The sequence below is a fragment of the Pelecanus crispus genome, chromosome 5 (assembly GCF_030463565.1).
Source record: "Pelecanus crispus isolate bPelCri1 chromosome 5, bPelCri1.pri, whole genome shotgun sequence".
NCBI lineage: Eukaryota > Metazoa > Chordata > Aves > Pelecaniformes > Pelecanidae > Pelecanus > Pelecanus crispus.
Window position 1 is genome coordinate 74,366,605 of NC_134647.1, and position 72,089 is coordinate 74,438,693.

At 40.0% G+C, this 72,089-nt stretch overlaps 1 protein-coding gene across 1 annotated transcript; it reads left to right on the plus strand.

The window, feature by feature from the left end:
• Positions 1–2,217: 2,217 nt before the first annotated feature.
• On the plus strand, positions 2,218–22,250 carry PTGFR (prostaglandin F receptor). Its single transcript, XM_009486131.2, has 2 exons — positions 2,218–3,006; positions 21,945–22,250. The coding sequence occupies exons 1-2, from the start codon at positions 2,218–2,220 to the stop codon at positions 22,248–22,250; spliced, it is 1,095 nt and encodes a 364-aa protein (XP_009484406.1).
• The last annotated feature ends 49,839 nt before the right edge of the window (positions 22,251–72,089 follow it).

A 72,089-nucleotide genomic window follows, 5' to 3' on the forward strand; every position in this document is an offset into this window, starting at 1 on the left:
ACCCTGCCTGCCTGCCTGTCGCCTGGCGCTGCGGTGTGACAAGGCGGGTGTGCCCCGCGGCGGGGCAAGGCCGGAGCTCGGCGGTTCCACCTCCCTGGGACAGCGCCGGCCGCCCGCGGGGCTGCCCGAATTGCCCCGCAGCCCCCTCCAGAAGGGCCGGCCAAGGGGACGCCGGGGCTCGGCGGGAGGGCGCAGGTGCCGCGTCCCCGGGCGCGCCCGGAGCCCCCCGGTCGCCCCGCATCGCCCTCGCGGGGGGACGGGGCCGGGCAGCGCCACCGCCCCGGCGCCGGAGGGCGGCCGGGCCCCGGGCCGGGGGCGGCGGGCGGGGAGGGCGGGAGGAAGGCGGAGGGCGGGCGGGAGGCGGGCGGCGCCGGGCGGGCGGGGGGGCGGCGGCGGCGGCGGCGGGCCGGGCGGCGGTGGCGGCCGGCGGGACACCGCGCTGCGCCGCCGCGCCTCTCCCCGGCGCCGCGGAGCGAAGCGGAGGTGAGCGGCGGCGGGGCCGGGGCCGGGGCGGGGAAGGAGCGGTGCGCGCCGGCGGGGCTGGGCGGCGGCAGCCCCGCGGGGTGCGAAGGCACCGGGCGCGGGGAGCGGGGCGGGTCGCGGCCGGTACCGGCAGCGCCCGGCGGCACTCGTGCGGGCTCGCCCCGCCCCGCCCCCGGCGGCGGGCACTTAAGGGCGCGGCGGGGCGGCGTGCGGGAGCGGGCTGTCCCGCTCGGCCGGTGCTGCCCGGTTCGGCCGGTGCTGCCCCCCCGGGAGCGCTGCCCGGTTCGGCCGGTGCTGCCCCCCCCGGGAGCGCTGCCCGGTTCGGCCGGTGCTGTCCCGGGTGCGCTGCCCGGTTCGGCCGGTGCTGCCCCCCCGGGAGCGCTGCCCGGTTCGGCCGGTGCTGCCCCCCCGGGAGCGCTGCCCGGTTCGGCCGGTGCTGTCCCGGGTGCGCTGCCCGGTTCGGCCGGTGCTGCCCCCCCGGGAGCGCTGCCCGGTTCGGCCGGTGCTGCCCCCCCGGGAGCGCTGCCCGGTTCGGCCGGTGCTGTCCCGGGAGCGCTGCCCGGTTCGGCCGGTGCTGCCCCCCCGGGAGCGCTGCCCGGTTCGGCCGGTGCTGCCCCCCCGGGAGCGCTGCCCGGTTCGGCCGGTGCTGCCCCCCCGGGAGCGCTGCCCGGTTCGGCCGGTGCTGTCCCGGGTGCGCTGCCCGGTTCGGCCGGTGCTGCCCACGTGCTGGCGCGGCGGCGGAGGTTGGCGCTCGGCCGGGCGGTGGGAAGGGAAGGGAAGGGAAGGGAAGGGAAAGGAAAGGAAAGGAAGGGAAGGCTCGGCTCCGCCTGAGGAGTTTGCCGGCTGCGCTCCCGTTGCGCGGTTCTGGATGCGGGAAGGAGCTCTGGCCCCGGCGTGCCCGGTGCCTGCGCTAGCTCGGCAACTGAGAGACCTCACCGCCTCTTTCTGCTGTGCGTTGTGAAAGCCTGCTCTGGTTTCTGCATGGGAAGTTTTTGCCAGCAGCAATGTCCTGAGCGTAGAGATGGGAGATAAAGTATAAAGTAACTTGCAGAATTGGCTCCCGGAGAAGGGAGCCTCTAAAATACAAGTTTGTACTTCAGTGAGGGAACTGCGGAGTTGGAGGCTTCAGTGTTGGTTACGTTAAAGCTTTAAAACATTGAATTGTGAGAGGAGAATTACTTGGAAGATGTTAGGACATTGTTTTGAAAATAAATGCTTAACAGTAAGAAGAAAAATGGAGTGTGATTATCATCTCAAAACATTCCAGTTTGAGTATTTCACTTTTGACTGTGGTTGGGTTGGTAAATACTTTCATTGTAGGAGTACGTTGCAAAAACATTTCTTTATATATGTAGTTTAACCACCGGGATGTTTTGTATGGTTTCTCTGGTTATATGTACATGAGCATTAAATATTTTATACGTTATCTGTAGATCTCATATGTGCAGAGACTATAAGATACTGTACGCTGTTTCTGCATTGCATAATGCATGCAGGTAATTGTTTTATCCTGTGACTGATGCGCTTAAAATATGATGCCATATCGTATCACTCAGAAAACCAGAAAATTAGATTTGTACCACAGACTAATATTATGGAATTTCTGCTTGAAATGTCGTTTGAACAGTGGTATGCCTTTTACAGTGTGTGTGTGTATTTGTTTTTAATATTGCAGATGCCTTTTGATTGCGAGACTGCTGAAATGTTTTGAGGGCTGCCTCTCCTTTCCTAATCATGAACAGTTCAAAATCACCAGGGCTGGCTGGATTTGGAATCTTGAAAAACACAACCTGCCACACGGAGAAGAAGATTTCAGTTTTCTTTTCAATAATCTTCATGACGGTGGGAATTCTGTCCAACAGTCTTGCAATAGCAATTCTCATGAAGGCGTATCAGAGATTCAGACAGAAATCAAAAGCCTCCTTTTTGCTTCTGGCTAGTGGTTTGGTCGTCACAGATCTCTTCGGCCACCTCATCAACGGAGCCATTGCAGTGTTTGTGTATGCATCGGATAAAGACTGGATTCGATTTAACCAGTCCAACATTCTTTGCAGTGTTTTTGGCATCTGCATGGTTTTCTTTGGTTTGTGCCCACTCTTCCTGGGCAGTGTGATGGCTGTTGAACGGTGCATTGGAGTCACTAAGCCAATATTTCACTCTACAAAAATGACTTCTAAACATGTGAAAATGATGTTGACTATGGTATGTGTGTTTGCTGTTCTTATAGCTTTGCTGCCTATTCTTAGGTTTAGAGCCTATCAAATTCAAGCATCGAGGACCTGGTGCTTCTATAAAACAGAACATGTTGAGGACTGGGAAGACAGATTTTATCTCTTACTTTTTTCTTGCCTTGGGTTACTGGCCCTTGCTATTTCATTCTTGTGCAATGCTGTCACAGGAATTACCCTCTTAAGAGTCAAATTTAAAAGTCAACAAAGACAAGGCAGATCTCATCATTTTGAAATGATCATTCAGCTCTTGGCTATAATGTGTGTTTCTTGCATTTGCTGGAGTCCATTCCTGGTAAGAGCCTAATGTGTTTGCCAATTTTTAATGCACATCACTGTATAAAAGTTATACTTTTTTATCTCCAGGTTTTAAGGCGCTTGAGCTGTGATAACCGCTCCATTCACTTTTCAGTGTATTAAGTTTGCAGCATAATGCCCATAATGTATTTACTTATGCATCTATAACAAAAATGGTAATTATTCTCCACTTCTGATCATAAGCAAAATAGACTGAGTAAGTAAAAGGTGTAGGGACTGTGAGGGCTTTGTTTCCAGTGCTGTCAAACTGGAAGCAAAGTCCAGGCAGTGGTAGCAGAATGGTGGCTAGAATAAATCGGAGCAAATATTGACCTCGTCCAAAAATTCAATGAAATCTTGGAGTGGCAAGTCTGTTTAGTCAGTACGGTGCTTCATATAATTTTTTATTTATGGTAATCTGTTTGATGTTACTATTTCGGTTTGCTGCTACTTGCGAACTGTGTTACGGGAGGTAACAGTTAATAACGTAAAAATCCTCCACTTTGTTAGCAGGGTATTAAGGGCTTTGCTTCAGAATCATGTTAAAAACCAGTGGTTGGTGGTGGGTTAAAATAAAAATTTGGTTTAGACCTGACCAAGCTGGGTTCGTAATCTGGACAGATGACTAGCAAATCTCTGTGCAGTCGGTGTGCTTTCTCAGCTGTCCTGGCTGCAGCTTAGGACTGCTTGTTGGTAACTGCTGAGACTCTTCCAAAGCGGTAAGTGTTGCTCATGTTAACGTGTGCTCTAGCAGGGTCAAAGGAAGCGGGATTATGATATGGGAAAGAATGTGACGGCTCCTGTAGTACGATGGCATTATAAAGCTGCTATTAAAATCACAGAATCGTAGAATAGTTTGGGTTGGAAGGGACCTTTAAAGGTCATCTAGTCCTACCCCCGTGCAGTGAGCAGGGACATCTTCAACCGGATCAGGGTGCTCAGAGCCCCGTCCAACCTGGCCTGGGATGTTTTCAGGGACGGGGCATCTACTACCTCTCTCGGCAACCTGTTCCAGTGTTTTGCCACCCTCTTTGTAAAAAATTTCTTCCTTATATCTAGTCTAAATCTACCTCTTTTAGTTTAAAACCATTACCCCTTGTCCTATAGCAACAGGCTCTGCGAAAAAGTTTGTCCCCGTCTTTCTTATAAGCACCCTTTAAGTACTGAAAGGCTGCAATAAGGTTTCCCCAGAGCCTTCTCTTCTCCAGGCTGAACAACCCCAACTCTCAGCCTTTCTTCATAGGAGAGGTGCTCCAGCCCTCTGATCATTTTTGTGGCCTCCTCCGGACCCGCTCCAACAGGTCCATATATTTCCTGCGCTGAGGGCTCCAGAGCTGGAAGCAGTATTATATTAACTATTTTATTGTATTAATTATTTTTACTGCAATAAACCTGACTGAAGAAAATCTATTTTTTTTTACTAGAGTGAGAGAGGTTACGTGACAAGTAATATGAAATCTTAATTTGTTTCCTAGAAACAAGATCCCATAGTTTACCACTGATGTGAATGAGGCGCAATTTCAGTTTGAGCTTACAGATACATTTAAATCTGAGATCTGAATCAGATCCAGTTACATCTCATCTACTCCCTGCCTCTGGTACAGTATGGAGTTACCTGAACTAGTTCTGAATTAGATGCTGATACTAGCCTAGCTGCAGCAGTTGGGTATATCTGGCAGGTAGCATTTAATTAATCCAGTATCTCAGACTTCAAGGAGAGAGTCTGGATATAAATCTCTGCATCACTGAAATGCACAAAAACTCTTTCACTTTTGTTCAACACGCAGAGAATTTTCTCTTGCTTCTCTATTGATTTTTCTAGACTTGCTCTACAGCATAGTTTAAATTCGTGTTGGCTTTTGTCAGTGTCCTGGCTATTGCGTATAGAGCATAAACAAAGTTGTCAGAACAGTATAACTTTTGTAGTGAATTTACTTCCAGTTATTTCCAGGCACTTCCTGAAATCTGTCTGGGTCAAGCCACAGAGTGGTTTTCAAGAATAGCAGCTCAAATGATGGCTTTACTTTTCATGAAAAAACAGTGTATTATCTTCGGGTGACATTTATTTTCGGATAAAATAACCGTCCTTAAAGGTTGGAATTAATTTGATTTTTAAAAAGCCCTTGGGTTTCAAAAGAGCTATAGACTTTTTTAATTCAAAAGAGATACTTCATTTATTCAACATATGAAGGAAAACTAAATTGCAACTACTGTGGTTGTTTTTTCAGTGTTGGTAATTTTGTTATGCCTTTCAATTTTTATTAATTATAAAACCAGTTTTTAAAATCTTGACAATCTTTAATGAAATCACAACACTATTGTTGTTGAAGTATTTAACTTCATCTAAGTTGTAGCTGACAATGAATTGTTATTCCAGCAGCAAATTTTTTTCTAGAGCATTTTCAGGGTTCGATTTTCATCAGCTGGTGATATAGACCAGTGAATGACTTCTTGCTTAGTTTTGTTCTTGGTAGTTTTGGAGACTGTGTTGCAGAGGCAGGTGATACAAGCAGTTCTGGTTCATCGGCTGGCAAATTTGCCAGTGCTCTCGGTGTGTTCCAGGCTCACGACACTTTGCTTCTGGATCTCTTTTGAAAGGAAATGAGCCAAAATTAGCCTGGTGGTATGGAGAATAATTCTGCAATATAGACAAAATTATGTTAGAAATGGGAAGTTAAAAAAAAAGTTAGTGTAAGGTAAAATTTAGTTCTTGAAACAAAGTTTCAAGGAAGTGAACAATCTGTGTTTTAGCCAGAGACTTCAATAATCTGGGAAATGTGACGGACAGGGTCTTTGGTAGGTATTACCTTTATTAGCTGTTCGGATAGCAGAGTTGTCATCAAAGTTAATTCTCTGAATTACCGACTCTTTGTTTTGATAGCATTCTGTTCACTGAATACAAACAGAATTATAAGTGCAGCATTAATTTAACAAGCTTTATTGGACTGAAGTGGAGCATACAGATTCAGTGGAATAAAGCTTTGCCAGGAATGTACTGCTAAAGTGCTATAATGAAGAGATCCAGGGTTTATCAAAGTGTTTGACTTATGAAGAATTGCTGATCTAAATCTACTCGTTCGATTTATCTGAAACCTTTCAGGGCTTTTATTTTGTGAAATGAATTGTTTAGATTCTATAGTTTAATCAGCATATACCAAAATATGTATTTCTTGAAATAAATATGAGCAGGTGTTCATAGATGAAATTATTTGGCAAAGTAGCTAAATACATGCTTGTTTTGCATTCATTTGCTTTTTAAATTTTTTCTCAAAGTAAAGTCTAGAAGTCAGTGTCAATCCCCGAATTGCAAATTTTGCCCATGTTCTCTATCCCAAAGAGTATACAGAACAAAATGTTATGTGAGAGAGAACTGCCTCTATATAAACCAAAGCAATTATAAACCAAACAAACCTTTGGAAGAGAAAGTGGAGGAAGGCAATGCAGTTTATGCCACATGTAGTTTGCAGATATAAGAGTTTGGATTTATTTGGTGTGATTCTTCATCTGACAGGGGGTTTGCTTTGTTTATTTTTCTTCTGTTTTAAATCTAGTCTGGTGTTACGTCAATTGTCATATGTGCACAGCTACCAAAATCAAGTCTATCCAATACTGTAATACAACTGCCGTTTTACTTCGCTATTAAATTTTAATTTTCTTTTCCAAGTGGAGTTATATATTCAGTCACTGTCCTGTGCTAAAATTACCTTTAGATGACATTAGAGGCACAAGACCCTGGATCGTCCTTTATGGTGTCTGGTGTGGAACCGAACTCGACTTCTGCACCTGCTCAGTGGTAGTGAACTTGTTTTGGTGCCTCTGTATATCTGTGTATATGAATATATATCTAATGTTGAATATTATATGTAAGAATATATAATATTATAACCAATCACCACCTCTATTTTAAGACTCCTGGAAATCTGGAGCATTTTTCAGCAGCAGAGCCCATGGCATGGCTCATGTGGAGCTCTGCCTGGGGCTGTTGGACAGGGACTTCCTTCTGGTTTCTTTTCTTCCTTCTGGTTTCTTTTCTTCCTTCTGGTTTCTTTCCTCAAGCTCCATCTCATTTGTTCCTCAAAAATGAGCAACTTTTTCAAGTTTTCTGCCACTGTGTGGGAATCTCCTTAGTGGAGTACCTGAATGAGGGGTGCTCCCTGCTTGTGGGGGAACGTTTATGTCCTTCTGAGGAGTTGAGAGCGGGAGGGAAATCAAAAAAAAAAGCAACAAGTGAAATTCATGAGCTTTCCGATAATCTATGTAGTCAATGATTTGCAGAGGCACGTTTGTTCTGGCAGTCCAAATAATTTTGCTTTGTGATGGTTAATTCCAGGAAAACATGTTCTGAAGATAGTAACATCAACTTTGTGTAATAAGTCATCTTTTTGCATCCTTGCTAGAGTCTTAGCCCTTTGCTAGGGATATGTGAGTTTTGTTGGATAAATTTGGTTCCCTAGGGGTTGGATTCCCAAAGCAAATAGTTGGTCTGGAGCATTTTGTGACAACTATCTCCGATGAAATAGATTGTTATATAAAGCTGGGTTTTGGCTGTGACTTGATGTCTGGCCTGTCATGAAACAGCTTGTTTCTGGAGCTGTGTTCGTATGAGCAGATTTTGACTTCAGTGCATCAAATTCTGTGGGGCTCAAGGGATAAATACATTTTAAATTTTGTTTTTGGAGTAGCAAAGTAAACTCTCTGTAATTATGTACAAGAGGGGTTTATTTCAGAGTGAATTTATCTATGGGGACAAATTATGATATGGAGAAAAGTATAATCTTTTTCATGTGTGGAACACAGTCTTAGCCTGAGAAAAATACTTTTACATTTGAATTATTCTTGTTAAGATCTTTTTTCCATGCTGTTATCTGATTACTTTCATTCCAGTTTTACCTCCCTGCTACTGCAGAAAATAGCTGCTCCTTCTGTTTTTTTTTTAAAGATCTCAGCTATTTATTTCATATGATTAAATCAGCTCTTACTCAGTTGCTTTTTTTACTGCCTAGATTAATTTCTAGCAGTCTCTTCTGACGTTATCTCTTCCCTTTCCAATTTGTTACACTAATTGTGCCTCTCTGAACTCGCTCTGACTGCTTCTCCTCAGATTGTCTCATGCAACAAGGTTTGATGACTGGTTTTTGTGCACCTGGGGCTGCATTTAGCTTACAATTTGCCGAATCACTCCAACCTAGGAGCTGCCGGAGCTGGTCTGAGTGGTCCTTTCGGTGAATATGCTGCCGGAGGAGGCGAGAAGGGCAGTGCTGCGCTAACAGGGATGCTCTTGGTGGAATACCCTTACCCCAGCCCAGCCCACCCTGCTTGCTCCACCAGGTATTTCAGGTGGTGGGGCAGGCTCACTGTTGGTATGTGCTGAAGGAGGTCAGTGGGTTGTAGGTTTTACACTAACTAAATTCCAGGCCATGTGGTTGCTTACAGTATAAGGTACTTCGCTGTAAAAGGCAGTCCTCTGTGCATCTCATTTTAGTATTTTTGTATGTGTAGTCATGTATATACTTGCACAGTGACACTTTGCCAGGAGTTCATACCCCTGTTAACCTTGAAACATCTTCCTCCATTCCTGTTTTCTGCATTCTTCCACAAGCTGACAGTTTAAATTTCTGTTATACTATGTTATACTTATATGTGCAATGGCCATCATTTATATGAGCTCATTGCTTTTTTTTAATTCGAAAGAGATACTTCATTTATTCAACATATGAAGGAAAACTAAATTGCAACTACTGTGGTTGTTTTTTCAGTGTTGGTAATTTTGTTATGCCTTTCAATTTTTATTAATTATAAAACCAGTTTTTAAAATCTTGACAATCTTTAATGAAATCACAACACTATTGTTGTTGAAGTATTTAACTTCATCTAAGTTGTAGCTGACAATGAATTGTTATTCCAGCAGCAAATTTTTTTCTAGAGCATTTTCAGGGTTCGGTTTTCATCAGCTGGTGATATAGACCAGTGAATGACTTCTTGCTTAGTTTAGTTGTTTGTATGCCTTCAAATATTGCTGGTTGTGTTGTCCCTACAACAAAATAGTTACTTAAAAATTTGTCCCTTCTCTTGTGCTCTCTGGCTGGTGATTTTCATAATTGAAAAATGCAGCTGAGGAGAAGCAGACACGAGATGTCCCCAGATGCATGTCCACGCTTTGCCAGTGAAGCCCTTGTCTCTGTGTACAGTACAGCTACCGCAGACCTCATGCCTGGCTGCTCCGCAGAAGCGTATTCTCTTAACAGAGCCACTGGCAAAACATGTTGTTAGTCAAAGCTGCAGCCTCTGTGAGCTCTTTGTGCCTGGATAGGCACTGTCAACAAGGAGAATGATCTTTTCTGTGGAAAAAGAATAAATTAGACTTTCAATTTCCAGCCATCCATTTCTGAAGACTGAAGGAGATACTCTTAAACGTGTTTAGCTAACCTTGCAGCATTGAATGCCATTGTAAAAGTTACTTTCACAGGGGAAAAACACACTTTGTCTTTCTTTTTCAAGATTCAGATTTTTAAGAAGATAATCATTGACAATGACTATGTTTGTGCTGGCTTTTGTCATTGAATTCTTGTCATGTTTTGCTAGAAGGGTTGTCAGTTGAGACCATACGAGACGGGAAGTGCTGTCAGAGTAAGGAAGACGTGGTTCGAGTTGGGTCTGGGCTATGCTTCGCACCCTGCCTGCGGCAGGCTGACAGGCACAGGAGAGGTGACCTGCTGCAGGACCTCCACGGGAATACCCGTTGGATGCTGTCATTGCGTCTCTTGGGCCGGGTGCAAGCCCATCTCAGGAGCCCACTTCTGCCACAATGGGTTTAATAAAGGAGCCAGTTTCATGAGGAAATGAAAAAAGCATTTTGCTAGCAGAAGGCCTGCTAGATACGCCTCTTCATCTCTAGTCTGAAGCGTCGATACAGCAATGGTTATTGTTGACTGTAGGTTGTCATTTCTGTTCCAGGCCTTGCTGTGTCAGAAAAGGTCAGATCAGGAGCAGCTGTTTGGCTGAAGAAAATGCTCCCTGAGTTCCTCTGGAAGTAAAAAAAACCCTCATATGAGTTAGCTTGTCTTTCAAGCTACACTAGAAAAAGGGCTGTCGCTGTCTCTCATATCATGGCTTTTTAATTGCTTGCCGAGTTTCTCAATACACCCGTTAACACTGTGCAGACTCAATTACTATTCTTGCTTGACTTCCTCTGAATGAGCTTCTGATACTCAAGGTTAAATCGCTGAAATGTTAGTGTCATTCCTAATACTGTGGCCCAAAAGATATTTTGGAATAAATAGCTGATTTTAGGGGTTAAGAGGAAAGAGAACACTCCTTTTGATTGAAGTTTTTTTTAGTCTCAAGATAAAAGTGTCTTTTTAGCTTAGTTTCCTGTGGACCAAGGTTTAAGCAGCAATTCGGACAATTTGAGTATGCTTTTGTATGCCACCGCAAAAATACTCCATAGAAAGAAATTGTAGGTGTTTGCAGAGAGAGAATAACGAAGTTTAATACAATGCATTTAAAAATTCAATCCACCTGTTCAGATGCGTTTCTCTGATGCTAGAAACCCTTGGATAAGGTGTTCTTGTTTTTTTAGTATTGGTTGTAGAGATCTTTCTTTTATTTTGGATTCTTAAGAGGCACAGCTGGCAAATTTCCACCATGTTAGATGAGAAATGGAATGAGCATTGTTTTAGAGTATGCCCACCTAAAATGATACTGAATTTCAAAGGTGCTGTTTCAGTGTTCAGAATTGGTCTGTTCCTCTTTTCATCTTTTACAGTTTGTAGAGATCTTATGGGCCTTAGCCTTTCTGAGAAATATGAATCATTAAAAAAAAATGTTTTTAAGTGTGAGCCAGGGCATAGTTTATCATAGAGTGCTTAGAAACTCTGTATTAATTGTGGCTATATTTGTAACTCAAGTGTTTACTTCCCCATCACAGAAGTCAGGGAGTTGAGCTGCTGAGATACTCTCTCAACAGGAAAGAAGTTCTGGAGAAGAAATGGACAGTGGTCAGCATATTGTCCTGCAGTAGTGATATGAAGCAGGGAAGGAAGAAGAGCTGAGACTGGCATTGTCCTTTACCAGAGGCTTTTGGGGAAGCATAATTATAATTTTTTGTTATCTATGTTTACTTGTGCTGTCTCGCAAAACTTATGTAAAGCCTTTTTCTGAAAATGCAGTGCCATCAGAATGCAATGAGGTTGGTTTGTTTTGGAGAGAAAAAGTAGGGAAGGCAGGTTTCCAGTCATATGAGATCATTGCATTTTCAAAACAACCTGGTCCTGTTTTTCTTTCAAAATTTCTTGCCGCTTGATTTTGAAATTTATATTATATAAACAGAATGTAACCGTAAAGATCTATAAATTCAAACACAATATTTCATTCCAAATAGATGCTAATGACTTTCACTGAAAATTTTGATCTTTTTTTCAATTTTGAAATTGCATCTCAAAAAATCAAATTCTGAAAACTTCAGACAGATAAATTTCCATTCACAACTCCCTCATTTATTCAGTTGGTAAAGTTTTTGGATTCTGTGCTTAAAGTCAATTTGATATACATTCCACTTTTGTTTGATAAAAGTGCATTCTTCCTATTTCCTAGATATTACACTTATTCAGGCCTTTCTTGCTTGAAAATATCATACACTGCATAGCCATTTTTGGAAAATGTCATACACAACATAACCATTTTTGGATGGTTATTTTAGGAAAGCTTTTTTTCCTGACTATCTAAAGTCTTTAAATGGTAAAGCTGAAAAGTCTCTGGGACAAATACACTCACATGGAACAACTCCAGAAATGCCTTCATCATCACCAGGTTTAACATGACAGACATCAGTGTGTGGTATACATTCGTGTGTTCTTTGAGATATTTATTATGTTATTATGGTGTTAATTCATGATCTTAAGTTTTGCGTGGTGATTATAAATGTTTCTAGCAGAAGTTATTTGTCTTAGTATCAGTGTAGCATCAGTTCATGTCTGAGAGCACGCATTATTTGGATCCTTTTCTGGGAAATACGCTGTTTAGCTTTAAAACAGAGCAATAATTCTTATTTCACATGCTTTTAAGACTTAAATTTTACATTAAAATATTCAGAAGTTGCTGAATTGCAGCTGGTTACTGGGGTTACAAAGCTCCCTGAGGAAGGAAGGTGCCTGTTTACGGTGTGCATGCACAGTGCCTAGCAGGGCAGGAGCACAATCCCGTCATGGGTTCTGTGTAAGTGCTCTTACAAATAGGAATGGTCAGGTAGCAGAATGTTGCAGAAAAGGTGTACACCAGGAGTAACAGTGAAATTTTAGTAACTGTGGCTCATTCTTTCGGATTCATTCTCATATTGGATGAGGCGAAATAGCCGAGTGGCTGAATGAACCCGAGCTGTGTTGTAGGTAATGCACTGTCTCTTGCTGAAGGATTGCTCTTATCTACTTCGGACAGAGCAGGGAGTGGAGAGCAGCTCATAAGCTCACTCTTTTCAGCGAGCTCCTCGTTTCAATGCGCCGTCTGAAGACCTCAGTCAGACGCATGCCGAAGCATGGCTTTGAATGGCGTTGGAGCTGTGTTTCTGCATGATTTCCTGAAGAAGGCTGAAGATGAGCCTTGGTGTAAGGGATGTCCTGAACTGAGGTTTTAAAGAAAATTAGGCCTCGATACTAAACTTGCAGAACCCAAAGATTGCGTTGTCATTGGAGAAGTGGAAGTTAATGACTGATCTCCAGCTGGTTCCCTAGGGGCTGTCCCAGATCCGTGTGCCGCCAGCTGCCTCAGGCGGCTGGAGCGCTGCGTAAGCTGGCCGTGCGCGGGCTGCACAGCCACCCCAAGGTTATGGGAGTGAGGGATGGTGCAAAGGATGTAGTGAGTCTGCCCGTGAGCAACCTCGTCACCCGTGTAATGCCCAACATCAGGACGTGAGGATGTGGGGAGAAAGACTCTTGGGCTGGCAGGGATGTGGCCTGCTGCGTTCCCCTCTGCCTCGCCGCATGGGGAGGTGTTAAGACAGAAAGTGAAGCAGGAAGGAGGTGAGGATCCCTGTGAGTGATAGCAATTTGTTTTAGGATTTACAGTTCACTAGTGAGTTGGAAATAAAAGTGAATCCACTTTTTACCAGGAGCGTGTGTTTGCTGAAGTAGTGAGAAATAAATCACTCTTAAGTGGAGATTTGATTTTTCTCTTCCCTCCTCCACCTAAAAGGTAGTCCAGCTGCGCAGCAGTCCCTTTTAAGTTGTTTGCCAACATTAAAGAAAAAACGAACTGCAAATTATGTATTCCAGCTTGGTAAATATATTGCTAATTCATTAGCCCTGATACTTCCGTTCGTAGCTTCTTAGTGTACTTCTCCAGAATGATATATAGAACAGGTCACTTTAATAAAGGTGATTTTTTAAAAAAATAACATGAAAGGAACACATCACATCTTCCTTTGCCTCCAGCCAGATTTGCAAATACTGCAAATCAGATGGCACCAAGTCATTAGGTGACTATGACTTCAATCCATCTTTAACAAGATTTGATTTTCCTCCATTGTGTATGTTGTGTACATGGTAATATAATTATAAAATTAATGTATCTTTTTTTTCCCCTCCTTTTTTCCCCCCTACACCTATGTAATAAACACCATAATTTCTCAGACAATTAAACTGGAGGTGTGACTCCATTGGTAGACAATAGAGTAGGTTCTTTACTTTTTTAGACCTTTCGTTACTTGAGGTCTTGCAGGCTCAGTCACACGTCAAAGCCATCTGCATCCCTTAATTCTAGAAGAGATGAAAGGCTACTATGTATCATGAGTGACTCACTGTGAAATTATTCTTCCTTGTTTTCACACTTCTAGTATGTATGAATATCTCTGGGTTCGGTGGTATTTGCCCTGAAAACCTGCACGTATGTGCCGTTCCCCTGAAATCAAGGGGCGACCCGTCCAAGGAGCACTTAGAGAATTCAGTCTAATTCTTGGCTTCTTAGACAAAAGTAACAAATCTGAGAGAATTAAAAAAATGGCTGGGTAAGAACTGGCAGGTCCTGCGTTCCCTATAGAAGAACGTTTTCTTGCTCTCAAATATTTAAGTGGAAGATTTGCTTCTGGTTGCTGAATCTGTATCGTATCTTTCCTCAGACATGCAAATACAGTGGAGGATGCTTTAGTAATAAAGCAGTGTAAATGTGGTGATGCTTGAAAAGACAGTTCACTTCTAAGCTATTGATTTGATCCTGTGCATAACAGTAATTAAAAGCTGAATTCATTCTATAATTATGGATCTTTGCAGTTCCCTTTTCTGCCAGGTTGTCTGTATATTGTCTCTTTTTTTCTGTATTCAGACAGTTCTTTCTCTTCCTTCCCAGTATTATGTGTTATTTGTGATTCCTTCTTTGGGTATTTGTAGGATATTAGTGAGAGAAGTTCTGTTGCTCCTAAATCATCACTGAGAATATTTGTTTAACCAATAAAAAGGTGATGGTTTTCCAAATGAGTATGAAAACCTGAAAAAGCAAAGCAACATAAGAGAAGTAATAGGGCTTTTCCAGGGTTTGAAGCTTTACCCAGCTGACCCTAAAGGAAGAATGAATGGAACCTGAGTACATATAGTCCTTAAATACTGATTTGTTTTGATAGTTTTTCTCAGGATGATCCTTATTATGCAGCATTAGAAATGCTCTATTGTTTTCTGGTCCCAAGAGGTCTAGCAGTTGTCCTGTAAAGTTTATCTCAGCATTGCTGGGTAAAGAATATTTTAATTTTATCTGTAAAATGAATTTTTTTTTACAAGAGATTTTTGTTATAGGCCTTGTTACTAGGCAGCAATACATCCCTCAGTCTATGAAAGCAGGCTTTCTTGTAACTTTAAAACATGTAGCTCAGGAAACAGCTTGCTTATTTGACTTTGATACAGACACTGTGTCTTTTCGTTATAAAGTGAGTCATCTACTGTTTTCAGCGCTAAACTCTTCTCTGTCTGTATCCATTCTGCTTTCCTTTCAAATGAGTTAATCAATTAAGCTGTGAGAGTAATGACATTGCTAGTGGAACCAAAGTATTTCTAATGTTGAGAGGGTGGAAAGGAGAGAAGGAAAAACCACTGCCAACCCAAGACAGAAATATCTATATTCCTTCAGAGAAACAAGGAGAGGTGACCTGGAATGCTTCATTCAAGCCCAACCTGAATTTATGTTACTGCAAATGAGATGCAAATAGGAAGCGTCTAAGGGGAAAGTTGACAGAAAACAGAAGCTTCACTTTCAGTTAATGTTTGTGAGTTTTAGCACACAAAGAAATCCTTCTCTTCATGAGGCTTACTTCATAATTGCATTCCTGCCTTATGTAGAGCATGATAATGCCAAAGGCAGTTAATAAAATACAAATAGTGAGTATAATGTCATGGCACTTTACATTTTTTCCAGTAATTTTGACAAATTCTTGCATACATAAAAATCCCATTTCAAATGATGTTTCCAATTGTTTGTTTGAAAGTATATTGCCTTCCATAAATATTTTGCATAAAGCTGTGAAAACACAGATGGCAAAAATGTCACATTTCACTCTAATGGCACAGTAATGGAGTGCAATAGACTGCAAGTCCTCTGCAGATCTGAGCCTGTGTGAGGAGAGCAGAAAGCTCGGAAGAACTGAACAGCCTCAGCGAGGAGGGATCGTACGGCGAGGTCAGATGGAGCTGAGCTGCTGGGTGGCAAACACCCACAGAGCCTTAATTTAATGTCATGGCTGTAGTGTCGTATATATGCTGCTACACTGGAGTCCTCTGGTGTTCACTTGGTGTGAGATCTGCCCTACCAATTCAGAGGGGTGCTTGGGCATACTGTTTCAAGGCTTTGATCTTGCCAACATGAGAAAAGGCACATGTATCCTGAACGGTACCACGTTCCTGAACGGTACCACATTCCTGAACGGTACCGTGTTCCTGAAGCAGCAGCATCGGCTGGTGAGAAATTGCCTGGTCACAGAATCCACTGTGTGTGAGAAAGGAATATTAGAAACTATTTTAATTTGCTTCATGGAAAATGTTGTGTTCTCCTGTTTTCTCTATACTTTTTTGACTTTTATCACAGCAGTAGTGCTTTGGGAACGCCTCTGAACTCTGAGTGCCTTTAGCTTTATAATATCTCCAAAAGGTTTATGTAGCTCCCTTGTAAGGGTGCTAAACATGGAGCACGTGGAGGCTAAATAAACATCTACGGAATGTTTTTGCAATCTCAGCTACCTCTGGTCATCCGATTCTTTTCTGATCCTCTGTCTGTTTCTCATTTGGGTTCTGTGTTTCTCATAGAGGACTGCGACACTGATAAGAGAAAGGTCTTTCTCAGACTGGCTGCGTTTAATGGGATAATAAGTAAACTTGCATGTTTCAGGATGCGTATCATGGCAGGTAGTAGTTACTATCCTTGATTTACCTGTTTTGGACCAGAACTTAATTTCAGGAGGTAGACAGTGATTTTTTCCCAACTGAGTAGTGAGACAGTGGATCTGTTGTTAATTTTTAGTGGCATTATTATTTTTTCACAGAAGTGTACATGGGAGAAAAGGGGACTCCATTTTTGCCGCTACTTCTCAAGAGCTGATCCTGCAAAACTTTACACATGAAATTATTATGTATCCCCTTAAAAGTACCCTCTGGACTTTAATGTGGAGGAAAACTTGCTAATGCATTTTGTGTTCTCCAATTCCTTTTTAAGTACACATTTTTAAAATATAAAATCACTATGCTCAGTTAAAATTTACTTGCTAGCCCAAATGATCATCTGGTTTATAAAAGTTGAAGGTATGGTTCATGTTTTTCTTCTAAAAAGGAGAACATTAAGGGAAAATCATGTTGCAGATCGATAACGTAAAAAGTGTTATGTGGCCTAAGTAGTACAGTGTGTGTACTAACATCTTGATGGCAGAAGTGGTGCGCTACATATTTTTCTTGGAAGCCCTTGCTTTTACACTGACTTATATAGAGTCACATAAAAAAGAAAGTGAAGCATACTCAGCTTTGTTACAACAAATCCTTGGTTTATATACTACAATATCTATATAGCAATGATATAGGCAATTTGCTGTCAGTGTTTCTTTTCTAATGGAGAAAAGGAGGAGATATAAAATGGTGCATAGAATGTGAAGGTAGATACATTTTGATTTCTCTCTCCCCCACTTTTGCAATTTTTTTCTTAAAGTTTGTGTTTATAGAGTACTACAAAGTATCATCTTCTATCAGCTCTTGCCTATAGCAGACTGCAGCTTCTTTGTAGAACGTATGAATAATGGAAGTTCCAAAACCTTCTGGAAATTCAAAATAATTATGTATTTTTTGTTTCCATGGAGTGGGACACAGTCAGTAGAATACTGCCTTGAGTCCTATGTGGTTTAGGCAAAGGGGATATGCACCTCTGGATTTGATACAGGCACCAGTGACAAAATATAAGTACTCTGCAAATACTGAAAAAAACCATGGACTTTCTTCCATTAATGGAAATTCTCAGAACTGTTTGTAATGAAATCCAAAGGAAGAGGAAGAGGTTTGGGAGGGTCTGCAATGTTCCCACAGGGAAATGGCGCCTGAAGGCTGAGCTACAGAGGAAGAGAATTTCTGATATTTGTTTGCACATAACAAAATTGGCTTGTCTGCTCTGCTTTCCATGTCAATATCTCGGTGACTGGTTTTTATCCAGTTTCCTGAAGTCAAGGATAGAACCTGGATTTAGAGCGTATGTGCTGAAATGCATCAAAGTAATATTACAGTTTGCCTTATTTCCTAACTAGCTGTACAGTCTGCTGCTTATTTTGACTGGCTGTCCTTGAGTACTAACAGGAATGTGACTAAGCAGCACTGCCATTTAGCTTATTAGTTGTTCTCATATAATTGAGATCCAATTGGAAGGGAAATTAAAGACATGCTGTTTAGATTTGGAGAGTGGTGTGAAGCTTTGGAGCAATTTTTTTCAGTTTGTTGAACAGAGCTTTGTCCCTAAGGGAGATGGCAATTCTCTAATGCTATCTGCTAGAAGCAGAATTGTAGAAGCCAACAATTTCAAAATGTTTTTAAAACTTTTCCATCAGACTTTCTGGATCTTGCAAAGTGAGCTTTGGTTTCAGTGAAGCCTAAAATTGGAAAAAAAGGATGGAGAAGATTAAGGTATTGGGTTAAGTCCTTGCTTGACACAGATTTGATTTCCCTGTATTACCTTTAGGGACAGGGAATTCTCAGGTCTTTCCTTAAACCAACAAGGACTAATGTGAGTCAGAGTAACTTTATATCTTACATGCAGGCAGCCTTAGTTTAAAAAGTCACTCTTACAGTTACGCTTTTATAGTTTCTTCCCTAAAGAAAGTTTGAATTGTATTGGTTACATCATATGATACTTTCATTTTTTTTGCAAACCAGGGAGACACACTACAGCTATGTTCATATAAACATTGTATAACTCAGGAAAATGCTACTTGGATTTTTGCATTTCTAAATATGTTAGGAAATGTAATGAGTTATGTTTATTATTTACCAGCTGGGGATTAATTTTTTGAGTCATACTGCTGAATCTACATGAATATTAAATTCGGTTGTGGAGATCAAATGTAACTAGATATGATGCAACCATTTTGCGTCTTCCTGCTTCCCCACTTGTGTACTGCTGGCTACAGAGGACAGAATTCCTTCATCATACTAACCTGATGGACTTATAGGGAAAGAAAAAAGAGGTCAGTCTTTCAATTGGTTTCTTGACTTTGAACTAATTATTGAACAGTATTAGTCAAGTAAGAAGAAAAGAAGTGTGCTTTCTGTGCCTACAGAGGAGGTCCTGCTCTCAGAAGTCAGCTTAGCACTGCAGAAAGGGCTGGTCGCAGTTTCTGAGCTGCTGACTTGTGCCAGTTCAGTGCCACGACTTCCTCGCACCTAGGGAGCAGATACAGACTGTCTGCATGTTCTGCTTCAATGAAATCTTTTATTGAACAGCTGGTAGTGTATTAGGCATTTTTATCATTTATGATTTCAAACTGACTTTGGAATAGTGTTTTAAGAATTTAAATTTAAAAAAAAATGACCATGAAAATGTGATAGAAATAATAATATATATTGGCCTCACTCCAGTCTACCCTTCTTCAGCTGGAGTTTAGGGTCTTGTTCCAGAAATCGTCAGATGACTTTAGAAAGGCTCCAGTAGCCAGGACCTGGTCTCCTCTTTGCCCTGTCTTTGCATGCCGTTGGCTTCAGTTGCCTGCAGTTTTCTTACATGTTTTCTCAGAAGACATGGAAGAACTGCCAGTACAACGCAGGCTCTTTGGAGGAGTGAGAAGCTATCTCACTTCATAGCTGGAAACAATGTGGTGGTAACATGTCTGTCACTACCACTGCTCTGCCCCAAGTGTTTTAGGATAAAAATGCTCATGCTTGGGGTCAGACTGAGATTCTCTTAGTCCAGGCCTATACGGAAATCTCAGCTTCTCAGAACTTCAAAAAGTTGGGCTATCATTTTATGTTGGTTTTAGTGATACAAGAAAGGAAACATTTTTTTATTTCTGCATAACACTCCCAAGTAATATAAGTAATATGGCTAGAAAATTCTTATTTTATGAAACAAAATTTATAGGTAATATAGATTTTTATCTCATTACTTCCAATACAGGGATTCACAGCTGAGTTGCTTAAGCATTTAGCTATGTACATAAGCTCTCCTTGCTACTTGTGAGTTCAGATATATTATTTTTTGTATGTCTAGTATTCAGAAGAGGTAACTTAAATGTTCTGGATGAAGCTTCTCCAAGTATTGGAATCCATAAAATTATGTATCAAAATTCTGTGTTGTCCTGATTTACTTTATGTAAATCCATAATCAAAACAGAGGTACTTCATGTTGAGCCAGCAAATTGAACAGCAAATGAATGAATTCACTTAGAGGTGGTTACTACTAAATGGAAGGGAATCTCACAAGTTTGCTAGGTAACGTGAGAAAATAATACAGTTTTACAAAATGTGAATGGAGCTACTTTTCCTAGATGGCAACATCTACTGTTTCCTCTTCCGGGCATGAAATTGTATTGGATTTGGCATTTATTAACTTTGCAGAATGCAAGGGAAGAACAACAAATGAATTTCTGAAGTACATCAAGAAGCAGGGTAGGAAGCTGTGTGTCGGTATTAAGTCAAGCATGCGGTATGTTGGATAAGGACATTGGTCTATGATCTCTGTTGTGCTGTCATTTGCTGCCCAGTCCTACTTGCACGAGTAAGGAATATTGTGTCTGAGTTTGGCTGTGGTATTGGACCTCTAATAAATAAAATGGGGGACTGTCCTGAGAAAACATCCCATGCAGAAGCCAAAGGAGTTGTCCAAGTTTGGGTGGGCTGCTGATGTCAGAGAGGAATGCACCCAACGGTTGTGGGGTGAAAAGCAGATTCAGGGAACTGACTTGTAAGTGTTTGTGTTGGCTCGATGCTCAGACATTCCTCCTCCTCCTCGCACCGGTTCCCAGCTGTGCTTCTGCCAGTCTTACCAGCTTCCTTAGGAATGTTCCTAGGGGCTCTCTTTGCTGCTCCCATAGACGTCCATACAGAAACGCTTGATCAAATGCTTAAGCAAGCAAGTACAGTCTCCTTTTATGCATTTACCCTGTTCTACTCAAGTTTATACTCAGGTGTGATGACCTGCAAGCTATAGGTAGGGCCTAGGAATACAGAGAAGCATTTAAGAAAGAGTAAAATAGGTTTGCTGGAATCCTGAGTGGTAGTTTTCTCTCTTAATTCATTATTATTTTTTAGTGTTTTTTTTTTTAATTACAGTGTATCTTTGTGAAAATACAACCCTCTGCACTCGGACAGACTGACCCTACCTCTCATTGCCCAATAAATCAGTGTAGTCATAGCATCAGTTGTAAAATATCCCATTTCTTAAATAACTGTATCGCTTTAAAGGCTTTGGAACTGAAGGCCTTACAGTGTTTCATCTTTCTACCAAAAAAGTCTTCATGTGCTTTTAACATTAATAATAGGAAGAGATAATTTACTGTCCTCTGGCAGATTCCTGGCTTTGCAGAGTCACGCTTTTTTCACGCAGGAACTCAGGTTACAAAACCTCAGTGGCAGAGAGCCCGTAAAGGAGAGCTCTGCAGGGCAGGAGCCCCAGTGGCGTGTGTTTCACTAGGGCTGGTGTCTCAAAGCCTAGGTTGCAGCTTTGCAAAGCGGGGGAGGCCAGCCACAACTTACTGGGCTGGTGTAGCTCTTGGGTATCCTCTGCCAGAAGCAGTCCTGCTGAGCTATACTGGGAGACTAATGCCTCCAGCCATGTGAAACTATTGGCTCTGGCAGTGTTGCTGCTGGTGGAGGTCTGTCCTTGTGCAGCACCTCCACAGGTGAATGAAACACCTTGTGTTTCCATTGGCAAGAGGGGGGGTATCGGTGGCCTTTGTCACCACGGCTTAAATTTTCCTAGAAACCTCTAAACCCTCTGGTGTCAATAAATTGTGTTCTGTTGCAGCTTAAAACCTGTAAATCTTCTCGATAAAAATCAAGGTGCTGTATCCCTTATGCAGACTTCAATACAGAAAATGTGAAAAAATAAATACCTTTCATAAAAATGTTCTGATCTACCAGTGGTCTCTATCCTTGAAATAATCCATCCCTGGAACAGTCTTGGCATGCTTTGTTAGCTCAAATTCTGGATAAGTTTTTATTCCTTGCTCAGATCAGTCCCTGGTTTTTGAGGGTATTCTCTGGCTGGTTGCCATCCTCTGTTTGGCAGAAGTAGTTCAGCAGACACATGTACGTCGTATGTAAAGCATTAGAGGATTTCTAGGATGATAAATGTTACATGCCTGAAAGTATTTACTTTGCAATTGGGATGCATTGATGCTGTGAAGGTGTGAAGATTAGAGATAATGTTGAAATTATTTCACTGATTTACATGCTCTCTTGGTGTATTTTTTTGATGTATAATTTTAAAATGTTCCATTTTCAGGTGACAATGGCCAGAATTGGGATAAATGAGAGTAATTCAAAGGACACCTGTGAAACAATACTTTTCGCTCTCCGAATGGCAACGTGGAATCAGATTTTAGATCCCTGGGTGTACATTCTTCTCCGGAAAGCTGTACTTAAAAACCTGTACAAGATCACAAGGGGATGTTGTGGCGTGCACATCATAAACTTACACATGTGGGAACTCAGCTCCATCAAGAATTCTTTGAAGGTTGCGGCGATATCTGAGTCACCAGTAAGTTCCAAACAAATAAACCTACAGCCACTCAGCTCTACGGGGCAATAAAGTTAAACACAGTGTATGAAGACACGACGGAGGCAATGCTCATGCACGGGCAATACCTTAAAATGAATTCCAAGGCTCAGTGGTTTGGCATTTGTTTTAAATTGTGAGTGGTTTGCTCTTGTTTACCGGTTTGATATTGCTACTCCAAAAGATGCACTTGAATGTTTTAATTCCATTTAGAATACATCCCTTCCAAAACTGGTAGTAGAATGATAAATCATCCTGCATTGCTCCCTTCCAGGTACTAAAGGGAACAAGGTTCCTTATAATACTCCCCACCAAATCCTTTACCTTATCAGGCTTCTTAAGAACACATGCAAGTACAAAAGTGATCTCCAAGGTGATTTTCAAAAGGGGTAGATTTTGTCTACCGGTGATACCCCCAAATCCTTTGCAGAGTCACTATGTCCTAGGGTGAAGTTCACTATCCTTCCATAAGGGTATTCTTTGCTTCTAGGCATTGAATTTTCCAATCAGATATATAAAGGACATTTTGCTTGTGCTCAGCCTATTAAATGATCCAGTTTGCTTGGTTCATTGACTTGACCTCTTAATTATTTACTGTTCAATGAATTTTTGGGACAGCCGCAGACTTCATCAGTGTAAGCGTTCCTTTCAAATCACTGACAAAACATGAGGTTCCCTGTGGGAACACAGAAGCAGAACAGCTCAGCTTGCTTACATATTCAGACCTATTGATGAGTTTTTAGTCCTTTCAACAAATTTTGTTGAAACTAACGGGCATAAAGCTGTGGTTAGTCTGTAATAAGAGTAAGGTTTTTTTTTCCCCCAAACTGAAGGAAGTTTCTTGAAGTGCTCCCCTAATGCATATACTGAAATGCTCATGAGGCGCATCTGCTTCATTTGTAAAAGTTCACACGTGTCTCATGAAAAATGTGTGACCAAATGAGCACCTCTGCAGGGAACTGCACTGGGAGCATGGTTGTGTTTGTGAAAGCAACCTGCATGCTCAGTTTTTGCAGGGTCTGCGTCTGAAGAGCTGAGGGCATTCAGTATATTTGAAGGTACCAGCAAGTTTCCAGGACTTTACACAGGAGGCCCTTCACCTTTAATGCTGCTAAAAAAGGCTTTGTTTTTTGTGACTGTACTTTGTTCAGAAGCAAAAATGAGGGTATCAGAGACTTTGTAGCAGAGGGATTGTTTTACGATAGAAATGTCTAATGTTATTTTTACCTACTTAACTTCAAATAACTACATTAGTGAATTGTGAGTGTATTTGGACAAAGTAGGTAAAAACTGATTCACCAAGACGACAGTCTGAGGGACCAAAACTATTCACAAACTACAAATTCATGTTGTATGTAAGAATAGTTTAAGTCAGAAAATAAAACCCCAAAAGGTTTAAATATATCAATTTTTTGTTTTAAAAGCTATTTCCTTTTTGTTTTAAAAAGGTTGAAAAATAAATGGGTTAAGTAACCCTATAACGAAATGAAAAGGCTTCATATACCCTGAAGAATTTCTGTATGTGATTTATTTCCTCAGTCACAGAGCTGATAAACCATGGACAGATTTGATGCAGGTATAAGCTCCACACTTGCTTTCGTGTGGGTTCTGCTGAAATCCGGAAGTGTTCAGTCAGTGCTCAGTTTGGCTTTTTCATTTCACAGAATGTGATGCCAGTGTATCTGTTGACATAAATTATTTGTTCTTTATGGAAGATAGTTGTTTTAGCAGCTGCAAAAAAATGTTGGTCCGTAAATTGTTGAGATATTTGATCGGTGAATGAAGCTCATCAATGTTCCTTTTTGTTATGTGAATAAATGTAGCTTGTGTAGTTCATACTGGTTGACTTGTAAAACAAACAAACAAAAGTTTATATGTATATGTGATTTCTTATATTTTGTGTACTACTACATATTGAATGTAAATTGCAAAGCCTCATTAAAGTTATCAAACCGTATCTTGAGAGTTATGATATTTTTTTATAACAAAAGGGATCTGAAGTTATTAAAAATAATCCTCATGAAAAAAAAAAACCCACTGGATTCAAGCCAGCCACTGCCATTCACACGTGTGATATCAGTTGTGAAGGTAGGGAGGAAGACAGCAAGAATTCAGATAGGAGGTGACAGTGTTTGTACACTTCATTTTCACACTAGCTGTGCAGTGCAATCGGTGGTCTAAGGCAGGCAAGGTCAAGTTCTGAGGATCCGTGCCTAGAAAATGTAAATAAAAGAGGAGCTGAGAGAGTTCAGTGTTTGGAATGAAAGTGTTTTTATCTAAATATCTGCCAAAGTGTTATACAGACTCTGATTAGTTTCATGTACACTGTGAATCCTGAAACAAATGTGAGTTTTCCTTGTTAATATTTTGTCTTGTCCAGTGATGAGGTAGCCTGCAGAAGCAGCTCAGGATAATGCCACCCAAGGATCTGTTACCACTGAAAGTGGTTTGATTATCATTCTGTTTCATCTCACAGGAGAGCCATCAATGTGCTGTGTTGTATGATTAGCAAATTATATGTTTTATGGAATATGAGATTATTAAAAAAAAACCCTAATGGGACAGCTTCACACTAGCATCCAGTATTGCCCAGGCAAGGAGAAAAGGGCAGTGTGGTTAGCAATGTGCTGATGATCTCTTCAGAGGTTAGCTAACGACATGAGCAGTCATGAGCTGCCTGTTTACTGCTAGGCAGTAATTAGCGTTTCCAGAACAGGCAGAGGCAGTAACTGTTCTGGTGGGAAGAAAGTGAATCTCATTTCTGACTAATGACCGAGGAAATCCGCAGGGTGGGAGAATATTTTAATCTAATTGGGATCTTAAGAAATGGCAGGCATATAAGGAAGCACGTTACCCTAAACCGAGGTCCTAGCCTGGGCTCAATCAACCTGCTGAAACAAAGAAAGCATCAGTAACAAGTTGCTCATCATGGGGATTAGGCAAATATCCGTAGTTTGTTACCTAGATACAAAGATGGAGAGCAAGGTCCAAGGTCTTTTTGAGCTGCTTCTTAAGGCAAAGTGTCTACCTTGTGTGTTTATTTTCAGATATTTGTATGTAAGGATTTTTATTACTTTAGTCTGATGTGTTAGGAATTATTTCAGGAACAGCAATACATACCAGTTCCGTAGCCATGGTGATCCTTTAGGACAAGATGTTGGGACCTTTCTGAGCACCTCGCCTGCAGATACATTCCTCCATGATGTTACTGGTAACACAGCACACCTCTGATTTAACTGCATAGATTGGCATGAGATTTGATCCTCAACACTTGGGTCCTAGGAAAAAAGCATTCAAATCCCAAGGGAATTTGCAACGCCTATCATGACTTTTGTTGGATCCTAAAAAAACCAGACCCTTTTCAATTTAAACTTCTGTGATCTGCCAACATTAAAAAAGGCAAAACTGTTTGATTTCAGCAAACGATGACTTGATTTAGCTGCATTATATTGAGGAGAGTATTTACTCCTTGAACAGACAATGTTTTCCTGCTGAATGTAGGTTACTAAGAAGTCTTAAATACTAACAGTGTAATGCTGTTCCAAAGATGAGATAAAAGAGGGGCTATTTAATATGAGTAGTTGCATTTTGTGTTCTTGAGATAACCCTAAGTTTACTACTTCATGGTGAGGAATAGCTGCAAGGAAGAAAACCAGTTGTGAGTTCTTGTACCCATTGGCCATGAGATAGTATGAGCGTGTATCTCAGATGGAAAATACTGCACATTAGTGCTGTGTTGATTGGTTCAGTAACAACAAGTTTTTTTATTCTCATATAAATGACTTCTTTGTAGGGTGGGTTGCTCCTTACCAGTGGATGCAGCAACGTGGGGACTGGTGGTGACAGGTATTGTGCGTGTCATGGCTTCTCATCTCAGGCACTGGAGTTCGGTAAACAATGGGAAAAATACCGTATTTGATTCTCTGCGTGGAACAACCTCTATCACAGCTCACTTTCCTATGACCATTAGCACATCCAGATGGATGCTTTAATGGAGACCTTTTTTGTTGTAAATACAACAATTCAGACTGTCAGGTAAACAACCCCCTCTACACCAAAACGGTCACCAGGCTGCTGTTACCTCAGCTTCTTGGGCTGCTGGGGTGCTGTTGGGGTGAGCTGGCAGGACAGGGTGTCTGGCCACACGCTCCTGCTGCTGCCTTTGCACTGGTTTTGGCATTTGAATGCACCGTGAATTGACTGACCCTGCAAAAATGGCAAAAAATGTGAATGTGGGAAAGGAGGGAATAACTGTTTACAGGCGTAATGAGTCCAATTGCTCTATGTTGTGGTGCCAGAAATTTTGCAAGGGTGAAGCAAAGAGAGCGTGGGGGAAGTGCATCAGCAAAGGGAAGGGCGATGAGACCACCCTCGCTGAGGAGCTGTTAATTTTACTCAGCTGTTTTGTGAACCCATGCCATTGATGGGAGGAGATCAGGCTGGTAAGCAGGACCTATACTTGCTTATCATTATAGGATTCTTAAATGTAACTCACAGATTCGTTAACTCATTCTTTCTGTGGGCCTTTCCAAGCTTTCCTGGATATTTAAACTAATTAGGTCACAATTAATTTCTTTTTGTGAGGGCTGAAAAAGGCAATGACTGTTGCAGGTTTTTCTCTATCATCTGTTATTTGTTCTTCCCTGCTAAGTAGTAATCCATTCTTTTTCTCATTTTATTTCACTTTAGTAGTGTCTGGCAAATAAAAACAGATTTGCAGTCTGACCCTTAGTGTAGTTGGTGCTCTGCTTTTATGCAGAAAGATACATCTATGACCCACAGTTCCTGGCGCAAGTAACTTAAATGCTATGGCTGAGTACAAATTCTTATTAGCAGCCTTTGCTTTCTGAGATCTGAGCTAGGGATTGTGCAGAAAGGATCCAACCCTAACAGGGCAGCAGAATATAGATGTAAGTATTTCCAGCTCTGCTCTTCACACTCCTTCCAGTACCAAAAGAAAGGTCTTCCATTTTCCATGTAATTTTTTTTTTTTTTGAAAGAGTAATACCATAGGAAAAAAATCCTATCTGGCTCTGGAGAAATGTAGTACTCTGATGACTTTTTAGAGGTTCTATGTTTAGAAAGGGTAGGCAGTGCAATAGAGGAATATATCTATTGGTGGAAACCTAGGAATCTGATCAAAGCACCTGAAAATTGTGCAAAATCTAAAACATTAGGTCTTACTCAGTACAATTTATTAATAAGAAACAAGAAAACAAACAAACATAATATTTGCAGCGTTGCAGGAAGAATTAATAACACAAAAATACCAAATGTCTAGTCAGTCACAGCTGTTTGCCATAATAGATCTGACCCTCCTCGTGTGGGGAAAAAGGCTTCCTGTGAACATTTCAGCAACTCCAACTGATGATGCTTTAAGAACAAATCTATTTATCCCACTTGGCCCTTTTTTCTTCTGCTTCCTGTACACAAGATGACGTCTGAAGTCATTGGACAATAGTTAAATATTAAAAATGTAATGTCAAATGCAATTCAAAAAAAATTGTTTATAATTGGGACAAGTTAAAAAGTGACATAGATATCCTGAGGATGTTGTTTCTTAGCAACACATTCATGGAGTCTTTAAAAAAAAGTCCTGTGGTTGCAGGAATATAAACATGTATCTATCTAGCTGTTTAATTTCAGCACCATGGTTGCAAAATAAATACTTGCTGCAGAAGTTTGCAAAGATAAACCCATTTCACTTTTTTTTTAAAATCTACTGCCGGTAGTAGGTTGACAAGTTAAAATACTTGAGGCAAAAAATTATGATCAGTAAAACATCACTACGAAGTAGCTACCATTCCCAGAAAAAGTTTGTGTGTGTGTATTTACTTTCTTCTGAAGCCAGCATAAGAAAAATACTTAAGTTCCATTATCAGTTATAAATTCAGATATTTGTAACCTGAAAGAATTTCTTCATCAGATTACATGTTTCAGTCTTATTTTTCTTCAGACACACTGAAGGCAGAACTGTGTGGAAGTGGGGGCTCCAGCAGGAGAACTTATAATAGTCCATGCCAAAGCAGCCTGGTAGCCTAGAGCGAAATGCTTCCAATGTCATTTGGACAAATTATAAAGTCTAAATTCCATTTCAGGATTCAAATTTTTGAGTTTTATAATCCCTGATGAGCAGTGACTTCTAGTAATTTCTAGGGTGTCTTAATTTTCATCCGTTAAGTTCCCCAGATGCCTGAAACACCACATACTATCTGCTGCTCCTTCTGGTCTATGTGACACTGTCACAAGAAGAAGATGGAGAAGGCAGAACTTTAATCCATGATTGCCTGAAGCAATTCAATCCCTGCTTCCTAAAACAGTAATTTGACATCTGTCATCTGTGTTGAAGATAGTCTGGCTTGCAAAACCCAGTCTCAATGACCTCCCAGCAGGGAAGGATCATGACTGTGCAATGCATATCTGGAGTGCTCATCCCTCAACAAAAAACTGCGTTGAGCCCCGGGGTCCAATTATTGCGTAACTCATGACGACCAAGTCTCTTTGTGAGTATGAGACCTTGAACTTGATGCATTCATCTGGTATGTGCGTGATGTGACCTTCTCTGTTGTTTTCCCTTTTCTTTCTCTGGTATTTTTCCACTGCAGTGGAGACAATATCTGATGCCCTTGGCTGCTCCATCTTGGCTGTTACCAGCCCCTCTGTGGTGGGCAAGATTTCTCTTTGCGTGGTGATAAACTCCAGGAAGCTGTACCACCAAGTTTCAAAAGCACAAGGTGATACCCACCTTCAAAGCTTGCCTTGCTCCCAACAGGGGGTTGGACATGATGACCTCCAGGATCACTTCTAACCTGAATTATTTCATGTTTCTTGCACAAATTCTCAGCTGTATGTTCCAAGTCAAGCTTGTCATCAGTAGAGCTTATTCCCTCATCTGTATTTGTGGCTGATGAAATAGGATTTCTAGTGGCTGGGGTTATTCTGTCAACAGATTTGTGCCTTCTGGCAAAATCTTTGCTGCACTCTATAAACTTCTGATGTCTGAAGTTCCTTGTAGTTACTCTTCTTCCAGCCCATGTTGCCTGCTCCTGTGGGAGATCAGCAGTGATCCCCTTTAATTTCAGCTTTAAACAATCCAAATCAAATACCCTCTTTGACTGCACATCCTGGCTATTAAACCTTAACAGAGCATATTAAAAATTCTTATTTACAGTTTTACATCATCTCCCAGAAGAGAAGGGGCAATTTTTAAGAGAATGTTGTGGCAATATAACGTTTTATATGATGTAAAATAAAATATCTCCTTCAGATTTATCTCCTCCAAATGCACCCACATGTTATATGCTTTTCTGCAAATATGTTTAACCAGGAGATAATGTTTACTGCTGTACTACAATCCATAGAATCAGAAACTTGCAGACTAATAGTACATGGAAAAGCAGTGGTAGAAGTTTTTGGGGAAAAAGCTGGAATAACAAAAAAAAAAAAAAAAAAGGTTTTCTTCTCACTGAGAGCTTTAGAAAATAACTGTAAAAAATTCTTCTGCCACTTAATTTGAGAAGTCTAAGGTATCTGAATCTGACAAGATATAAATAACACCTTACTATTTCAGTGATCCTCTGCCTCCTGCTTTTACACAAGCATCATACAAGGCCTTGTGTTGTGCAAACGGCAAGGAGTCTTGGGAAATATAGAAAATTCCGCAAGAAATGCACTCACATTTAAAGTAACATTATTTAATTAAAAAAAATTTCTAAAATAAACTACGTAAGAGAAATCACCACTTTTCATTATCTACTACTGTCTGTTTGAAGTCTGCCAAATCAAACTGTTATAACTACAACTCAGGGGTACGCTTCATGTGTTACAGCAACATCTCCTCTGCACCTGCTCTGTGGGTGAGCTGTCTATTGCGTGCGAGTAGGAGCTAATGGCCAGGAGCAAGGATAGTGGTTTGGATGATTTAGCCTTCAAAGCTGAATAAACTATTCTCATGTATGTAGGAAGTGTTTATGGTTTTATACAGAAACATCAGTCTTTATACATACCTTTTAGTAATCTGCTTTTCCAAGAAACCATTAATCCACTTCAGTGAGAGACTATCATTCTTAGGCTGTGGTGTTTTATTGGTTCAGTACAACAGAACCAGTAAAGTGATTTTTAAAGCGTTTGCAACATTTATTACATTTTATTTGGTATTCTTACTGCGAGCCTGTTCCTCTTGAAGTCACTGGCAGAGTGCACATTGGCTTTGATGGAACAGTTTTCAGTACTGGAAGATGTGACAGAGCTATAGTAAATCATTCAGTGCTTGAAGAAATACCGATATATTTTTAAATTACTTCCTTCTACCAAATAACTTGCAACTCAACACAAGTGGATCCCACAAAATATCACTCACTGCTTCATTTCACTCCCAAATAAATGTTCACATTTTGCCATGTTTGGCTGGTGTATTTCTGCTCACTTCGATGTCTTCTTGGGAAATAGTTTATTTCCCAAGGAATAATTTATATGCTTTCAGTGATCTGGAAGGAATGCACCAGATGATTTACAAATATATGTAAGAGAAACAGGTTTCTCCCCTGAACTTTTGTAAACTTTCTTTCAAATATTTCTGGTTTGAAACAAAGGAAAAGCACCTGTCAAGTAAAAGTTAACATCTTTCATATAGAAAAAGTTACTTTCCTTTTTAAAATGCTTCAGATCATCAAGCAGGAACTATGCTTTTTGCTGTAATTAAGCAGGGATGATTCTTCCAACTTGCATACCTCTGCTTTACTCAGTATTATCAAACTCACTGTAACTAATTCAAGAGGATGATATTTTGATAAAAGGAAATGAATTATTGTAATACTGATATCCCAGTAATGGAATATCACCTACTACGTCAAACTATACACTCATTTTTGGTCAGCAGGTTGTGCTGTAAATAGTCCTGCTAGAACTAAAATGTCAGTAGTTCATGAACATGGACTGAGTTTAGGGTGGTAATGTGGGAAAAATAACAATCTGAGTCAAAGCCTTGTTAAGGTTATGTGTGAGTGCTGGTGGCTCCTGCCAGTGTAGTAATTAGTGTTGTACAGTCCTACATACTGCCACGTTTTGCTTAGTTCATTTCTCTTTCTCAGTTATGAAAATTAGAAATACCACTTTAATTTCAGAGCTGTGGGGTGAATAAAATAACAGGGGACTCAACCCAGGGTGTATGTGTCCGTGCACCACATGTTTTCCATAGACATACAGAAAGACAGTCATTTCACAGTGTAAAGGTTCAGCAGTGAACTATAATAAAGCAGTATTTTTAAATAGATTATTTGGAGTTGGTGATGGTATTCAAAGTTGTTATTTGCATGCGTTTTTTTATTTTCTTCCATAGAAAAGGCTTGGGAGATGTAAATAAAATAAAATCAAGAATGATGTTAGACTATCATAAGTATGTGCCTCAGTATGATCTCAGTGCTGGTGGAAGGCTTGGCGCTTGGATATGGTAATTATAAGTGAGACCACAAAACATCTGGAAAAATCCTGGGTGACAAACCCAAGCCAGTATAACTTCATAAAAGGTAAAAATCTCAAGTGTGATGTTGTCTCGTATACTTATTTTCAGGGAAATTATGCAAAGAACAGATGGGGAGAGTTACAGATATAGCCTTCTTGGATTTCAAAATAACTTTTGACAAAGCCCAGTACCATGGCCTGAATGGATGAGCTTAATCCATATCTCCATATCTTAATCCATATCTCCAAACAAGGAAGAAACTTGGCTGAGACAAGGAAAAGTGACTAACGTGGGTTAAATGATAGTGTCATACACACGCCAGCAGAATCCCAGCCAGAAGAGTTATTCTTCATGATCGTGCTCTCACCAGGAGACAAGAGGATGTGGCAGTGCTTCCCCGTCTGTTTTACATTGCAGGTTGCTCTGGAGAGACCCCAGATAAGTCCCACTTGTCAGCACTTTCCATGTTCTTATGGGTGATGCTTCAGCAGTGCCAGCGACTGGCCTGTGGAAGTCCTGTGGAGCAGGGATGTTGTCGAGCCCAGCTGCCGTGATGTGCAGGTGTCCTCAAGAGGCTGGGTGGAGAGGCCGAAAGCCCTGCAAGCCTCCAGCAACAGCAGATCTGCTACGCAATTTCTGAGGTAGGTGAAATCTCTTATTTGTACTCTGGTCAGTGCAAGAAAGGTTGGTATGAACTTGGATGGTGAGATGAATATGGATTCTTTTCATCATGAAAAAGGAGAAAAAAACCCAGTCCTGTACTTGATTATATTTTAAATAATAAAATATTTCACCTGAAATACAGTTCTGTGAGAACATGTTACCCAGAGGGCAGGTCCAATAAGGCACTCTTCTTGGGACCCTTATTCCTCAGGGAGATTGAGGTCACCTGAGAGCAATAACTAATTATAAATTTTCCCACTTACCTCAGGCCTTAATGACTATGTGTAGTCAGAGCAAAGAAATCGCTCAAACAGGCCTGTGTGGAAGGTAGGTACAGCTTCCAGGAGCAGAACGGGAATTCCTCATTTGCCTGAGACACTTGGGTTTCCTGCCCTGGGCGACTTAATAAAACCAACCTGCAATGTGGTCAGTAATTCCATGCCAAGGGGTTCACCTAGTGCGTAGCAGTCTCAGAGAGAGGTGAGGACACAGAATTAAAAAGTCTAAATAAATTCAAGTAACATTAGCATTTTCTGTGGAAAGCAGTATTTCTACTTCTGTGAATTGGAAGAGAAATCAAAGCAGGGCTGCGTGACTTTTGCTGGTATTTCTGATGTTATGTTCTGCTACCTGATATGGGAGAAACTTTGTTTTTTGTTTCATTTGGTATGAAAGTGGGACTCATTTCTGAGGAGATCCCAGGTTTGGGTTCTATAAATCCCAATATAGTAACAGTGCCTCTTCAAATTCAGATTTATTAAGTTCAAAGGGTGCCCACATTGAGACTGAGTCAATTATTTTTACTCGCATGGAAAAATAGCTTAATCTGTAATCTTAGCCTACTACAGAAGAAACTATTAGGAAAACAAACCAATAGAGAGAAGAAAAGCTACCCCTAGCACTTTAATCAGCACTCTTATTGCCAAACTCTCTTGTAATTTCTATTTTTCATCTTTCTTCTGTTTTTTCTGCCTCTTTCTTCTTTCTGATTGCTTTGTATTTTCGGTGTTGGTGGTGGGGATTTATGGTAGAAATAATCAGATCTTACACTGTTACAATTCTGGTACACTTCTATATCACAGTTTGTTCCCCCAGCTGTCCATCTCTACTGCTTATCTTCAGGACTACAAAATACTCATCTTTTCCACTGTTTTGCACATTAGCACTTAGCAGCAAAATCAATGTATAATGTCTTTCAAAATTACAAGTGACGCAAAAAGACTGAGTTCCAACAGAATAAACAAACAGAGAACAGCTATCAGTCAAATGCACATGGCAGAGGACTGAGTGTAATGCAACACGCTGTGTTCTTAGTACTGCAAATTCAGAGCGGCCGTCCTCTCAGCCTGTGTGCTGTGCAAATCAATGAGTATAAGGACAGGTGTTGTAACTGTCACCTTTTTGAGAAAATTTCTGGTTGGAGGGCGCATACTGAATAGAATTGACTGCTGGAGGGACAGGAACAGCACCCGCAGCCCCCATCCGCTCACCATGACGGTCTGCTTGGCCAAGGGAATCAGACCAGCTTTGCTGTGTCTTACCTGCTTGCTTTCGTCTTACCTGCTTTCTCTGCAAAGAACAACCATCAGAACATGAAGGGAACTTAGGACTGTGCTACTGATTTAATGAATTCTATGCACTGTGCTTGCTAATTCTTTTTTTTTCCTTCCCTCCCCCTCCCTCCAGTATTAGCAAACATTTCTTACTGCTTGCAAAGAAAATGCGAAATGATAGTGGTCACTCTCTAAAAGCTGATTCTCCAATGTTTTTTCAAGTTGCCCTAATCTCTGCTATCAGAGTGGCTTGTTCTGATCTGGGGATGAGTTATTCTTACTGTGAGCTGTGGTGAATGATCCCACTGCTACTGAGCAGTGACGATTCACGTTGCAGTTTTGCATGAGTGTAATGTGTCTGCTAGTCCTACTCCAATGGCTCAAGTAAAAATGACAGTCCACAACCACATGGCCTGCCTAAGATAAAAATAGACGTGTGAGTAGGGTTAAAAAAATGATGCTCAGTAAAGTCACTTGTGCTGAAGACAGTATGTTCAAGTTCTGACATCAAGAGGAGAGGAGGGTTGGGGTGAATTCTTCAACTTGTGTGAGAGGAACTCATCCTTACTAGGTGGGACTCCATTCCAGCTATGGTTATGCAGAAAGTTTCTACTTATCTGGGGAAGATGGATAAGCAGCTCCCTCCCCTCAGATATATAAATTTATGCAAAACTTCTTCACTGTTAGCTAACAACTCTGTATGTGTGAGGCAATATGTGTGAGGCAACATGCCACTATTTAACAAACTATCTACCAAAACAATGAGGGGGTTGCAGGAAAACTGTCACGGTGCACAGGCTCCACACTTTTCTGCCTGTTTCTTTGTGTGCAATTAAAAACTTACATTAGCAATTTGAAGCTCTGCCCCTTTGTTTGACTCTGTTTGACTAGACAGAACTCTATTTATTTATATTTAACATAATTTTTATAAATTCCCTATAGCCACAAAGACCTGAGAAATATTTATCAAAATCTTTGCAGTTATTCTGAATTTATTAATATATAAACAAAATCCCTGATGCATTAAAGGACTTACCTGACCAATGTCGTCTTAAGGCTTCATGACAAACTATAAAAAAGCTACTTGGTTCTTTAAAAGTATCCTAAAGCTATAAATTAGCCCATCAGAAGGCTTTATTTTCTTTCACCCAACAAAGAAACACAGATGCCTTCTTCAGTGTCAAAACTAGATGTTGTTGTTATGCCAACATTCAAAGCTTCCAGCCAGCTTTGTTTCCCCAGTATACACATCTTTCCAATTTATACTATGAAACTTTGTATGATAAACATAACTAGCTTTTATCCATCTAGTTAAAAATGTTATAGAACTTTAAGCAGAAGGAAAAAGCTGGGATTGTGGAGTGGTTAGAAAAAGCAAGACATAGTGAAGATTTTTTTGTTAGGAAGCCTTAAGAGAATTTGAAAAATAACGAACATTTTTTATTGAAAACCAAAGTCTGATTATTTTTGAAATATTAGTAATGGGCATAAATTGCTATTCAGTCACAAATGAATAGTACATAATAAGTTTCTGTGTTCACTAGAAGCTGAAAAAGTTTCTTTTATTACTGTTTTTAATGGTCATATAACCTGTCCATTGCATCACCATAGCACTCAGGGTAAAATGCCAAGTGCAGGACGTTCCCTAACTCTCCACTTTTTTTTTTTCCTTGTGGGATCTTGGGATTCCCCATAGATGTAGAATGAGACAGAGTTCAGAAGGTACTAGTGAGAATTCCATTGAACTATTTCATTTTACTAACACCTAGTTCTCATTTATTTGTATTATATTTTAATAGAAAAAAGTTTCCTGAAATAACCTGAAAAGTGTGATAAAGATTTATGTGAAGTCCAACTTCCTGTTACACTTCAGAAGTCAAAGATGGCTGAAATATGGTTTATTTTATTTTTCCACTTATTATTTGGTGTGGAAATTCAAGTGCTGTCCTCTGTGTTGATGCCATGGGTTTGGGTTTTTTTTAACTTTTTTTTTTTTTTTTTTTTTTTAATGTGCAAAGAAACAGGACTTTTGACTCTCTTGAATGTTCAGGAATATATCTGGGCACTGAAGCTGTGTAGATCTTTTTAAATGATGATCACCTAAGCTTAATGTCATTATTCTTGGTGAGACGATAAAGGGATCTGCTTTCAGTTATATGTCAGTAAACACACTTATGCGAGTCTACAGAAGCTTAATGGGACAGCAGTAAAAATAGACAAAGAGGTTCACATGGTTTTCATTTTTTAAGTATGATACAAGCTCAGCCACAAAAAGCCCTATGAACTTTTATAGCTGAAATGCAAATACCTCAGAGAATGGAGGGCTGTATTTTTAAGGCTCCGAAGGCCAGATAACTCCTTTGACATCCAAATTCCATCAAAGCAAGCTAGCCTCCTTGTTACTATCACACGCTGTAGCAATTGTGTGCTACGCAGGAAGTTTCTTTGGTGAATAGAGCAATATTTATTTCTCATGCCTTGAAGGTAAAACTGTTGAATATATTTCAGACCTGTATCTCCATTCTTAAGTTGCAGTTACTTGGGAGGGAGAGCCCAGTTTGTGTAACAGCAGTTTATAAAAGTTCAGAGTCCAAATTGTGAAAACCATAAGGAGCTAGAAGAGAATCCCTTATCTGGATGTCATTAGCAAAATGCTGTCTAATTGCTGCCAGCAGCTTACATACACCTCAGCCACAGCTGTGCTTTCTAAAGCAATGACTTATACTTTTTTTGTCTGCTTTGAAATAATTTGTTGAAGGTAAGAAATGACTTCATTTGAGCTGGTACAATAAAGATAGGTATGTAGATAGGTATTAATATGCTTTTAAACTGCAATTAAAACAAGGGAAGCATGATTAAATCTGCAGAAAGAGTCAGTCTTGGATTTGATTCTGTCCTCAAAGTGATGGAAATAAAAAGCATTTAATGGAAAAAGAAAACCACCCCAGACAATTTAAGGATATGCCAACACTTCATGCTCCAATGTGCAGTGGAGTGATACCTTATCTAACTTCAAATGATGTAGCAGGAGCACCAGAAATAGTGTCAGTGCAGCGTGGAGCTTTGCAAGGCAGGCATGCATGTGGTAACGGAATTCAAGAGATGGCCTTGCATTCATTCAGGAAATTGCCTCATAATAAATGCACATGGTTCAAATGAACATGAAAGAAATAAATATAGAGTAAAATTGGTCAATTTGGTTCTATATTCTAGTGGAATTAAAATGCTAGAGTTATATGTAATCACACATCAAAGTCATCATGTAAATAATAAAAAATCATATTACTTAGTAGTAGATTTAATAATTGCAACAGAGATAAGATTTGCTTGCAAGTCCTTTTCATGTAATCTAATACAGACCTCTTGTTAGACTGTGTTACGTGGGGCATTTTCCTAGCTCAAATGGCTGAAGAATTTGGTTATTAGTTTGCTATGAATATGAAACAGTAGTATAATGTTGAATGCCCAACCTGGAAGGAAAAAGCAAGCAGAAGCACAGATTATAAAATAGTGGCAGCCAGGCTTGCTAAGCAGATACATGTATTTTATCTTGAGATCAGGCAAGAAATAGGACACTGTGGGACAGATCAGCACAACTCAATGGGGATTCATAGCATCTGAGGCAGAACTCAAAATGGTCAGGTAGGGTAATAGTCATTCAAGCTGGTGCCATGAGCAGGTGCATGGACCAGATTCATACAATGCCGTCTCAGTCCTGAAATAATTTTGCAGCCCAGGTGTAATGTTCACAGTGTCCTATCCCATCCCTTGCCTGCTCCCTGTATGGCAGAGGAGGGTAGGTGAGTTGCACAGTGGCTGGCCCCTTCATTCCTAATGAATTCTGTGTCCTTGAATCCTCACAAAGGGTATTCATTGTCTATATCCATGTTTGCAAAGATGTGGCGGCCTTGTCTATGGGACCATCTGTGAGACTCCATGAGAACTCAAAGTACCACTGGTTGCATTTGCTGAAGTTTGAAACATTAACCTTTTGCTTGAAAAAGTCACGTTGGATGGGTTCCTGAAGGGAGTCTTTTTGGGAAAAATTAACTGAAGTAGTTCAGCTGTCTGTGGAGATGGGACTGGGGAATGAGATGTTATTTGGCTCACAGCCGGTGGGAAAAATAGCTAAGGATTGTTTTATGGTGCATATATACATGCAGTATAATCTTTGGCTGCAAAGGGAACACTAATTTAGGCTTTTCCTAACTTCTGAGTGCTTAACTTTGAAGCCTTCATATCTTTAATGAAGATTTTTATTAGTTGTAGATGAGATAGAGAAGCTTGCCTTCATAAAAACCTTGATTAATATGCAACCGCATCAGAAATAAATTGAGATGGTGTTTACCAACCAGAAAGTAGATAGTCTTTCTTTGGGCTGCATCCATTCCGAATTTCCCTGGAATTGCAACACATCCGTGCCTTTGATGAAGGGAAGGGTATATGAAGTTCATGTGAAAGGGACAGTTTGTGGGAGAAATCTCGAGGGTCTTGTGTGGGAAATAAGGTGGTGTGGAGAACAGGTTAAAGAGCTGCACACTGGTTCTGGTCCTTGGAATGCTGCTTGCTGGAAGTCTGAACTTTCAGACTGTGGTGTAAACATACCTTTTCTTACGACACTGAAAAATGATAGCAGCTAACAGGAAAGCCTCCATCACTGAGTTGCTCTACTGATGCAGGTATGATGAAGAGATAAGCTGGTTTCTATCTTTTAGGAGAAAAAAAAATTTAAGTCAGTGCAATTTGGTTTTTGGAAACAAAAATTACTTCTGAGCAGAAGAGACTATGAAACCTCATAAGACTTCTAGCATTTGTTGTTTGAGAGGAAATACTTATTAGCTCTTAAAAAATAATGCATTTTCCCAATTCCTCTGTTTCTTACTTCTACAGAATTCAAGTTTAGTCAGATTATATGTATATAAAAACTTAAGACAATATAGAAATCTTTAATTTTAGAAACAATATTGTTTCAAACTAAAAATTCCGTAACTCTGCTTTCACATAAGATACTGCTAGTCTCGTAGCTGCTAGCAATAAACTCATCCTATCTGTTGAACTATTTTTAGATATTCATATTTTTATCACAGAAATATATGCTTGCTTGGGATCATACACCAAATAATAATAACGAGTATGCAATGTGAAAACATAACAGCAATACTGAAGTAGTGAAGGAGTCAAATTATTTAAACATTATTTTTCTGCTAGGAGTATATCTGTACTTAAACAGATGTACACACACACATACATATGTGTAACACAGCATAAAGGTTTTAATTTGTAAGAATTGAAGAAAGCTCCAAGCCTTGTACTTCCCTTTATAATTACTAAAATGGCTTGTATATCAAGAGAAGAGACAAATTCTATGTGCAACAATTAATTATGTGAAAATAATCTGTATAAATAAAATACATCTATTCAATATAAAAGTCACACTGGTACTTTTACTGGTGCAGAGAGAAGAACAAAGCATTTCTGTCCTCTGTAAAAAGGATCATTATTTTCAACATTTTAGCCTGACATATTATTATCCTCATATTAAATACTTTTATTACTTACATTGTAAGTTCATCTCGGAAGGTTGTTTTAACTCTGCACTGATTTCAATTTGTCTAATTCATCATTTAATTGTGTGCAATATTGACCATCATATTACTCAGCTATAATTAGGAAACCACATGGGAAAAAGTCATACTTTACACTTGTTACTACTACACTAAAATAATTGCCCATAGTGTCGCAAGACATTAAAGTGTTCTAAGTTCTAAAAACACAGGAAAATATCATAATATGTTTGTTCTTCCCTGCACTCCGATCTTCATTATTTTCTTATTGTTATTTCTAAATGAAGTCGTTTGTTTTCCATTTTGCTCTTTACTATCGGGGGAAAAAAAACCCCACCCTTAAAATGCTGCAGTTGAAAACACCAAGCCTTTGTCTTATTGGAATTTTGTTTCATTTTGAATCATTGCATCTAATTGTGTAATTCCTTCAGGTAACCATTTTTTTAAAGGTAAGCCCATATACAAATTACTTGCACTAGGAGCTGTGTTTGAATGCATGTTGCCTATTTTTGACATAGGAGCGATCATGATATCAACTGGTTTTTTTATGAAAAAGATTTTCTTAAAATTATTGCATTTTTTCTTTTTTTTTTTTTTCCTTTCTGAATCAATATGTTCTAATTTGATAAATTGCTAGCTACCCCCAATCAGATAGCACTGGTTTGCCATTAAAGTTGTGAGAGGTGCCTTCAGACAACAGGGCCAACTGCAGGGCACTGGTGTGTCCAGCTCTCCTCCGCGGGATCCCGAAGGACCTTGAAGGGAGTTCACCTGTTAAGGTCAGAGCTTGTACACAGCCCATCCCTCCTTTAAACACAGGTGCTTTCCACAGCAGGAAGGAAAGGGACTTTTCTTCTGCCAGGCCACTCTTTAGAATATTGATGCTCCCATCTTTATCCAAACTTTTGAGCAGAGTTACTCTTTTAAAATGCAGTAGGAGGAAAGATGGAGCTGCCTTCACGCTAGGCAGTATTTAATATCTTAGACTGTAACTGTGAAATTGTTGAGAGCTTTCTTTCAGATATGGAGGACCTAGAATTCATTCTGTCTTTTGTTTGAGAGGCTTCCAACTTTATTCCTCTGCCTTCCTGAGGAGCACCCGTATCACCAGGAAAAATGTTTGCGTCTGCTCATGTAGAGAAGGGAATGAGGATGGGTTTCCCTCATCTTAGGTGAAGGCTGCACTGTGGAGGTGTTTGTGTAATGGAATATGGGCTAAGTGAAGAAGCGGCTCTTCCTCCAAGTTGTATCAAGAGAGTTGAAGCAGCCACTGATACTTGCATGGTGTTTGAGCCTGTACCTCTGTACTGAGCATACTGTAAAACTGCATAGGGGATCAGAGACGGGCATGGGTAGAAAAATACCTGAGTTTGAGACTTGATCAGCCTCATCCATCCCCTGGAGGCCAAAGATATCTTTCTGCCAAAGCTGAGCTGCCTCTGGGTGTCCTTGGAGTAACGAGGTGCTTGTGAAGTGAAGGGTTTTTCAGGATTGCGACATTGGATTTGTATGACTGAAATCCATTTTTGGATCTCTATGTAGTCTTTCAGGAGACTCCTGAAAGTCTTTGCCCCTCTGTAAGGACAAATATGACAATTTCCGAGAGCAGACAGATGCAATTCCTGGCCAGGATTGCACCCTGCCTAGCAGAGGTGTATAAAACTACTGGCAAATACCATTTTATTTCCTATCTGCACCATTAAATTCATGGGCCATACTGATGCTACACAGGCCAGTATTCAGTCTCTGCCCATAGGGCAGAGTAAAATGCTTCTCAAAACTATGCAAGTACTCTGCAGAGAGCCTATGTGCTGGGTTACCTTCCTGTCCTGCTCCAATAAAATGATCCTTGCTCCCATACTGTTTACCCTGTGGAGAAGAGCTTTAAAGCTAAGCAGCTGCTCTTCTTTCCCTCTGCATGTACCCGGGGCTTTTGAGGCTTGTTGTATAACCAAGACAGGACACTTTGCGTCAGTGGTTTTGCTTATATGATGAGCTATGTAAGTTTTATTAGTGTTACACTGAAAAATGGATTACAAAGTACATTCCTGAAACGTACTTCATGTTGTGACTGAAATTGGTTTATGATCATAAGAGTATGGATTTATTAATGATTTTCAATAGTGCTTTTATTAGAGTTTCTAAAATTATAAGACTCAATAAGTTATTTAAGGGATTTAGTCAGATTTATTAATGCATTTTAAAGCTCTTCTGGCTCAGTGAGAAAGTGGGGGTGGAATTCCTATGAGCTAGACATTAACTGAGCTGTCTTAGTAATGGACTTGTCATACTAATAATTACTTTTCTTTCATCAGTGTCAGAACTTTGTTTATGAAATCTAAAGGATTTTGTCTAAAGACATGAAGAAGCACAGAAAAAAATTACTTAGCACATGTTTATGAGAGATGATATCTTTTGGTTGATCTATTTTACTTACTATATAATTGTAATAGCTTTCATTCACTAATGGCTTCCACTATTTCCCCTTTCAAATTCTACATCACAAGACCGTCATAAGTGGGTTATCTCCTTATATTTATTTGACCTAGATGGCAATTATTTTGCTACGTCTGTGTGCTTCAGGTTTTTGTCTTCTGGGTTTTTTTTCTTGTTTTGTATTTCAGCTTCCAGGAGACTGTACAGATGAAAAAAACCCCAACCCAAACCCAAAACAATTGAGTGTAATTTTCTTTCCCATCTGCATTTACAAACCCAGCAGGAAGAAGTTCGTAGCTGAACAGATGGAGTCAGTACAAACTAATCACTACATCTGTTAGATTTTGAAATTATGACAGGGTCCTTAAAGCCCAGCTCTATGCAAGGAAGACACAAGGATTTATGAAGCCAGAGCCCAATGGATAACTGTAGAGAGGGGGTGGAAACTTGTCACCCATGCAGAAAGATGGAATCACGAATCACCACTCTTGCGAGGCCATCAGGTCATCTTGCTCATTTTGGTTCAGTGGTAAAATTCCTCACGTGGAGAGGAGCAGCCAAAGTCTGCCTGAGTGATGCCAGGAACAGCTGGAGATGTGCTCTGTGTCTCAGATATTTAAAAAGAGAAAATAAGCTTCTTTTTCCAAAGTCCTGAAAGGGTCTAGAGCAGAACAAGAAAACAAGCTGTTAGTCATACTTTCCATCTGATCTACAGGTTTAATGTGTAAAACTGGAAAATCCCTCTTCCTGAAATTATCTTCAAGTGTGCCTTAAGCACATCATATAATTTTTAGGATGACTGAAAAGTTCTGAATTAAATAAAACCAACCAACCACATGCTTGTGTAAAACAAAACAAAACAAAAATATTTAAGCCTGTTTGAGGATCCAGAATATTTTACTGGACACTCTGTCAACAAATCAAAGGAAGGGAGGTTTGGAAACTTGACATAATATGTAAACAGAGCTATACCAGGGCAGCTGCAAGGAAATACTTTCTCTTTGTCCTTTTTGAAAGAGAACAAGAAAATCAAATGTGAAATTGCTTTGACCTAATTTTATTTTGGGATTCTTTTGCATAGTCTGGAAACTATATATCCAATATAATGTTGTCGTTGTATAGTATCTGTACAATAACTTGCCTGACACAAAATAGATAGGGTGTGAGTAGTCATGTAAGACCTATAACTTTGCTGACTGTGTACCTCTTTAAGTTTGACATTTTAGAGGATAATTCCAGTCACAAATGTTATTGAGCAAATCTGACTGGGAAATGTCACATGCCTTTTCTTATTTTTGCCTCTTTCTCTAATTTCTTGAATGTGTATGTTTTCTGTGGTATGTGCAGTACAGGTGTTTTGGTCCAAAAGCTAGGCATTTGGAAATGCTCTGCGGCTGAATTTCAATGTAATCTCTATAATAATTTGTGAAATAAAGTATAAAAGGTTCCTCTTTGAAGTATATTCAGGTATCCCCTAATAATTGGACATGCAACAGCACATGGAAATTTTATCATCTGGGAGATACCTGCTTGATTTTGTTCACAAACTAGCTAGTTCACATTTTTAAATATGAGTTTAAAGGTCAAGTAATATGTTAGTAGATGTATTAGAAAATATTGGGCCAATGTGGTCCATTACATTGGTCTGTCAGTGTATGTATAATGCTGTACAAATAGCTTTTAATTTCCTAACTTTTTATGTATCTATGAATGAGCAACTTTAATTGTTGATGTTCTTAAAAGAAACAGTTTTATCATGGATTTTTAACATAAGATTTTAAGGGATGAGCAGAGGGAGAATAAGTTTGAATTTTTTACTAGGAAAGAATAGACAATAAAAACCATGATTAAAATTAATTTATACCTTAAACCCAATACATTCTAATGATCAAGTTTCACATATAGTAGCTTTAATTCACTGAAGGACAATGAAGAACCAGAATGAGAAGTAAATATGAAACAAAGCAAAGAATTATGATCTCTGTGGATTCCTGCATAATTCATGCAGTACGGGGTCTGACATTTCTCCATATTGGCAATAGGAGTTAAGAAAGACCATGTAGCACTATGGACTTTCAATGCTTTTTCCTCTTTTAAGGATAACGAGGTCTGTAAGTAGGTAAAACGTGTGATACGTGTTTGTAAAGCCAATAGTTCACCACAAGCAAAGACATCAAATTTTCTATTTTGAAGAATATAAAACATATGCCAAAATATTTCACTTGGAACTCCCAAGTGTACTTTTACCCTTCTGAACCATTTGTGAATTTAAAGACAGTCCATGGAATTCGAAGGAGTAGTTTCAGAATTGTGTTCCCTTTTTTCAAGTGGTATTTATTTTCCTTGCAAATGTTATGAGTAAAAATTCTTCATAGGAGTAAATGTTTTAAAAATTTAGTTTATTTTCCTGTCATGCACATCTTCTAATGACGCTGGTGGGTGGTGTTCAGTAGTAACTCAGAAACAGTATGCACCTGCACTGTGTTTTAGTGCTTTTGCTAGTGTGCATGTTCTCCCACCATAGCCAGCCCCACAGCTCCCCACCAGCAATTCTTTAAAGGAGTGATTCCTTACATCTTTTTTTTCTAGGTATGCATACCGCTAGCAACAGTTAAAGGCACAATTTCAAATTCTTACAAGCACTCCATTACCTAAATTACCAGTTAATGTACTGTTATGGTCTATGATGCCTTGCTTCAAGGGAAAAACTGTGATGTTCCTAAACCAGCCTCAGAGCTGTCAGGACAATGTAAATCCACTGGTTCTTCTGCTCAGTTTAAATATGCTCTATGTTTGTTATCATCTGAGATCACCACTTCCAAACCAGTATCCATTCCTTCCTTCTTTCTCAGTTCTGGGGATAAAATTAATTTTGAGCCTGCTTGTATCTATCTGGACCTTATGCTACCGTTTCCATTGACAGTGTTTGCTATTGTATATCCGATACAGTATTATTAGCTTAAAGTGTGGACCCCCATAATTTGGATTTCATTTTGCATTCCTTTTCCTCTGTATTTGCATGTTCTCAGCAATGTGATCTGACTTCTCAAACAGTGCATTCCTGTTTTAAGTTTTCAGTTAAATAAGGCTTTAGCCAATGACGTTGTTTGCTTTAGGATGTAGCTTTGTAGATTTTGCAGTTTGTAAAGCTGTGTGCTTTAGCACATTAATAAAGATGGTTCAACTAATTCTGTCAGAGAACTGGAGTAACACATGTCTCAAATCATACTTTGCTGAAAACTGCTTAAATTCTTGCCACTACATGGTGGTGTGTTATCAGATCTGGCAAGTACTTCGTTGTGTCGTCCAGGTTTGAATCTGTTTTTAGCTGAGGCTTTAAAGGGGTTTAAAAAACTGTCTGATGGAATGCGTTGGTGGACAACTTAATTGTTTATATTTATTGTGCAGGAACAATATTATGAATTCCAGATAACTAGAGGCAGTAGAAATGTACAAAAGTCAGCCATGATATGTTAACTTTTTGGCACTTTGGAATATTCCTTTGGCTTGAGCATTTGAGTCCCCTTAATGTGAAGCCAAGAATGTATGCCTTTAAATTGAAATGTTGTACTGCCTTTCAGATGTAGTCCATTTATCTTCTGCTGTAATATTATTCACCACTTCTCTGAAAAATTCCTTGGAGTTACTGTTGCTCTTGTTATCCTTTCTGTTTATCCTGTGAAAACTCTGTTGATATTCCCAAATTCTTGCAAAGCGATAGAATCCTTTGAAGTTTTTGCATCTTTCCCCAAATATAGGGGTTTGTTTAGTGATATTTTACCCTTCTGTTTTGTTTCACAGTCTTGAAGATTGAAGTTCACATTTCTGTCTTTACCTCCCACATTGTTTTGAATTTTTTCTTGTCCTTGGTGTCAGGATACCATTCAGCCTTCAAACTCAGCTAACTTCTGCTTACCAACAAGTAACTCCTAGGTTTTCTAGTCCTTCTGAATGTCCTATTGCTGACCCAAGCTGTAATACAGTCTGAAAGAGCTCAGCTCCACAAATACTAACTCTTTACTTTTAAAATAGTCACAGACTCTACTTCCTTTTTATACTTTGTCTAAAATTCTCTTGTCATTTTGAGTGTGGTAGATGTCCTGTGTCAGTATACAGTACTGTTGTTACTTGTCTCTCTAACCAGATCAAGGCCTACTGAAAACTGTTTCAGAACTAGCAATATGCAGTAATAAAACTACCTTCTGCTTGTCTTCCTTCTCACTCACTCCCATTGCCTGCTGATACAATCTCTGCTTTTGCTGTCCCCATATTTCCTGGTACATGAATGCTACTGGGGATGATCTTAAAGGTCTTTTCCAACCTAAACAATTCTATGATTCTATTCTGTGATTCTATGACTTCTCTTTTAGAGAAAAATCTTAGCTTGCATTTGCCTACTGCAATATGTTTTTCCATAGTTTCACACAGGTCTGATGGAGGTTTGCTTCAAAGAGTCTTTAAGTTCCTGCATCACTTGAGCAATGGATTCTTCTTCATAACTGGCCCCAGCTGCCTCACACCACTTTCTCTTATCAATCTTTATTTAGTAAGTTCTCTGAACAGAGAAGCTGAGCATCTGGCTCATCCCTTTAGCAAGAAGACATATGCCATTCACAAATCTACTGAATGGTGCCTGATGTAGAGACAGTCACAGAATCATAGAATCGTTTAGGTTGGAAAAGACCTTTAAGATCATCCGGTCCAACCATTAACCTGACATTACCAAGTCCACCACTAAACCAGTTAAGGGTAGAGTAACAATTTTATCCTTCCTGGATTGGTGGCTGGATTATTTATAATGAAAGTAAAAACTAGGAATCATTAAGATTGGAAAGGACCTCTAAGATCATCATTCCGATCATCAACCCAACATCCCCATGTCCACTAAACCATGTCCCAAAGTGCCACATCTACCCATTTTTTGAACACTTCCAGGGATGGTGACTCCACCACCTCTCTGGACAGCCTGTTCCAATGCTTGACTACCCTCTCTGTGAAGAAATTTTTCCTAATATCCAATCTAAATGTCCCCTGATGCAGCTTGAGCCCATTTCCTCTTGTCCTATCGCTAGCTACCTGGGGGAAGAGACCAACACCCACCTCACTACAACCTCCTTTCAGGTAGTTGTAGAGAGCAATAAGGTCTCCCCTCAGCCTCCTCTTCTCCAGGCTAAACAACCCCAGTTCCCTCAGCCACTCCTCATAAGGCCTGTGCTCCAGACCCTTCACCAGCTTTGTTGCCCTTCTCTGGACATGCTCCAGTACCTCAATGTCTTTCTTGTATTGAGGGGTCCAAAACTGGACACAGTATTCCAGGTGTGGCCTCACCAGCACCGAGTACAGGGGGACAATCACCTCCCTGCTCCTGCTGGCTACACCATTCCTGATACAAGCCAGGATGCTGTTGGCCTTCTTGGCCACCTGGGCACACTGCTGGCTCATGTTCAGCCGGCTGTCAGCCAGCACCCCCAGGTCCTTTTTGGCCAGGCAGCTTTCCAGCCACTCTTCCCCAAGCCTGTAGCGTTGCATGGGGTTGTTGTGACCGAAGTGCAGGACCCAGTACTTGGACTTGTTAAACCTCATACAGTTGGCCTCGGCCCATCGGTCCAGCCTGTCCAGGTCCCTCTGCAGGGCCATCCTACCCTCCAGCAGATCGACACTCCCACCCAACTTGGCATCATCTGCAAACTTACTGAGGGCACACTCGATCCCCTTGTCCAGATCATTGATAAAGATATTAAACAAGGCTGGCCCCAAAACAGAGCCCTGGGGAACACCGCTCGTGACCAGCTGCCAACTGGACTTAACTCCATTTACAACTACTCGCTGGGCTCAGCCACCCAGCCAGTTTTTTACCCAGTGAAGAATACTCCCATCCAAGCCATGAGCCGCCAGATTCTGAAGGAGAATGCTATGGGAGACGGTGTCAAAGGCTTCGCTGAAGTCCAGGTAGGTGACGTCCACAGCCTTTCCTTCATCCACCAGGCGGGTCACCAGGTCACAGAAGGAGATCAGGTTGGTCAAGCAGGACCTGCCTTTCATGAACCCATGCTGGCTGGACCTGATCCCCCTGCTGACTTGCACATGCCTGTTGAGCAAGTCTTTTGATTATATTAATTTGCCTATATTTATCTAAATAAATGATGATGGTCATTCTGCAGGAAAAGCTAGTTCTCAATTTTCCTTCTCACAGAAGCTTTATGTAAAAGAATTAAATAAAATATTGCATTCTAGTTGCAATCTCTGATAACCAAAGAATACTGTATGGCTATTTGATCAGATGGATCACAAGCTGTCCTTTATTTTTATGAATAAATGAGAACTTTAAACTGTAAGAAACGAGATAATGCTCTTTTGCCATGTTTGCTCAGGTCATGACAAGATGAGATCCAAATGCCTGGTGGTCTAGCAGGGACAGCAGGTGGAGTTTAGTCCTATCTCTGTTTCTAAATCAGTCCTGTCTAAGAAGTGGACTTAACTTCCCTTTCACTTCATTGAACTTCTGCTACTCCATGAATGATGACACTTTATTATTGCCATCTCAGTCTGCTGCTGCTTTCTTCTTCTGTTTTGTTTTCTGCCTGTGATTTTGTTTTTGTTCAGTGTGCAAAGGAGACTGGATGATATGGATTGACAGATGGTGAGAGAACTTGGCCTTTAAGTTATGAATTTACACCAACCTCAACACCTGTGAGTGCTCCAGGCAAAAAACAAATGTTCACCCCAAGCAAGCCATCCTCAGCACAAGTAATCTGCTGTTGCGAAAAGGCATATAATGGAACTAACGGAGGTCGTCACACGCATCTGTGAAAGTGTTTACATGACAAAATAAATTAGTAAAACCATAACAAGGCAAGCCCAACAGGAAATTACTGAGTCTGTATTTACTTGTCTCCTTCTGAGGTTAGAGGAGAAAGGTGGCCTCTGATAGCAACGACAAAGGCATAAAACTCAAATTACGAATTTGTGCCATATGTTTTCTAATGTATGAATATAACACTTTAACACATTTAGGTGTGGAGATTTTACTGCTTAATGAAAGGCTGTCATGCAGATCATCAGGTTTCTAACAAAATTGAATCACGGGGGTGTGATTGGCGAACTGATGAGCAGAGTGCAGGTGTTTGGAACAATTGCCCTTTGCTTGCTTTGTTATGGTGACAGGATTTATATTTTGTACAAGTACTTTCACAGATCTCTCTTGAGAGATTCTCTATGCCAGTAGTTCCACTGTGTGCCTTTTCTCAACAGGAAATTTCATGTGTTCAGCGTGACTGGTTCAGTAAGCGTGTTTGCTCCTCTTTGTAAACTAAAACTGGCTAATACTTCTTGCAATCAGCTGTGAACATACTATCCTCCCTCTTCCTCTCCACAGCTAGTATCTCTCTCATTTATGCTAGGGACCAGAATGAAATGAAACTGCAGTGATAAAAACATCAAGACAAACTATTTTTTCTCTCCATTTAACTTTATTTCTTCTCTTATTCTCTCCTTTCTCCTCTTTCATACCATCTCTCTCTCACCTCTTCCCTGCTTCATTTTCATTTCCCCTTCTTCTTAGGTGTTACAGTAGAAGGTATGAAGGTATCGCCCTTCAGGACCAAAGGACAGCCACAGAAGGAGGAAAAAGATGCTATAATTCTTTTATATATTTGTATAAATATATACATATAAAATATATTTTATATATATATATATATATAAAGTTTTAATATTTCACTTTTCATATTCTCTTCCTCAAGATCAGAGCAGGAGGAAAAAAAAGTTTTATATATATATTACATAGATACAGAAGACAGAGTGGGCTTTCAGTAGTTTGATACCTCATGTTTGTGTTTAATACATGCACTCACTGGTCAGATACTGTCTTCCGTATTGTAAAGGTGGGAGCTTGATGGTCAGTTCCCACTTTCACTCTGCTCTGATCCAGGTTCATCTGTTTCCCTGGCTATTAGTGCGCACTCTGGGTTTTAGTGTTCACAACAGGTCACTTTTTTATTTAGTGGCATGCGGCTTTCATTTCTTCATACTATTTGGGCATAATTCCTATGCATGATGTCTTATAATTGATAATATATTGACTATAATTAATTAGTTTCTAGTGTATTTGTTATTTCTAATAGACATAATAGATAGTTACAGTGTTTATGGTAATGCTGTAATAGATAATATGGGGCAATATGGTGCCGCGCTGAAATAATGTCCTGAAACAATGCAAACACCTTCTTCCTTTTAATTATGAAAAAAGCATGAGTTATTTTGCTTCTTAATCTTTGATTTCAATGATCTGGCCTGGCAATGATTCAATATATTATAGTAGATACTTTTAAAATGAGTGAAAGTTGCTTCAAAACTTCTCCAAGAATGTGGAGTGATCTTTTCTCTTTGCTATGAATTAAAAAGAATTGGAAGAATTTCAGGATTACACAGACAAAAAAAATTGTTTGGAGAAAATTTCCAGGACTGCTAGCAGTCTACTTGAACTGCCAGTAAGGTAAGTAGGGAGCAAACACAAAAACCAGTCTAGGGCGTTCTGGTGTCTAACTGTTGTAGTAATGAAAAATAGAGTAAAATATGAGAAGAGGAGAAACCTATTAATTGCTGAGAATCAGAGGGCATCAAAGGACCCAGTATAAATATAATTGTGTGCTTTCACCTTGCCAGCTAGTTCTGCCCTTACTGATTATGAGTTGAGGCGGGGGAAGGACTAGGGAAGAGAAGAAAGCAGTGTCAAGGCTCTGGTGGGAGGGCAAGGATCAAGAGAGCTCTGGTGCTCTGGCTTCTGCAGTGGCCGTGTGCGGACTGATGTGGAGAGGTGGACAAAGCAAAAATGTTAGAAGGAAGCACAACATTTAAAAATGGCTCTTCTTGGCCCTGGCTACAATACCATCATCTGAATACCTCTTGCTTACTTAGAACTGAAGGAGCAGCCTATTTCTCACACACAAATCCCTGTACATATAATGTCAAGATGAATAGAAATTATATTATATGTCTTGTTTCTTAAAGTCTCTGACAAACAGTATCTTAACGCCATGAGTCATATCTGATGCCCACTTAAAAATAGCAAGTAGTGAATAATTTCAGAAGGGGCATTCAGCTGGAGGATACCATTTTTCACTTTTTAGATTTTCTTCCTCAGGAGCAGGGCAGGAGAAAAAAAGAGGAGTTTTAAATAATTTTGGAAAAAGGAAGCTATTAATTTATTAGTAAAATAACAGTTTATGTAGCTGACAGGTTTTTTCTATTACATGTTGGGAAGCAAATTCCTGTATCTTTGCATAACATTGATTTAAGGTTGTTTATGCAGGAGGAAAACTTTAAAACAGTAGAGTTTCAAGAAGGATTCAAAGGACTCACAGTAAAGAAACTAGGCTCATTTACCAAATTCTATGCTTTATTACTGGCTTGAGAAATGGAGGATAGGATTTATTATGGCTGGAGACACCTCCATTCTGTCAATGAATTGAGATAACGAGGTTCACATGTCTCATCTCTGAAAGAACTAACTGGATGCATATTAAATTAGGCTTTCTGGTACTTCAGACTATATTTGTGAAGCCTGTGTTATGCAGCCTTACATACATGCTTTAAATGGCTGTAAGAAAACACTTTTTTGTATTATTCATTGACTGGAAATTCATCTCATGGAAGTGGTCTATTCAATAAAACCATTAGGATAAACCAATTTAACACATCAAAACCTAATGAGCAATAAGACCAAACCAATTATTCTGTCATTAATTACTAAGATTAGACTAAGAGGTGATAAAGTGCTTTTCACCTGCTTATAACAAAGCCCTTTACAAGCTGGCATCCCTGGTCCACAGAGACAGAGTGATGTGCTGAAGGTCAGTAATAGTAAATGGGAAATAAGACACGGCCCAGTCTGTGCCCTAGGCAGAAATAGCGCAATTACACTGAGATGGCTGACCTTTTCTGGAAACGTTACTGAAACTAAGGTAGTTTATTGCCGCTGAAAAACATTTTGACTTAATAAAAATTTCCACTTTGAATTATTTTTTTTTACAATCAATGATGTTCTATTTCTAATTACTGTGAAATTACTCTTCAGCCTCAGTCAGAATATTCAGCAGTGGAAAAATGAACTTTCCTTTATTTCAGAATGGTTTCAAGACGTCATGAGTTGACATGGGAAACCCAGATGTTTTTAATTCTGAAAATTGAGAAACAGATTTTGAACAGGAAATCTATCTTGTTTGATGTGCATCCGCAGGAAGAGGATAACAGAACATTTCCCAGTTCTCTGCTATGCTGTCATTGATATAAAAAGATGGAGCAGAAATGGTTTCTGGGCATCTGTGCAGAGACTTAGGAAGATCTTGAAGGAATCAAAAGAAATCCAGTAACACCCGCAACCCCTGCATATTCATCAGCTATTAAATCCCCTGTCAAACCTCTCAGAGTAAATCTGATAATTTGTATTTTTCTTATCCTTTCTTAAATACACATAAGGAGAACTGAAAACACAGCTTATCAAAATATGATCTCAAAAATTAACACGATAGAGTCAGGAAATGTTAACTTTAATTTCTGCAAAGATGCCTTTTTTAAATTTTTTTTTTTTTTTTTTTTTTTTACCCAACTATGTGTGCTATGGCATACTTGCATGTCATGTTCAGCAACACAGTAGGATTTCCACCCAAGTATGGAGGAGAGTGCTACACCTTCAGTTTTGGTGGTAGTTGGCATAATGGTCCACAGAGGATCTGAAGCAGAAAACTTCCTTGGAGGACAGGCTGTGTATTGCAACATCTCTTAGTTCTTCTGAAGTCAGTGTGAGCCACTGTGGAAAGCGGGACACAGGGAGAGCTCTCCCCTGCTCTGGTGTGAATGTTCCTTTGAAAAAAAGCCTGTTTATGAAGGAAATGCGTTGTTTTTTTCTGACTACTTAATTCAAACAAAGTATGTGACATTTCTCTCATAAATTTGAGTTGGAATCTGCTGTTTATAAATATATTTGAATGCATGTGCAATTTTTAAGGAAAGACTGTTAAAATAATCTCACTTATGAGCCACACAGTATAGACAGGCACAGATCGCTTCTCTCCCGCTCTGTTGGTGACTTTACATCCTCTGTTCAGTAACTGGGCTGAGTGGCTAACATGATATTTTTCAGTGAGTTGACTCTTTGCACTTCACACGGAGCAGCAGTCTATAAATACAGATTCAGCTATAGGTAAGGCCAAAGATTCCGTCTCTCTGTTTGTGTAAAATTCCTTAGGATTAAGGTGGAAAAAATAACCAGTATAGTACTGGGATTGCTTATGATACTGCTGAAGGGTCTGGAATACTCCCTGCAATGGAACCAGGGGAATGTCGTAGTTCATATGTTGTATTCAGGAGCTGATAGCAAGATGTGGCAAAAGAGGTGAGGGACTAAGAGTAAACAAATATATTGGCATGAACTCTGACCTTAGGATCCTGATAGAATGGGTTTGATCTGTATTTGCTGGGGAGACATGCTCTCTTTTGGGTGATATTATTGCCAAACTTATTCTTTAGAAATGGCATACATCATTTTCCTGCTTTCTAACATCTGAATGACTAGTGAATGCATAAGCCAGTGCAGTCTCTTTTGTTACTTGGGTAGGGAATTCCCTTTTAACCTGAAAATGTTTTTTGAAACCTGCTTGAAGTGCATGATTAAAAGTGGTGGCATTGCAGTATCAGATGATCATTTCATTTCATAGTAATGTTTTTATCCTTGGTTTTTTATCCTTTCCCCAAAGGGAATGTCCTTTGGATTTTCTTCATTATTCTGTTTTTTCATTCTGAAGGGCTCTAGAGTCATGTCAAAGTCTCAATAGATAACTGTACCTTGCTATATTTAAGCAGGTATAAGGACTTCTTTATATTCACTGCACAAATAGTTGGCATGATTTGAGATGTCGACCAGCTGGGTTAGTTCAGTTGGTTAGAGCATGGTGCTAATAACGCCAAGTGCACAGGTTCAATCCCTGCTTACTGCAGGGGGGTTGGGCTCGATGATCTCTCAAGGTCCCTTCCAACCCAAAGCATTCTATGATTCTATGTTGCTGTTCCTCTCTCCAAGCAAGCAAACAGAGAATGTGCCTGAGCTCCAGGCTACAATCTGGCATCCAAGTTCAAATTCAAATTAATCAGGAGTTTCAGCTAATAAGGTGTGGGAGGGAGTGAAGGGAGAGAGGGATTTGTTTGGCTGACTCTGAAGTCAGGGGTGGATGCGAGTGGGCTGCAGAAGTGGGGAGCCCAGCCCCCTCACACAGGTGAGTGTGGATCTCCTGTGAGACTCCATCCTGCCTCATGGGGAAGATTCAGTGCACAGACCTTGTCCTTGTTTCTGTGTGTTTGATTTTCCATTCTGGTCATGGTTGTCGCTGTAACCAAAAGTCAAAGTCACGGAGTTGCTCTTTCTCCTTTTTGTCTGTGATTGCTTCTGGTTCTGCTGCTCAGCTACTTCAGTGCTGGTTTGCTGGAGCCTGAGAGAGCAAGGTGCTGCTGACATCTCTTCTGGACTTTGTTTTGGCAGCACTATGTAGTTAGCTTCTAAACATAGCTGCGAGCATTTCCAAACCACAGGATGCTCCAAACAGTTATTGAACCCATTAACCACCTGCTTTCTTTGATTGCAATAACAATGTTACTACAAATCCTTATTGCTGCACTTATTTATTTACAATGATTTATAACTAATATTTACCTTTTTTTTTTTTTTTTTTTTTAAATGGCTAATGTTATTTGGTTTTACTACTTTGGAACCACACTGTTAAGAAGGGATTTTTCCAGAATAGTAATTTATCTCAAAGAACATTTCAAGTGGGTTCATCTGTTATATTTTTCCAACTACCTAGTTCCTAATTTAATGGTTTATTTCATGTTTTGGTGTCCATTCAGCTCCAAATGGCTTTTTACCCAGAAGTGCCAGTCCAACAATGATTCTGTGACTGTTCTTAGGCTCAGGCTGGTACTTCAGAAGTGTAATACAGCACATAAAAATAATGAGAAGTGGTCAAGAAACATTCATATTTATTGTCTTTCGGTGACTGTAGTTTACATCTAAAACAAGTTGGGCTCTTTTCTTTGGCCTGTCCTTCAATGCGAATTTTTAAAATCAATGTATTCTTTTTTTCCTCTTTCTCAAACGTTGGTGGTGTATGTCTAACAGATGGCAAGATTTGGTCTTGCAAGTGGTATGAGTCCTGTTCATAATCCCATTCCCTCATACTGTTGCTGAGCCAGCAGCATTTGCAGAAAGGAGTGGTGGTAAAGGGCTCTTAGTTCAAACATATCAGGAACTGTGACTCTGGATATACTAACATGCCTTGTGAAAGTCTTATTTCTCAGAAAAAACGAGGATGTTGGAGTTACAACTCTCATGTTCTCTTGTTTGACCAAGCTAATAGAGATGTAAAAGAGTTGTGTTTAATGGACATGCCTTTGAGAGATGTTTGTAATATTTTCAGTGATGTAACCATAGTGGTTTCCCAGGTACAAGTCAAATGGTAGAAAAGTAAGTGGTTCAGACAGTTGGGGCAGTGCTATCTCCAGCTTTTCACCTTCTTCACCACAATGTCCTCTTGCCTTGCACTGTACCGTAGAAGCAAACTGATCTGCTGCCCTTAGTCTCGCTAGGGATCAAAAGTTTGAAAATATTTCTTGACAGTAAACATCCATCACAATGTTCAGGAAACTGTGTATATAGTTGCAAATGAAAGAAAATTCTGAAGGCTGAATCTAGCTTTCATACATCTCAAGCGTTTTAGCCTTTGCTTCCCTTGCCTTGGTAATCAGATTCTGCATCAGGATCAGTGTCTGAAGACCAAATTTCAGTGACACAGAAGGAAGCATGAAAAAATCAACCAGTATGAACCTTCTAATGAGCCAGGGAAGTACTTTGACACAAAAGAGCAGAAGTAGCTTGCCAAAAATGAAAGGTGAAAGTAACATTCTTTGCTCTTTTACCTTACATTCTCAGTTCAAGCTTTTTTGTTCCAGAAGAGCTGGATTTCCCTAGAAAAATCCAATTTTCAGCCTGTCTCTCTAGTCAGAACCTCCACAATACAATTTAATTTCTCGATTACTGCCAGTTGTCTTCTTTCAGTTCACATCTAGTCTTCAATAGATTTGTTTTCTTTTTTCCCCATAAGTAAAAATTCTCACTGGCAATTCCTGAAAAAATGTTGCTTTTATACTGACAGGTAAAGTTATACTTAACTATGTGCTTTAGATCTCACTATTTCATGCTGGTAGCCATTTTAATGTTTTCTGCTTTGAGGCTTGCAGGTGTTGCCCTGTGAAGAAGTGGAGTTTATTGTATTGCTGTTTGTTGTACTTGTCAGTGGAAGTGCCAAGTCTGACATATTTGAGCCAGAAGTTTCCAGGAACTTTCCTTACCATTCCCTTGTAAACTTTGAATTTTCTGTTCAGCCCTTGAATTGTTGCACACATCCTAGTACTCAGCTAAGAATGAGATGTGCTTAGTGTGTCCTGGGGTTTTCAACTCCACTTGAGTTCAAAGTGTTCATGATGTACCCTTTAAATCTCTTGCTGTTTGATTAGAACAGAAAAAATAAAGAAAAAGAAGTTAACCCACTCAGATAATCTGAGCAGTCCTTTCCCCCATATCTGTGGAAAGGGAAAAAGTAGAACATTCAAACAGCTCTTTTAAAATGCTGGAGAAGGTGGGGGTTTATGTCTATAAAGCCTGTGCTATCATGTGCCTTGAAAAGCTCACTTGACCATTTTAAGTAACTCTTGAGTAACTCTTCAACAAAATATTTCTCACCTGTTATTTCTGTCTCTTCACTTCAAAATCTTGTTTCTAGCAATATTATTCAACAATTCTGTTGTAGTCACTGTGAAAACCTCTCATGTTCTGCTTCTGCAGCTTTTCATTTTACCTACTGATTTTTTTTCTAGCGAATCACAGAATAATTTATGTAGGAAGAGACCTCAGGAGGTCATTTGTCCAAACCACCAGTCTAAGTAGGTCTAACTTTAGATCAGGTTGCTCAGGGCCTTGACAGTCAAATTCTGAGTATCCTCAAGGATGGAAATTTTAACGTCACTGGTAAAATGCTGTTTGATTTCTGTGGTGCAGGACTTGGGCCTAATGTCTTTTACCCTAAACACTTTAATACTCAACATTCAGACGGTCACCAAAGTTGGGATTTTTGTGATGAATCTGTGGCTTGGGACAGCCCTCAGAAAAGAGGTGGATTTTCATAGCTGTGTAGCCGCAAATGGCATGATGAGAAAGTAGTACTCGGGACTCAAATAAGGGATGTTTTCCTGTAAAGGATCAATCACTATTGCATCCGTTAATCTCTAATAAATAGTTCACCAGTATTGCTGCTGTGTAGTCCACTAATACCGGATTATTGTGACAAGCCAATTCTGAAGTACTTCTCAGTGCAACCATATACACTTTTTCACGTTTGAACTTTGGTGACTTCAGTTTCAACGGGATCTTGTTATAATTTCGATTCATTAAAGAGCATCCTAATATCTCTGCCTTTGTCACTGACAGAAATTAACCTCATAAATAAGGTTAAAAGGATTGAATAGTAGGACTGCCATATAATACTTTAAGAGTAAAACCCACTAGGATGTGATTTTTTTTTTTTTTTTCATATAATGTATACTGGTTGTGCACATGTCTTTAAAGATTTCAGTGCAGTTATTTTACTTCCTGAAAAAAAGAATCTAGCCCAGCTGAGTAGTCTATTCAGAGTTTATTTCTGCTGGCTAAATTTACACATCTAAAATTGTTTTGATGCACATTTTAGCTGTGTAAGTACTAGTGTGCATGGAAGCTGCATATAGCATATTTAGATTAAATATGTCTATTTCTGCTAAGGTACTGTAGATTTGCATTAATGCATACAGTTCTAAACTAAGCTATGATAATATACCTCTTATAGAAGAACTAAGGCAAATGACTACACCTTAGAAATGTTGATATACCACTTCTATGTTGCCATAAAGGAAAAGATGACAAATTCAGAGACAGAACCGAATTTTTAAAAAATGTTAATAATATATATATTTTTTGTGATATCTCTATTCTTTCAAACTCACAGGATATATCTGAGAAAAAAAAAGATATGAGTTTCAAAGGTAAAACAAATTTTATTTTTTTCATGTCTGTTTTGGAGTTCTTTGGTTTTTAGATGCTCTTTTTAGCAGCGGGCAGGGTTCTGTGGAAACAATCTTCTTTCTCCATGTTTTTCTTCCTGGGAGGGCTTTACATCATCAGGATGCAATGAGGAATGGGACTGAGCATCTAATATCAGGAAACTCATTCAATTTTATTGTGACCTGCATTGTGGGAAATGTGTAGTCATATTGCTTTTCTGATTTCTCTTTCATGCTGGCTTGCTCCCAAACAAGATATAGGAAGAGCAGATTCATCTGGAAATGTACTTTTTTTTTGTTGCTCTTGTTTTTGCCAAGTTTTCAATTAAAAGTGTCCAGCAAGCCAAGAAACTTGCATCTCCTCTCTGCTCCCCCTGTCCCTCTTTAAATTAAGTTTTTGCTCTATTTGGAATATTTTTCTAGTTATATAGCCTCACTTTATGTGTACACACATAAATATTTGAGAATATTTTCCATGGAAAGGCTTGATAGGAATAGCCCATAATTTTTAGAGAGCAGAGAGAGGTGGTAAAGTTCCTCTAATGGGGACAGCTATGTAGCGTATGAAAGAATGAAATTCCAGTCCTAAAGATCAGAGGACGCCCTTAAATGTGGATCTCTCTCACTCTATATGAACAAATTACCACATGGATTATATAAATCTGTCTTGTAATCCTCTTTTAGGAAAAGGTATTTGACATCAATAAATGTCAAAACCTTAAAATCCATTGTGAATGATACTCTTGTCACTGGCCAGCTGTACTTTCTTTTTCTTTTCTCCTTTTTTCCCCCCATAATTTGTTTGGCCCTTTCTAGGAAAATGGGAAAGATTTTTGAGGTAGTTCAGTTTCACAGCATTAAGAGCACTGCTCTAAGCCTAAAGCATGTAATAACACCCTTAGTAACAACCTGGGACTGGTGACTTTCCATGTTAAATGAACAAAGAAAAATGGGATTTTTTCACACACAAAAGAAAGCTGCATAAGTTAGATCCTGTCTGGTAAAAGACTGAGTTTGCTCACTGAAAAGCTATTCAGGTATTCTGTGATCATTTACTTGTTAGTTTTTGAGGTAGAATTAAGTCGTATGAGCCATTGTGCTTCCTGTAGGAACCAGAGGATTTCCAAAGAAAAAGGCCTTAATGTGAATGTGACCTATGGCCCTTCTTAAAATGTTTAAATGAGAAAAAAGAAACCATAAACTCCCCTGTCATCTTGAAAATGTTTGGGGCTGAGATGTGCTCATGAAGCACTTCCTCTCTGCACCTTGAGGAGAAAGGGTGAATGGGCTCTTTGTATTATCTCTGAGCAAGAAACTAATAGAATTTAATATAGCGCTAAAATGTATACTGAGCAGGGAGGAGGGATGATTTCTCCTCATGTGTGATGGGCAACACGTTGGCTGACATCAGGGAACTCACAACAAAGAAGTACAACTAGGAAAATGAAGGTAAAGAGGAAAACCAGCTTGCTGGGGCTGGCATTGTAACACTCACTGGTCAGTGCACAAAGGAAAAGTAATGCCTAAAACACCCCAGGTAAGTGAGGAATTGCTGCTCTACTTGAACACTCTTCAAAAAGATAGCTTATGTGAAGGGTTAGGGCAAAAGCAAGCGGCTTCATCAAAATTTCAACTTACTGTTTTATGTAGAAATAATTAGAAAAGGGAATAAAACTAGAACTGTCCACGCAGAATTAGACAAAATTAAGCCCTAAGATTGTAGGCTATAAATTAAACTGTTGAATTGCCCATGCAGCCAGCAAACAGATAGGTTCTGCAAAACAAGTTGCTACCTCTTACGCTGTTTCAGCACTGCAGCATAACACATTCACTGGAGCAGCAAAAGGCTGATGCTCAGTGAAATGGAAAACGGTGTTAGGGCTACAGTGAAGTTGTATGGCTACGTTTTTAAGGCACAGATTAGGGAAATAACTGATAAGTCTAGATGCTGTGGGAATATTGAAAAAGAAGCTATTTTTCATAAAGAGATGCAGATATCTCCAAGGTTTTAATTTTGGCTCTTCACATGCCATAAACTCACACTTGGTGCAGGCTTTTTTGCACTATTGTTGTCAATAAGCGACAGTCAAGGGCTCCTGACTGGCAGCTCTGAGGGATGGCTGTCCCAAAAGGAGATTTCTGCTGGGCAAGAAGGACCTTTCTGCTGGAGGGTGCTCTGCGTGCTCTGGACCCATCCCCTTCTACCATGACATGGATCCCCCTGCCCTCCACTGAAGACCACCTTTCTGGGGCTTAGTGGAGCATATTGTTTCAACAAGCGCCAAAATCCATCCCAAATTTTGTTCAAAACCCTTAAATCTGGGTCTAAGGTACCCCGGCAGTGCCTAAGCTTTGCTTGCTTGTGCTACAGGTGCTGAGGAGGCTCTCGAGGCCCCTGCACAGGGAGCGTGTAAATCTTGTAACTGCGACTGTCAGCTGCTTCCCACACCTGTGCCAAGTGCAGGGGCAGAGTAACCGAGAGCTGCCGCTGGTTTATTTGTTCACAGCATCAAGAAGGATTTCTGTGATAGATGTTGCAGGAATGAATGCAACTGTTCATTTCCATGGGCACAAGCCACAAAGGACCATGATACAAAGCCAGAGTATGAGGAGGTGTATATAAATATATACACACATGCATGTGAGTATATATTTTTTATATATATATATATAACATTTCTCCAGAGCAGTGAATATAGGAACAACAGTGCAAATAATTTTCAAGGAGAGTTCCCTGAATTGCTTGCAATTTTACAAGACCTGACCTTAAAGACATTCACAAGGAAGTATGGTTTCAAACCGGCCAATTGGGCAAGTAAAATTATGAAGATGTGGATTTTTAAAAGGCAGACAGTAATTTTAACACGTTTCAGTGTTTATGAAAAGCTGTGATATTTTTCTCAGGAAAACATAACAATCATAGCAGAACAAGGCAATAGTAATTGATGTTATACAACATTTTGACAGGCTCAACTTCACTGAAGGTTCAGTCAAGTTACTTAATTTTCATTCTGATTTCCACAAATTTATGCTAGTTTTTGCTTAGGTACTTTTATTAATTTTAGTGGCATCACTCAATTTGTACTGTCAGACGAGTAAGGAGAGGTAGTGTACTAAGAATAATGGATTAGTCAAAAAATGTTTTTGTTTAATGTTGATCAAGGATGAGAGGGTACTATGCTATGCCCTGGTTTCTCCCTATTGACCTGTACTCAGGTGCAGGGAGTACGTTCAGGACATTCTCCAGCCTCCTTCCTCTCTCATTCTCCCTTGTACTGTGGTTCTCTGTTGGTATAGAGAGAGACTCTGTGTTGTTATATATTCTTCTGTCAATAGAAAACCTGTAATAAAACCATCAGCATTAAGAGAAATAATCTGCAAAATATGGATGTGTGCAATATGATACAGTGTCTTGTATCATTCAAGCCATCACGAAAAGGAATTAGTTTCAGTAGCTTCAAGGAGATGTTAGCGCTGGCTGCCAGTATTAGACAATCATTTTGGATAACTCATGGTCCTACTCCAGCAGTAGAAGAAAGATGTGGGAGCTGGGATGCTGAAGGCTGCTAGCAATGGCAGAGGCTGTCCTAAAGATTTTTGGGATTTTTTTTTTTTTTAATCAAAGTTCCTGGGAATAGAATTTAACTTATGGTTGAAACTCATGTCTTAGACTGAAAATCATGTAATAGGTTCCCTAGACAAGTTGTTCTTTCAGGTCAGCCCACTTTCCCATTGAAAACTGAATTTCACCTTGGATTAAACTGAAATTTGAAAGTATCTTTTTCTTTTAAAGAAAAAATAATGGATCTGAAAGAAAAAAATAATGGATTTTAAAGCACAGGTGTTTATTTCCTGTTACTGGTACCTTTATGAATACTAGTCTCAAAAATGTCTGAAGTGATTTAATTGCATCTTTTCTTTCTAAAACCATGTAAAAATCATTTGGCACTGTTTTTTGTTTTTACTCAGTGTTACACTTCTCTGTGGCCTTCTTTGGTTTATTGCCCAGTCTGGGCACTATAGTTCACAGAGATGGTCAGACAGACTCATACTTATATTAATTTTAGTTAAGTACTTTTATATAAAAATTATCTTCCCACCCTTATTGCTTAATTTTGCATGCAAGGAGTGAGCCCATTTATTTTGCCTTGTAGCAGATGGGTGGGAAATAATGAAGAGCAGATAAAGCCAAAGTTCTGTCTTTAACACAACTGCCTCTGCAGCCAAGCAGCAGAGGCAGTTCAGTGGCATAAATTGGTCTGGATATATTTCACAGTGACTTATTGTGCATAACAGCAACAGGGAAGTGTGCAGCACACAGTAAGTTTTTTTCAGTGAAATCCAGGCTCTTCTTCTGCATTATGGAGACTGCAATGTTGCTCCATTGACATCAAAAGAACAGCCCCTCCTTGATTTCTGCATCCAGTGTATCAATGGTTTGAAGAGTGGGAATCTCTTCCCATGAAGACTTCCATGCTTTTCAGTCTCATTTCTTTGGTCCCATTCTGGGCAGAAGATATACAGTCTGATATAAGGTTGTTGGTTTTGTTTTTTTTTTTCTTTCATGAAAGAGCTGTCAACCAAATTTTTCAGAATGATGGATGGTTCCGTGGACAAGCTTCTAAGTGTTCATTTCTCTTAGGAGAAAGAAAAATTAATATGAGTCTTAAAGCTGCTGGACACCCTTTACCTCCTATCCCACCCAGGTTGCCAGAAGCAGTAGGGCCACTTCTGCCCAGCCTTCTTCAGAGCCTGTCGGCTCCTTGACACGTTACTGTACAAAGGCTCTTCTTTCTGCTCATACCTACAGCTTTTTCTTCTGTGATACCTGTTTTCAAGCTTACGTGAAGTTTAACAACAAAAAGTTTGCTTAGCAGTTAGTTCTAGAGAACCCATGTAGGGAGCTATGCTAAAAATATTATTTTATATATCCATAACTGCATATTATATAAAGCCCATAGAACTTCACAGTAAAGAAAACATCCTGCTCAAGAGGGTCCACGCTCAAAAGGGTGAAGGAAGAGTAGGTGGGGAGCCAATTTTAGAGAAAAATTAATTTAGAGAAGAGGAACAGAATGGTGTGTGGGATATAGAAAAAAGAGGATTACAGGGGGCAGTGAGAAAGTGTCATCAATCAATTTTCTTTGCAATAGTGAATAAGCCCAGTTCAGGTCTAGATCCAGACATATTTTGCTGACGCTGGAATGAACCAATGAAGCACAGCTTCTGTAGGAATTTGCTGATTTGTTTTTTGCTTTGAATTTTGCCCCTTCTGTGGTTTGCATTCAGATGGACCTAAAAGCTCAAACTCAGACTCTGCCAAACTGAAGACTTGAAGCCAGGTTACTGATTGTAAGCATATGAGGGTGCTGCATTTCAGTGCACTCTGAGTTCATGCAAACACTCACACAGCTTGACTCATTGTGACTTACAAATCCATGCAAGAGCTTAAAGAACTTTTTTAAAAAAAAAAAAAACAAACAAACAAAAAGAAAAAACCTGGGGCTAATTTTCAGATTTGTCATGAAACTAAAGGAAATTTCTTTTAGATCCAGATTTCCTAGGAGATTTTACACTTTATAAATCAATAGCCACCCTCTGCTTAGGGCTGTGGAAGCCTGCTACTGATGTGTGTGTGTGTGTTAACTAATTATACTAAGAGAAATACACAGCCTTCTGTTTTGAATTCAGTACCGAAAGAGTTCGGTAGGTCCAGTAGCAGCAGTAATAGGGCCAGGAGAGAACTGCAAGAGAGGATGCTTCCTCCCTTCTTCCACCCTTTGCTGGATAGTCACTAGCTCAGGGGAGAACATGGAGCTAAACTGCCTTGGGTCTGCCGTTGTTTAATTCTTGTGCTTCTTCTGGCATTCCAAACTCTTCTATAGGTCAGAAATTTAAGACCTGTTATGTCATGAAAATACCATGGATTGGTTCCTCAAAGCTGTACAAATATATATATATATATAATTTATTTTCTTAGGGAAGGAAGGAATTAGATTTCATTCCTTATGGACAACTCTTAATTTGCATTACTGGCATCAGTCAACATCTTCAGCAATTTAAAGGGGATATAAAAGTACACTGATTGCATTAAATGATAACTGTGCTATTTACCTATAACTAGTTTTGGCAGATTATCTATCTACAAAGAATTATTTCTGTTTTTACAGATCCAAAATTTATTGCTCTTTAATGGAATAGAGTGCTTTCCTTTTCTATTCAAATTATGTGCTAGGGTGACAATCAAGAAATAATTGTTTCAGTGTGTCTTCAATGCTTTTGCTAAGTTTTCTGGAACTGCACAAATACACATCTTTCATCCTTTAAAGAACTTCCTTATTATTGGGCCTTTTCTAATACCTCACACAAGCTTTTCATTGTACTGTATGATACATGATCAGTAATCAGCTACTCAGATGTTGCTAACAAATATATTGCTTAAAATTAGCATTGCTGGCTGAATTATTTGCATTTTAGCTTGCAAGCACAGATCAGAGGTGAGTGACAGACTGAAGATGGAAAGGGTGAAACTGGCAAGTTTGGCATCCCCAAAATTTCAGCACTCAAGTTCATTTCCCCTGTTAAGCCCTACACATCTAGAAAGGATGGAAAGACCTTCAGCTTCTTTTCTTGCCATGGGAAACAGAGAAGTCCTAAAGTTTGCCCCCACAGTGTGGAATTAGAAACAACAAAACGTTCTCAACTAAAATTTGTAATGACTTTTTTTTTTTTGTGCTTCTTGTCACCATTTTGGAGCACTGAAAGTTCACGGGAAATAGGCATACCTGACTAGTGTTTGGAACATAAATTATTGCTGCTCTTCTATTCAAGAAACACATTTGAAGTGCAATCGGTACCCTGTCCTGTTCTGGGATAACCCCACGCTTTACCAAATCAGCATCGCATCGTCATGAAACGATCCCATGTTTTCATGATTTTAGAAAGCCTCTCAGCTGAGCTGAGATGGGGATGTCCTTCCTCCTGCTTGTACTCCTTGTTATAGCACTTCCATTTTAAGATTTTGAACACGTTCAGGCAAGGAACTAGAAGATTTCTAGGCAGAGGACTATATAGGTCTTTAATTCCTTGGTCTGCTTTGAATCATCTTGAGCTAAACTTTCAGGAAGTGCTTTTATGAAATTCCCCAATTCTAGATTGGCATCAGTCTTAAAAGAGAGACGCCTGAGCCTTGTCACTGCAGCTAAAGGCTGCAGAGGGTCCAGCGTCAGCCAGAGACTGAAAGAAACAATTTAGTTTCCTTGCTTGATGTCACCGTGCCTGATCTTATGGCTACTGGGGAGAAAACACAGGAAATGAAACAATGCCAGGTCAAATATGCCTGCAGAAGGAATACCAAGAATCCTTGAGAAAACAATGACAAGCAGGAGATGCAAAACATCCTGATGGGAGGGTGAGGAGGAGCTCTGCTCGCTGGGCATCTGACCTGCTAGCCAGCCCTTGCGATGGAGGAAAGACCTTTCTCCAGATACACACAACTGACTCTTTCACAGTGGCCATGGGTGTGCAGAAGTTTATACTGTGGGATGTGTGGCCATGCGGAGGTCACAGTGGGCAGCGATGACATGCACTGGTGGCTGTGCTGGGGCCAGTGCGTGAGGTCCTGTGCCCTGGGGACAGCACAGCCACTAACTCAGCCTGGGGCAACAGGACTCCCCCAGGGCCTGTGAATTGATCTGACAGATTCAGGATTTTTGCTTTGCCTTCTGCTAACAAAAGGTAACAGTGGAGAAATAGACTTTATATATATATTTATATATATATATAAAGTGAAGATAGAACATTGCAAGCTATGAATCATAAACAGACAAGGATGTTGTATACCATAGCACAGACAATATACTATGAGGGCCATCTTGTGGTCAGAGAAAGTTTATTCTCTGTGAGCATAGGAAAAAAAATATTCTGGAAATTTATTCTATACCTGAAGATACTGTCAGCTAGATCATAATTCTTAGAAATTGGTTCTGATCTGTTGTACAGAATGGAGCTGCTCTGCTACTGGTTATTAATTGGGTGATTAATCCTCATGTGACTGACAACAGGGTTAGCTGTGATGCTGTGCCAATGAAAAAAATAATGTGTTCCACAGGTTGAGAAGCCTGTTGCAGACTAATAACTAGAGTCAGAGTTTCCCCTTGATGAATATTTTATGCCTATTTGCTTTGGAAATTTCTTTCATCCTCTATATTGTAGAAAACCTCTTTGAAATCCATGGATTAAATACCATCACAGTGCTAGAGTTAAGAACACTATTAGCAATTGTCAAATAACTGTTCAAACCAAGAATCAACATCCTTTTCATGGTTATCATCCAATGAACCCACTCTGTGTGAGATAGGTTTCTCAGCTGCATTGCTCTCTAGCTCTATATGCCTCTGTTCTGGGTGAAAGACTAAAAATATTGAATTGTAAGTGAAGCCTGCCCATTCAAATCAAATGTATTCTCCACCGCAGACATAGAAAGTTGAGTATGATCTTTTCTGTATCACCTGATCCACAGTCAGAATTACTCCATTTCTCTTTTTTTCTGTGTTTCCCAGTGAATCCAGATGACTCCTGAAGAACTCAGGAACTTTTCTCTAATGCTTCCCTAATGGGAACCTTCAGCCAACAGTGCTGGGCAGGCACAGCTTTGCTTAGTTTATAGGACCATGATCCATGGTCGATTAACTGGGCTTTTTTGGTTCTAGAAGAGGTGTGTTTACAAAAAATCAGCCCCACCATCTGGTACCATTGGCTGTAGGTCTGCTGTAGATCAGTCACAGTGAACAAATATTTTTCTCATTTGTCAGCCAGCCTTTGTCCACACACAACTGACTTTTCTAATAACATTAAGTGTTCCTTATTGTGCCATTTTACTGCTACTTATGGGTTATTTAATTCTTTTAATGGCTCTGCAATGGTTCATTTGCTCTCTAAAATTATTCTTTAAAGTACTCATGCAGAGGGAGAAAGACATGGTTGATTCCTCCTGCAAGGAGCTGTTGATAAATTCCGAGATGCTGGCTGCTGAGCACTGCTGTAAATATTCACTATCTCAGCTCTGCAGGCTTAGCCTCTTTGTAGGGTGTTTGGGAATATTTGATAGCGCAGAATATAAAAGCAGAGCAGGAAAGAGCTGCCTTCAGCTTCCAAATGAAAATGGCTGATTATAAAATCTGTATTTTAATGGCATTGTCTCTCCCTGGGACCTTTTGAAAGTTAAGCCAGCAAAGTCCCAAGCAGACTTTATGGACCAGGCATATCCATTGGTTGTACAGGCATGCATCATTCACTGGTAGTGTGTGTACTGATTCCCAGAGTCACGGTTTTATAGCTCTTCGTCCATCTTCTCAGCAGTGCTACCAGCTGCAGGGTCTGGAGAGATGGGCTGTCTACACTTATGAACCAGCCCATGAGAGATTTTGCTTGGAAGGAGGTTTCATGGACAGCAGCTATTCAATAACGGCTCAGTTGGCCTTGTTAGGAGCATGGTGTGATAAAACAGCCTGCTTCCTGGATGCCTGCTCAGAGGGGGAACCACTGTCACCTTTCCAGGAGGAGAAATGAGAGAAGCATCAGGAAAGGAGGCACACGTCCCTTGGGGGTGATGTCCCTTCTCCTTTTCCAGCTCTTTCTGTGCAGGACTGTAGCATATGGTGCTTTCAGAGTGCCCTCTGCTGCAGGCTCATTATTTTCATCGCAGCAGAGCTCTCCGTCTGCTGTACCTCGGTTGGGAAAGTAGGTATTTCTCAATAGGTCAGTCCCCAACACTGAACTATGTCTATGAGCAAAGAAATCCTTGACACAGTAAGGGGATTGCAAGCTGAGTGAGTTGTGGTATTAAAATGTATTTAAGAATTTGTATTTTTTAAAAAAGAAAAAGATTTCTTACCTCCATCTGTCAGAGTATACAAGTATTAGAATCCTTATTAGAGCTATTCGGGAGTTTTCATGTTGCACTGACACACTGAGGCGCTCTGTTAGAGATGGAATACACAGTCTGGCAGAAAGCATAACAGATATACATATATAATTAGTGTACACAGCACACTTTCTTACATTCTTGAACGGTCTGGTAAGAAATAAAAATTAAAAAAAAATCCCTTAAGTAATTCAGATTAGAATTGGTTCAGATAAAAATTCCAATTAGAATTGGCTGAAATAAACAAGACTTTTTTCAAACAAAAGCACACACATATATAGATGTATGCATATATGCAAAGTGCTATTAATTCCTTGCTTTCCACCTGAAACAATCAAGATCCTTGAACTGCAAAACACCTGAGTCCAAAGTTGCTTGGGACTCTGTCAACACAGGTGAGTGTGAGAACTTGAGGGGAGATTTTGACATACTTCTGCACCTTTTGGAGGGGTAAAGATACTTGAGTCCAAGGTCAATCTGCAGGACCTGGCTTCATGCTGACTTTTGTCTATCTAGCTGGACTTTTCTCTGGCAGATGGAAGAAACCTGATTTCAGTTTTCTCAGGGAACCTGTGCAGAGGAATGGAGGAATCAGGGGCCCGGTGTAGGGCTGCGGCCACCTCTGAAAGCCCGTTGGGTATGGAGGGACTCTGGTGTGAATGGGCTGTGCTGCTGAGTTTTTTGTCTTGGCTAGGAGAGAGGCAAGGCAAGATGCTGTGTCCCTGTTGTGGTTTAACCCGGCAGGCAGCTGAACACCACACAGCTGTTTGCTCACTCTCCCCCTCGCCAGTGGGATGGGGGAGGGAATTGTTAAAAAAAAGTAAGATTCATGGGTTGAGATAAAGACAGTTTAATAGGACAGAAAAGGAAGGGAAAATAATACTACTATACAAAGCAAGTGATGCACAATGCAATTGCTCACCACCCGCCGACCGATACCCAGCCCGTCCCCGAGCAGCGATCGCTGCTCCCCGGCCAACCTCCCCCAGTTTCTATACCGAGCATGACGTCATATGGTATGGAATAGCCCTTTGGGCAGTTTGGATCAACTGTTCTGGCTGTGCCCCCTCCCAGCTTCTTGTGCACCTGGCAGAGCATGGGAAGCTGAAAAGTCCTTGACTAGCATAAGCAGTACTTAGCAACAACTAAAACATCAGTGTGTTATCAGCATTCTTCTCCTACTAAATCCAAAACACAGGACTATGCCTGCTACTAGGAAGAAAATTAACTCTATCCCAGCTGAAACCAGGACAGTCCCCTTTCTGACTGCACCAACAGGATTATTTACTCCCTTCTGCTTTTTCATTTCGCTGGAAGGGCAGCAGGTTTTAAGTATTTCTCCCACTTGTTCATTTCCATTTCTGACAGCATTTGTAGTAAGTGGCGAGCACACAAAATTATAGCTCTTTAGTGGGTGAGAAAGCTGCTTGCTGCAATTAAAATGAGACAATTAGACACTTGACAACAGACTTTGGTGCTTGCACAGAAGAACAGAATAAATGAGATATGTCAGGAATGATTCTGACACCATGCCCAAAGCTTTGGGTGTGTCTTGCCAGACCTCGGGCCAGTTGTTTAACCCTCCCATCTTCGTATGGCATTGCCACTTGTTAATAAAAAGTCACCACTTAAAGAAAAAACAAGATTTTTTCATCTGTGACTGTGCTAAATGCTGTGTCCTGTGCTGAGACATTTCAGAGGGTTTAGTCTGTTCTTTGGAGGGATTGTAGCTGCATTGCCTTCCTCCTTGTAGGAAATAATTGCCCCTTTGCAAAAAACATACAGTCAAACATCTATCTACTACACTCTCTAATGAAAGCCTCAACATATTTCCATATTAATAACAAAGAACATTGAGCATTGACATGTTCCTTAGTATTAAAATGTTAGCAAAGATAGGAAAAATTAACACTGTCCAATTCATGAACCAGACCTCATCAAAGTAATTGTTAAAATCTGGTTAATACTCATTGCTATTTTTGACTATGCCACAGCTGGCTCATATTTTACATAAGGATATGATCACATATAGTTCAGAAACAGTTAATAAAATTGATTAATTATTAACAGTAACTTTGATAAAAGCACACCATTGTGTTATTTATTACAAATAACATACAGACCAGCAAACTGGTATCAACGGTATGTATCTGTATCTAGTGTTTTCTATCAATTTGCTTTCAGCTCTCTGGAACTTAAGAGTATTCATGCGTAAAGCATGTTTTTAACATTTTAATTAATTAGTTTATCTAAACCCGCTATAAAGCGGGACCCTGTGGCACTGGTGCTGTCTGGTTTATTATCATCCTGCTACCTTTTTGGCAAACAATGCACAAATTTCTCTCTGTAAGAACTCCCCTTAGATTTACTAAGGAGCAAGAGAAAGGGAAAGGATGTGGAATAAGAATGCTATGTTTGCAACCTGTGCTCATTTTTTGTCCCCTGTGACAGTATAGGTTTGATGTAATATTTAAATACAAACAAAGCAAAGTCATTGATACAATTTCTTTCTTGTGCCATGATCTATTTAGGCTGAATTCTGTTGACAGCTGAATAACACTGTTACCTGCCAGTATCATTACAGCAGTGTCCGCCTTCATTTTCAAATCCAATTTGCATTTAATAAAATGAAAGATGAAAGCAACCTGGCTGGAAGTGCATCATCAGCACCAGCTTGCTGAATAATGGATTTGAAAGACTGGAAAGAAGTCACCAAACTAGTTACAATGTTGGAGTGAATCTAGGGCAGGGAAACTTCAGCATGACTTACTGCAAGCTGATGACATAAATCATCCAGGAGAGGCCAGTGAAGACCAGCTACCGAGCTTATTTATTGTAGAAGAGATTGGCATTAATGAGCTGGAGGAGCAGAGCGCATTCATCTGGGATCAAAAAATCAGTGTGTCCTTCAAAGTAACGGCGACTATCCAGAAAACGCTATAGCCAACGTGTCCAGAAACACCCCTTGCTCCAACACGCGGGAGTGTTTCCTGCTGAAATGTCACACCAACATAGTACATTGCCCCTCTGTGCAGCGCCAGGAAACACAAGAGCTGGAAGTGGTCCGGCCGGGATAGCATGGGCTAATCCATTGCACTGGCAAGGTCAACGGGCCCGTTTGGGGAATGGAAACGGGGGGACAAATGCTATAGCTGTTGCTGCTTTTATAGCTTGGCTTTCCTGGGTTCAGCTGACATGACCTATTTTATCCTACCTCTGACTGCGTTTCTGTAGTGCTGCTGCGGGTGCGGGTGTTGTGGGGGAAGCTTGCGGCAGTATTACTTACGGATCGTAGTAAAACAAAAATCAATCCCTAGTGAAAAATGCTGGGTATGTCTCCCTGTGATTCTTCTTTTTGGGCACAGGCAGAGAAAATATTTCAGCTTTGGTTCATGCAAGTTGAATTATTGCTGTTTGCTGCCTTGATTGAAAGTTTGTGGGTTTGGGACTAGTCTTGATTAAGGCCTTTTTTCTCCTCTGGGGGATAAATATTCAGTATTCTGTCAGACTGGGACATTTTCCAGTGCAGTTCTGTTTTCAGCTGTGATTTCCATTTAGCTTCCATTTCTAAATCAAAAGCTTCACAATGATAATTCTGGATGCAAAAAAATGGAAGTAGTTGGGTTGGATTGTGGGGGATTGGATGCAAGGCACCTTCCCTGGCAACATACGTATGTTATTTTTTTTCCTTTATCTGCTGTACTTGTAAGGCCTATTATCTAACTGTCCTTTTCCTGGCTGGATTCCCTGTTTTGTGTTCTTGTCCTGGGGTATTTATTTCTCTTCTGTTTACAAATGGTGCTTGTAAGTGTCCTAATTTTATTTTTTCTTGACATGCTCCTGTGATGCTTTATTTTATAAAAGAGGACACCTGGCAGGGAAGCCTTGTTTAGCCCATCAGTTCTCAAGAGTGTTTACTGAATCAAAGAACTTCCTGACGTTTCTGAAGGTGTAAATGATTTCGGCTACATCTAGCATTCAGAGTTGTAAGTTATTTTAGTGGTCCTCTTTTGCAGGAAATGATAATTACACAACAGTCGTTTCTTTCAAGTTTTAGTATTACGTGGATTGCAAGGCATGGGCAAAACTGTTTTCAAATATCTATGTATCTTAAAAGGGATATGACTTTTT

Coding starts and splice junctions, on each gene's coding strand:
- PTGFR (XM_009486131.2), top strand. CDS start 2,218: ATGAACAGTTCAAAATCACCAGGGCTGGCTGGATTTGGAATCTTGAAA. Junction 3,007..21,944: donor TTTGCTGGAGTCCATTCCTG/GTAAGAGCCTAA, acceptor TTCCATTTTCAG/GTGACAATGGCCAGAATTGG.